This window comes from Monodelphis domestica, chromosome 2, assembly GCF_027887165.1.
Source record: "Monodelphis domestica isolate mMonDom1 chromosome 2, mMonDom1.pri, whole genome shotgun sequence".
In the NCBI taxonomy this organism is placed as follows: Eukaryota; Metazoa; Chordata; class Mammalia; order Didelphimorphia; family Didelphidae; genus Monodelphis; species Monodelphis domestica.
The window spans coordinates 166,225,531-166,297,619 of record NC_077228.1 but is presented as its reverse complement, the minus strand read 5'-3'; the positions used below and the strand labels follow the sequence as shown (position 1 = coordinate 166,297,619).

At 36.6% G+C, this 72,089-nt stretch overlaps 2 protein-coding genes across 2 annotated transcripts; both read right to left on the bottom strand.

Moving 5' to 3' along the window:
- Positions 1-48: 48 nt before the first annotated feature.
- LOC100616844 (olfactory receptor 6N2) lies at positions 49-1,002 on the bottom strand. The gene has a single exon (XM_016429528.1). The coding sequence runs from the start codon at positions 1,000-1,002 to the stop codon at positions 49-51; it is 954 nt and encodes a 317-aa protein (XP_016285014.1).
- A 50,286-nt stretch (positions 1,003-51,288) lies between these two features.
- On the bottom strand, positions 51,289-52,230 carry LOC100030208 (olfactory receptor 6N1-like). Its single transcript, XM_001379735.2, has one exon. The coding sequence runs from the start codon at positions 52,228-52,230 to the stop codon at positions 51,289-51,291; it is 942 nt and encodes a 313-aa protein (XP_001379772.2).
- Between the last annotated feature and the right edge of the window lie 19,859 nt (positions 52,231-72,089).

Below are 72,089 nucleotides of genomic sequence, written 5' to 3'. Positions count from 1 at the left end.
GAAGGACATGATCTATTTACAAGGACAAACTGAGATCAGTAGTGGGAACTAGGGGTGAGCAGGGTTGACCAGCTCCCCCTGTCGTAGGATGGTCCTCTTAATGGCTTTCATGATCTCTTTGTTGCGTAGGCTATAAATGATAGGATTGAACAATGGTGTGAGCACAGAGTAGACAACAGCCAGGGTCCGGTCAAGGGTCAGTGAGTAACTTTTCTTCAACCGCACATACATAAAGATGATGCTGCCAAAAAAAATCAGAACTACTAAGAGGTGGGAGGCACAGGTAGAGAAAGCCTTCTTCCGCCCTGATGCAGTCTTGATCTTCAGGACAGCCCCGATGATCCGCCCATAGGATGCCATGATGAAAAGAAAGGTGATAATAATGATAAAGGTATTAATGGCAAAGTCCACCAAAACATTGGTGGATGTGTCCTTGCAAGCCAGACTCAACAGGGGTGGAAAGTCACAGAAGATGTGTGGAATCTCATTGTAGCCACAGAATGGGAGCCTAGAGACCAGAATGACTTCAGAGATGGGGCATAGGAAGCCACAAGTCCAACAACTTGCAGCCATCTTGGCGCAGAGTGCTGGGGTCATGATTGCTGGATAATGAAGGGGCCTGCAGATGGCCAGATACCTGTCATAGGCCATGGCTGTGAGGAGGTAGCACTCAGAAGCCCCTAGGGAATGGAAGAAGTAAGTCTGCAAAAGGCACCCTGCAAAGGAAATTGTCTTTCTCTCACTAAGTAAGTTGGCCAGCATCTTTGGGATTGTAGTGGCAGTATACCATAGCTCTAAGAAGGAAAGGACACTGACAAAGTGATACATTGGTGTGTGGAGGGCAGAATCAAGTCGGATGACCAAGAAAATGAGCAAGTTGCCAAAAATAGTGAAGAGGTAAGCCAGCAACAACAATGTAAAGAGCCAAACTTGGATGTCATCCACATTGGGGAAGCCAAGGAGAACAAACTCAGTTACTGTTGAATAGTTGTACTGTTCCATGGAGATAGAGAATCCTGTAATAATAAGAATGAATGAGGAAGATCTTGAGTTGACAGTGTCAAGCTAACTCTCCTTCAGGAAGTCTTCTGTGTTTCTCCTCCTAATTATCAAATTATTCTGTGGTCTTCCCCAGTTATGACCTCATAAGTAGTTTGTCTTAACATGAAATTGCAATTGTTCCCTTGGATTCAAACTCTACTACTGTACTAAAATCTTTCCTCCAAGTTTCACTTTTAATTAATATCTATTGTGATCAATGAACTCTTTCTTTGACATTCTATCAATTTATCACTTTTATTACATGTTTAGCCTAACTTTCCATGTAGTTTGAGTTCTATGAAGGAGAACTTAAAATTAATTCACTTTTACCTATAATGTTCCCATCCTTGCCCAAGAAAACTTGAATTTAAGGAAGTCATTCTTCTGAGGACAAATGGGGAAGGGGAGAAGAAAGATAGGAAAGGGAGAGGTAGATAGGAGTTGAACCAGGAAGCCATCCAAGATAGAAAAGTTAGTCATTATTTTTACTTTTTTCCAGATCATCCCTGCATGGCTCCTTTATTTGAAGGGAAATGCTTGGAATGACAATAATGCCGCTCACACCATATTTATTCAAGTCTATCTTTAGCCTGAAGAATAAAAGAGTTAGAAGAAATATGACCAGTGTCTTAAACTACTTCAAAGTTTATCATGTGACAAAGAATTAGACTTATTCTGTTTGGCCTAGGGCAGAACTAGGACTAATGGAGAGAAATTGCAAAAAGGTAGATTTTGGCTCTGCCTAAGGTAAAAAAAAAAATCTCAGCAATACGATCTGTACAAATTAAATAGGCTACCTTAGAAGGGTAGTGAATTCCCTTTCTGGGGAGCTCTTTAGACAGAAGAAATTTACCATATTTTAGAAAGAGTTCTTGTAGTGTGGAAGTAGATGTTTGACTTACAACTTCCAGATTCCATTAAGAAACACATTATTTGGGGTTGCCAACATTTCTGTTCCCCTATAATTGTACAAACATCCTAATTATACAGATATATACAATTGCCCTTGTCTCTGTCTCTATTTTTCTGTGGCCTATATGTCACAAGGTTGGGGGGGGTGGCGTTACAATACTATCAGGATTTGGAAAGATGTTGATGGGCTGAAGTCAACAAGAGGAAATTAGCAGGTTGGAGCTTGAACCAATGTACAAAAGGCACAATTAGGTAAGTTTCCTTAAATCCTTGAAGGCATCTTTTATCTTTTCCAGGTTATACATAAATTTATGTGTGAAAGTGATTGCAATAGTGTAACAATTCATATTTTCCAAGCAATGAAATCATGAGACAATGAGCTTTCTTTCAAGGAGGTATACATTAAAATCATAGAATCTGAGTTAGGAAGGCTTTCAAAGGTCATTTAGTTCAACTTTTACCTGAACAGAGTTGCCCTGTATGCTTTCTTGGAAAAATGTTCATCAGGCTTCCCCTCAAACACCCTTTCTTGATAATGAAACTACAGCCTCCTAAGATGGTCCATTTCATTTTTTTTGGACAGTTCTAATTTTTAGGAAGATTTGTCTTATATTGAGTGTTAATCTGCATCTCTACTTCAACACTTTACTCCTAGTTCTGATTCCTGGAATAATTCTAGATTCCCTAAAGTAGTTATTAGCTTTCCCCTGATCTGCTTCTAAAGTTTTCTCCAAGACTAGTCCAGGCTAGGATAGTTAGTCTAATTACACCCACTTTTTTTACCCATTCCTACATGAAATGATCTACTGGGCTCTCTCCATTCTTCTTTTCTTCAGGAAATTTTCTGTTTCTCAGTGTCTTTCCCAAAATATAGTGCACAAAAATGAGGCTAAAGGCCAGCTAGATAGCACAATGGATAGAATTGGAGTCAGAAGGAGCTGGGTTCAAGTCTGTCCTCAGACACTTCCTTGCAGGGTGACCCCGGCCCAAATCTCTTACCCATGAGTGGCCCTTGCCACTCTTGTTTTAGAATTGATAAGAAGTTAGAAAGTAAGGGTTTAAAAGTAATTATTAAAATAAAATAAATGCAAATTAGGGGCAGCTATGTGGCTCAGTATATAGAGATGCATGCCTAGGTTCAAATCTGACCTCATACACTTCCTGAACAAGTCACTTAACCCCAACTGCTTATCTCTTCCTACTCTTCTGCCTTAGAACCAATATCTAATATTGATTCTAAGACAGAAGTTAAGGGTGTAAAAGAAAGAAAAAGGGATAGGGGAAGAGTGGCTGATGATTACTTCAAATTACTCTATTCTGTTTCCTCTAAAATTACATCACAATATAAAACCAAAAAGTCCCCATGAGGACAGGAATTAATTAGTGCCTAACTTTGCATTTCCTCCTCCTTTATGTCATAATGTTGGGCACATATTAAGTACTTAATTAATGCTTTTTAATTGTTTAAAAATACCCATTTAATATTTATCAAATGAAAGAATCAATACATAATTTCAAGAGAACCATGCAGGAAATGACATTTTCTCTCATAGTTAGTTGACACCTATTGGGGACAAAAACAAATAGAAATTAAAAACCCACCAATCCCAAATGTTGCTTCACTAAATTCAACTTTTGGAGTTGAGACATTTTTGTTTGTTTATTATTCATTTGAGTTTTTTTCATGTTTTATGTGTATACCAAATTCATTTGAAAGAACATACCCTGTTACTAAGGTCTCCAGTAAAGCCAAATAATTTTACATTTTGAAAAGAATAGGAGCTTATTTTCTGCTACTTTCAGAGGTAACTGGTTCTTGTCAAAAGGAAACAAAGACAAGATTCTGATCCCTTTGGCAGAGCAACTGAATGGTCCAAATCTCACCTTGGTTCCTTTCTCCCTCTCCTAGTCACCATTCCAGAGAAACTCACAATTTGCTTTCTGGTTGATTGTCAAGATGTGGAAAACACGTTTCTATCTTAGGCTATAATCAGCCCCTGCCTCAGCCTTTGACAAGCCTTTCAAAATTAAGTCAACCAAAGTGGGTCAACATTATTGACAAAATCTCAGGGATTTGGAAAGGACCGCAGTGGTCACCTCATCTGCAGTCCCCTAGACATCCTTCTTGTTCTCATCAGCATGTATTTTTGCTTGTCAATGTCTTACCTAAAACATAGAATATAAAAATGATGTTGAGTGGTTATCTGACCAAAATCAAGTTTTGACATGTTATTATCCAACCTCCCCAAGAAGAGCTCTAATGATGATGATCTTTGCATCTCCTAGAATAATAATATTTCTCTGCTTATTAGAATTATTATTATTATTCCTTTTATTGAAGAGAAATCTGCCTTGCTGTAATTTCCACCCACTGGTCATATTTCTGACCCTTGAAGTCTAACGAAACAAATCTAATCTCTTCTTCTCATGGGAATGTTTCTAGTACTTGTGTTCTCTTTTCTAGGACAGCTTAAGTAACTACAAGATTATATATGCCTTATTCCTACAAAAAAAAAAATCTTTGAACGTCATAGTGTTAAATCCATTACCCATCTTGATGATCTCTTCTTCAGGTTGCCATTGTCTCTCAAGCATCTGTGAAATATCCAGAACTAGGACCAGGGATAGGACAAGGGTTCTTAAAGTATAGTCCATGGATCCCAAAGGAGCCTATAGGTTTATTTCAAAGGATCAGTGGACTTGGATAGGGGAAATAAATCTTCATTTTCAACAACCTCTAACTGAAACTTAGTATTTTGTTCACTTATTTAAAAACATTATTCTGAGAAAGGATCTTCACCAGAATGAAAAAGGACTCCCTGGCACAAAAAAGTTAAGAACCTCTGACATGGAGGGAGTATCCCCTATCCTTACTATAGACATTACAATTATATTAAATCAGGTCAAGATCTCATTGGATTTTTTGTTGTTGCCAAATTATACATTGAGTTATATCAAACTTAGAGTCCTTGGAAACTGAAAGACATATCTAGCCTGTGAACCTGTGAAACTTTTTGTATTTAAAGTTTAATTTGAGGCTGCAGTAAATGATTTCTAGATTCCCTTCCAGCTCTAACATCAGATAATTTTTAAATTATGCACCCCTTTGGATCCACACCTCTTTTCTCCTCACTGGTGTGAATAATTTGGAGTTGACAGACTATGGTAGTTATATGAATATGGAGGATGGTAAGCAATATTTATACCCCCTCCCCATGGAACCCAGGAGTAAGAAATTCTATAAAACAGCCCACAACCACTCACAATATCAACTGAACTTTTAGGCAAAAGTTAAAAAGGTTTTGTGTTCTCAAAGATATGATGGCAACAAATTGGATCTGAATGAAAGAAGAAGGCAGAAAATGGGAGTTTAAAAATGGACATGTTGGGGTCCCTGTTTTAAACATACATTTTAGATAGTACCCAAGGTTATGCCCAGAATGAAGATTAAGCTGGCTTCTGGGTTGATTACATATTAATCCTCTTCCTCACTCCTTTTCTAGCCAAACTCTCCTATTTATGGCTCAATATTTCATTTTCCACCTTCATGATTTTGTATAGGCTATCCCCAATGCCTAGATTCTTCTCTCTCTTTACTTCTGCTCTTTCAAAAATAGTTTTCTTCAAGTCTCAGGTCAATTCTCACCTTTTACAAGAGACCTTTTCTTGATTCCTTTAGTTGTTGTGAGTTGATTCCTATGCCCACTCAAACCATTTTATATCTTTTTAAAAATATATAATGCATGTATACACACAAAACACATAAGTATAGTATATGTATGTATTAAATTTTTCCTTAAGTAGGATACAAATTCCCTGAAGCCAAGGTCTATTTCATTTTTGTCACTGAATCCCCAATACTCCACCCAGTGTCTACCATGTAGTCAGTGCTTGCCAAATGTTTCTTGAACAGATGACTGAATGTTTTTCAAGCATTTATTATGTGCCTACTGTTTTAAAACCATACTGGGTATCTCATTTATCAACCCTAGAAGAGGATTGCTATTGATATCCTCATTTTACAGATGAGGAAACTGAACTAGACAGAAGTTAAGTTACTTGCAAAGAATCACGCAGCTATTATCTGAGATAGTGTTTGAATTCAGGTCTTCCTGAATCTAGGCCCATTGATCTAGTCACTGCACCACATGACTGCCCCACTTGAATAAAAATAGTGGTTTTGATGATTTTGTAAAAGTTTCAATGAATTACTATACCTCTCTTGACCAAGATTATTTTACTAAAAAATTAAAAGTATCAACTTTGAGATCTTTACAGTTCAGTCCAACTCCAAGGTTTTGTGAACTTTCTATAGTCTGGGCCCTAGGGTGGGCTCAAGCTCTGATTCTTTGTGATTTTCATCAAGTCATTTGCAATATTACCCAAATGCGAATCATTCACATCTGGCAAGAAAACTTCACAGCATTGTCATGAATATGAGCTAGGGTGATTAATTCTAGGGTGATTGAAAAATGATGTGGAAAGTATAAAGCTCCTACGGGCTTTTCACAGTAGTTTTCACAATCTGAAGCACAAATGAAAATTCCATCCTTGTCTTGTCACCTCTTTAAGGAGGACACATCACAACTACTACTTCTTGCATATACTTTCACAAACATAATTACTCCAATAATTACACATCTGCAAACCTGCCTACTTTTGACTCCAGAGAACAAGATAACCCTCCCAAATTAAACTCATCACTTTTCATCTCATAAGCAAGCTTAATTCCAGCCTTGATTGATACTACTTTCATTAGCCACCTTCTCCCTTTGATTCTCTGATCAGAGAGTGAAGTACCAAACTCCTCCCAAAGCCATCCTTTATAAAAGATAGAAACTGAGCTACCATTCACTCCACTTTGCATCTGCAGTTCTGTCAACTCCATGGAACAAGATTTCCTCCTGGTCTCTCTCCTTACCTTACTCTCATACTCTTTCCAGTTTCCTTTTATGTGTTGTCTTCTCCCATTTGTAAGATGCTCAAGAGCAATAACTGTTTCTCTTTTTCTTATTTATATCCCCAGAGTTTAGCACAGTGCCTGGCACATAGTAATTACTTAATAAATGTTTATTGATTTGAATTGAATCCTTAACCTGGAGTCTACAATTCACAACCAAAGAGACAATAGATGGATTTCAGAGAGAGTCCATAAATTTGTATGGGAAAAAATTACATCTTTATTTTCCTTAACTTCAAACTTCCCAAATATTGAATTTGTATCTCCTTTAATTATTAATATAGACAACATATCACAGTACTATTTGACTTCACTCCTCTGCCAGAGGGGTTCATGACACAGAAAAAGTAGAGAACACCTGCTCCATAGGTTCCTCAAAGCAAAGTTGTAAGACTTACTGGATGGATATGATCCCCATTCAATAGTTCAATCACAAAGTCAATGCTTGAATCAAGCCTGGAGCACAGTGGGTAGATAGTTTGTAAGATCTTAAGATGAAACAGGACTTTATAGAACTTGGAAAAGGACAAAAGAGGTTAAAGAAAGATTGAGATAGATAAGCAGCTGGGTTATGATTCTATAAACACAATAAAAAACCTTGTAAATAAATTAAACCCTCTTTTCCTAGCTTGGCTTCAGTCACAAAAACATCATTAGGTCTAGAGTCTAGAGACATGGTTCCTAGCCTTTTGTCTTCTGCTTATTTGCTGCATAACTTTGGGCAATTTATTTCACCTCTATGATCTTGCATCTCTTTATGTGGAAAATGGAGGTAATAATATTTATACCATCTGATTCACAGGTTTGTTTGGGTTTTTTAACCAAAAGAAATAATATCTGTGCATGCTATTTGTAACCTTAAAGATATATGAATATGAGTCTTTGTTGTAGAGTTAATCAGGAAACATCTAAAGTAGATTATTTTCAATTGGCATGGAAATTTTCTTTGTTTCCTCTAGATTAGTTCTTGGAAAATAGATGTGGTCTGGAATTGAAGCCATACTTAAGTATATAGGTCCTAAGCTGAAATTTTGTTTCATGCAAGGATAAAATGCTAGACCAGGAATTAGGTAGTCCTGAGTTCAAATCTATTCTCAGATACTTACTAGCAATTTGACCCTGGGAAGTCACAATTTTTATCTGCCTCTGTTTATTCAACTGGAAAATGAGGATATTAGTAACACCCACTTTCCAGGGTTGTTTTGAGAATAAAATGAAATGATGTATGTATAGAGCTTTACAAAGTACTATAGAAATGCTAGCTATTAGCTATTACAGGAAAAGTATGGGCTATTCCCTTTGGCTTCATAGCTTCCTCAGAGACCACAGTTGATTAATTATCTCAGTGTACAGAGGGGCTCATATTCCAAACTTATCATTTGTCCAAGAAAGTGCTTTCATAGTTTCCTCATAGATGAATTGTAGGCAAAGTGGTTATTTCTGAAATGTTCATGTTAATGTCTCTAAGTAGATCCCAGCTAACAAGGTTAATCTGCCTCTGACCAGAAACCTAGAAGAAGGACAGGGATGGGCACCCGAAAGACCCTTGGCTATATTGGCCCACTCCTCAGGGATCAATATCACATTAATACAATATCTGCATTAGGAGAGAATGTGGGACTTTTTTGCTGACTTATTTGCCCATATATCTAAGGGAGGAAAGAAGAATATGAAATTGATAGAAGTGTCAAGTTAATTATGAATTATACGTATGGAACAATGGGACACAGAAATTTTCTGTAATCTTGTCTATGTTTTCAATATTGTCACCCTCTTTTCTCTTTATATACCCTTCACCATAGTCAAATTGGTCTACTTACTGCCCTGAACACTCCTTCATATAATCTATACCTTTTTTTTGTGCTAGTAACACTAATAGCTAATGTTTAGTGTTTTCAAGGTTTGCAACACACTATTATCTCATGGAATTCTCTAACTACTCTGTGAGATAGATGCTACTAATATACCATTTAACAACTGAGGATGAGAGAGATTAATTGATCACTCAGGATCATAAAGCTAGCAAGTGTCTGAGGTGGGATTTGAACCACTCTCCTAACTACGAGTCCAATATTCTTTTCCCTATATGAAATGCCCCCCATTCTCTTTATTTTGATAAATTCTACCCATGCCTCAAACCTTACCTCCTCTGAGAAAAATCTTTTTACTATTTTATCCCACCATGAACTCCTTATTCCCTAATTTTTAAAACTTTCATTTGGAAATATTCCTTTTTCTTGTTGGTTAACTCATTTTTCCCATATCTAGGCCTGACTCTCAATCCACTGAGCCACACAGCTAAGGCCAGAATTCAATTGTAATCACCTTTGCACTTCCCCATGGCTCTTAACACAGTCTTGCCTAGGTTAAACATTTAATGACTATACAATGAACAATTAAGGATGGTTAAAGAGTCTGTTTACATATTGTTCCCCTGGGAGAAGAGATAGGAGGGTAAAAGGTGGGAAAGAGAAGTTAATACAGAGAATTACAAAAAATGTCAGTTTTGGAAAGGGCTTTAATAGCTATCCAGTCCAATCCATTGTGAAAAAGAACGCGGTGTAAGTCATACCCAAGTGATTATCCAATTTTTGTATGTAGAATTTTAACTGGACTTTTGAGTATAGAATTCAACATTACAGTATGGGAAAGGAAACATTGTTTCTGCAAAGTAGAAAGAACACTGAAGGAAGAAAAGAAACAATAATTTATATAGGCCTACTATGTGCCAGACACTGTGCTACGTGTGTTTTACCAATATCTAATTTCATCCTCAAACTACCATGGCAGGTAGGTTCTATTATTATCCCTATTTTACAGTTGAGGAAACTGAGGCAAAGAAGTTAAGTGACTTGCCAAGGGACAAGGAGCTACTAAGGATCTGCATCTAACTTTGATCTCAGGACTCCCTAAATTCAGGCCCAGCACTCTATCCACTATACCTCTAGCTGCCCCACTGAAGACCTGGGTTTATGTCCCTGCTCTAATACTTGACCTTAGGCAAGCCACTTAGTTTTTTTAATTCTCACCTGTAAAAGGAGAAGGGTGACAATATTTATACTATTTACCTACTTAACAGTCTTGTCATTATATATTTGTATGTTACATTATAAACTTGTGATTACAATTAGATTAGAGTGAGTATACTTCTCTTGAAAAGAAAAATAGAGGGGCCATTTCGGGTAGGTATAAGAATGTTGGACTTATTATTTAGGAAATTGGATTAAATCCCACCTCAGATACCTGCTAAGCTTTGTGATCCTGGTTAAATAATTTAATCCCTTTATGAATTACATGTAAAATGGTGTATTAGAAGCATCTGTCTCAGAGGTTATTAAGAAAATCACATGAAACCAGAGTGATAATGAGATTTGTTCCTGGTCTTTTAGGATGTAATTCAAACCCAGATCCTATGACCCCAAGTCGAGAACACTTTCTATTATCCCAACCTACCTTTTCTATGTGTTCTGGTCTTATGTGACAGTTGGTTTGGGCTTTATGGAACATGCAAAGGTATAAACATCATGGACACAAAGATTTAATCACTAGTATCCAATGGTACAGAGGGATCAAGTAAAATTAAGACTGAGCATGAGCTATGTAATCATTGATGACATCACCTTATATCTAGCTTTGACCTCTAGCTCTGTCTCTCACCCAATATCACCACTTTCACAGTATATTGCTAAATAACAAATGATTGGTATTGGATGTTTCTGATGCAACAACTCATATTATTTTAAGTTCAACTTTAACTAAATAGAACTTATTGACATTCATTACAAACTAGTTTCCACTCCTCAATTTTCCATGTCTGTCTATGACACCATCATTTCCTCAGTCACAATAATGGTAGCATCTCTTGTTTCTATTGCCCTCTAACATTTTAAAGCAAAATGGGCAATATAAGTATAATTATCTCTTTTTTACAAATGGGCAAACTAAGGTTTAGAGAAGAAAACTGATTTGCATAGGGACAAACAGTTAAGAAATTTGTCTTTTAATACTAAGTTAAATGGGCTTTCCATTCAGTCACATGATTAAAATATCTCATTTTTTTCTTCCTTTTGCTTCATTCACTGTAAGCAAAGAAAAATTAAAACTGAACAAAAGAAAAGCTTGGGTTAACTTCCAGTTTCCAACCTCATCCCTATCATCCACCAAACTCTGATAGCAAATTATCGGTCATGACATACAGTGCTAAAGTTGATCTTATCTACAGGAAGAGTAGGAGATCTCCCTTGGAAAGAACACTGGTCTTTGAGTCAAACCATTTGAATCAAATCCTCATCTCTTCTGCTGAATGGAATGGTGACCTTGATTAAATCATCTAACCTCTCTGAAAATCAGTTTTCTTATCTATTATATGCAAGAGGAAGAGTTACACTATAATGTCTTTAAGATCCCTTCTATATTTAACATGAAATTACTCTGATCCTAAGAAAACCAGTATTATCAATTTAGCCTCCTCATTTTACAGATAAGGGACATAAGACCAAAGGAAAAATAAATTTCCTATTGTTCCAGTGGGAATCAGCAAGATAATGGCAGAGCTTGACTCTCATTCTATAGTTGTTTTCACTATACCATGCTGCTGTCTCATCTTCCTCCATTTCAAAATATTATCTGGTACTGATCCTCCACAGAGACCTCAGTAAGATGTGACTCTCTGTCCTCTATGCAACCCCTTCTATATCCTTATCTATACTATACATCTGCTCTCTGATTCCTGATCTTGGTTCCTGGGCCATCCAGTTTCTTCTCTCTTCTAATTACCTGTTCTCTGCTTTCTGGACATGGGTCTTTACTTTTATCCTCCCAAAACTGCATCTCTACTCTCTAAAGGCTATTCTGACAGCCAGGATCCCCATACGAACCATTGTTCCAGTAGTCAGCTCTGCATTGTTTTGCCTTGACTGTATATTCTGCATCTGCCCTAAAACCAGCAGCTTTTTTTCCCTTCTCCAATTCCTTCTTGGTGAAGGTCCCTTGAGTCTCATTTGACTGAGGCCATATAGGGATTCAGGAACACAAAAGAGGACCCTGGGGTCTGAGCCTAAAATTGGAGTAGGAATGAGATTCTCCAGAGCTTTGTAGGCATCCTCCTCAGCAGGAACTTTTGGAGACATAAGCAAAGGCCACCTTTCCTCAGTTGAGTTTAGTGTATTAGCTATCTCCCCAAACCCACTCTTATTTTTAGCCCCACCTTCATCAAAGCCTCACTAATATCACCTTCTTGATCTCATTTTCCTATTTCTCATATTCTTTCTCATTCTACTTCATCATTCTCTCCATTAACCCTCCCCATAGGGAAACTTATCTAGTTAAGCAAACATGTTTCATGACCCTCTCCTCCTGTGACACCCCATCCACTTTTTTCCATTTACATAGATCCACAACTATACACAGATCCACATGCTACCCTGGATCCCTTCTAAAAGCCATCAAACAACCAACTCTCTTCGCCTCCTCTTTTCATGGAAGGCCTTCCACCTCTCTCCTTCCTTACCCTGCCTGTTCAATGACCCTTTTCCTAAGAAAGGCTTATTGGACTGTCTCAGTAGGAGAAAAATGAGTACCAATGAGGAAAAGGCCTACACCACCCTTTCGCTTCAGGACATAGAGACATTTGTATTCAGAAGGGAAGAAAGGAATAAAGCAGCAAGGGGGAGGAAGGGGAAGGATTCTGAGTTGAGAGAGAAGATAGAGAAAACTTGGGGCCTGTTGGAGTCTCTTCTACCCCTGCCCCTTTATCTGCTACCTCCTCCCCCTATTCCTGTTTTTGAGATACTACCTGTTCTGGTTCGGGCTCAGATGTTCCTGTTCCTACTCCTCCCCCACCAGGGTCAGCTCCTTCCCCACCATTACCAGAACCAGTCCCTCCAGTTGCTCCTCTGATTCCATCAGCTCCTCTACTACCTCAGATCAAGGCAGTAGCCATGGTATCCCCAGATGTGTACAGATCTCTGACCAGAGAGCTTAAGAGATTATTAGAAGATCAGACAAATCTCCCTTTTGAAGGACTGATAAAACTGTATCCACTCAGAGAGGCCCTACTGGGGCAGGGTACAGTGTATATCAGTGTCCCCCTCACTGCCTCTGAAGTGTGGAGCTTTAAAAGGGAAATGAGGAATTTATTAGAAGATCCTATAGGAGTGGCAGAGCAGATTGATCAGTTTTTAGGACCAGATCTCCATTTTTGGCCAGAGTTAATAGCAATCTTATGACAATTATTCATGGAAGAGGAGTGAGGACAGATTAGAAGGGCAGCAATGTGAGCCTGGGATGCTGAACATGAACTTGAAGGGGGGCCAAATGGAGAGCAGAAATATCTCATAAGGGATCCAGGTTGGAATAGTAATGAAACCGCCCACCATATGAATATGAGGGATCTCAGGAAGATGATTAATCAAGGGATAAGAACAGCGATGTCCCAGAGAGAGAATTTAAATAGAATCTTTGAAACTAAACAGAAAAAGGATGAGACCCCCACTGAATTTGTTATTCGGTTTAGGGAAGCATTTAGGAAATATTATGGCATAGATCTAATTAAACCTTTGGGACATGGTCTCTTAAAGACCTATTATATCACTAATCATGACCAGATATCCATAAGACACTCCAGAAGACAGATGAATGGATGATGAAGCCCCTTGATGAATTGTTACAATGGGCTCAGATGATCTACATCAGGAGAGAATATGAGGAAGAAAAGAACAGAGCCAAAGTTCTTGTTCAGGTTATTAAGGAAATATAGGACAGACAGAAAAAGACTTTGCAGTTAAGTTTGAGGCAGATAATGAGAGAGGAAGTAAAGAGGGAAGGACAAGTCAGAAGAGAGATGATGTCTTATAAGGCAGGGGGAAAAAAGGGGGAAGTCCCTAGGGGAAATGAGAGTTCCCCTGACTTGCTACAACTGTGGTAGATTGGGACATGTGAAGAGAGATTGCCCCAAACTAGAGAAAGAGTGTAATATCTACTCACTCTTAGAAATAGAGGCAGAAAAGAGAAAGGGGAAGAAGGATTCAGAATTGGAGGGAGAGGAAGGGAAGACCCAAGACCTGCTTGAGGATCTCCCTTCCCCTTCTTTGATTCCTCTTCCTGTTCCCCAAGTACCACCTCCTTCTTCTCCTATTCAATATCACCATCCCCTCTTATATAGATTCACTTTGTCCTACTTCCTTAACCTCCATCAGCTCCTCCAGTACTTCAGCTAGAAGCATAGCAGAGTAACTTACTCTTTTTTTTAATTTTTTTTTTAATTTTTATTTGGTCATTTCCAAACATTATTCATTGGAAACAAAGATCATTTTCTTTTCTTCCCTCCCCCCTCCCTCCACCTCTCCCACAGCCGATACGCAATTCCACTGGGTATCACATGTGTTCTTGATTCAAACCCATTTCCATGTTGTTGGTATTTGCATTAGAGTGTTCATTTACAGTCTCTCCTCAGTCATATCCCCTCCACCCCTGTAGTCAAACAGTTGCTTTTCGTCGGTGTTTTTACTCCCACAGTTTATCCTCTGCTTGTGGATAGTGTTTTTTAGATCTCTGCAGATTGTTCAGGGACATTGCATTGAGACTAATGGAGAAGTCCATTACCTTCAATTGTACCACAATGTATCAGTCTCTGTGTATAATGTTTTTCTGGTTCTGCTCCTTTCGCTCTGCATCACTTCCTGGAGGTTGTTCCAGTCTCCATGGAATTCCTCCACTTTATTATTCCTTTTAGCACAATAGTATTCCATCACTAACATATAACACAATTTGTTTAGCCATTCTCCAATTGAAGGGCATCCCCTCATTTTCCAATTTTTGGCCACCACAAAGAGCGCAGCTATGAATATTCTTGTACTAGTCTTTTTCCTTATTATGTCTTTGGGGTACAAGCCCAGTAGTGCTATAGCTGGATCAAAGGGCAGACAGTCTTTTATCGCTCTTTGGGCATAGTTCCAAATTGCCCTCCAGAATGGTTGGATTAATTCACAACTCCACCAGCAATGAATTAGTGTCCCTACTTTGCCACATCCCCTCCAGCATTCACTACTTTCCATAGCTGTTATGTTAGCCAATTTGCTAGGTGTGAGGTGATACCTCAGAGTTGTTTTGATTTGCATCTCTCTGATTATAAGAGACGTAGAACACTTTTTCATGTGCTTATTAATAGTTTTGATTTCTTTGGCTGAGAACTGCCTTTTCATGTCTCCATGGAATTCCTCCACTTTATTATTCCTTTTAGCACAATAGTATTCCATCACTAACATATAACACAATTTGTTTAGCCATTCTCCAATTGAAGGGCATCCCCTCATTTTCCAATTTTTGGCCACCACAAAGAGCGCAGCTATGAATATTCTTGTACTAGTCTTTTTCCTTATTATGTCTTTGGGGTACAAGCCCAGTAGTGCTATAGCTGGATCAAAGGGCAGACAGTCTTTTATCGCTCTTTGGGCATAGTTCCAAATTGCCTTGCCCATTTATCAATTGGAGAATGGCTTGGTTTTTTGTACAATTGATTTAGCTCTTTGTAAATTTGAGTAATTAAACCTTTGTCAGAGGTTTTTATGAAGATTGTTTCCCAATTTGTTGCTACCCTTCTGATTTTAGTTACATTGGTTTTGTTTGTACAAAATCTTTTTAATTTGATGTAGTCAAAATTATTTATTTTACATTTTGTGACTCTTTCTAAGTCTTGCTTGGTTTTAAAACCTTTCCCTTCCCAAAGGTCTAACAGGTATACTATTCTGTGTTCACCTAATTTATTTATAGTTTCCTTCTTTATGTTCAAGTCATTCATCCATTCTGAATTTATCTTGGCGTAGGGTGTGAGGTGCTGATCCAAACCTAGTCTCTCAGAGTAACTTACTCTTAGATGGAGTGGTGAAGCAATGCCCACTGAGGGAAACTCCATTAGGACATGATAATGTTTCCCTCGGTGGCTCTTGAGTGAGGAATTTTAAGAGAGAGATAGAAAGTCCTCTAGAAACAGAAGAACAGAGACAGATTAGCCAAGATACTATGAAGGTCTGGGATAATGAGGATCCCATAGCCAAAAGTGGATCCAGAGGTGAATTTCCTCTCCAGGACATCAATGAGTCTTCCCACCATACCAAGCAGCGAAGGGAAGAAAGTCCCACTGAATTTGTTAATAGATTAAAGGAGGCATCTAAATAACAAATCTCAAATGCGTTTGTAAGGAGGGAAGGATGGAACAATCAATTTGAAAGGCCTCCAGAGGCTTGGTCAGCTCAAACCTTTGATCTATGTGCTCTAAATCAGGCCCTGAAAATACTGGGACACCAAGGAGAAAACATATAAAATTACTCAAAATTTGCATGGAGAGTAGTTATGTGTATTTGGAAAAATGTGGAGTAAACTAGAAATGATTTCTAGTAAGGGAAAGGAGCAAGGACATATTGAGCTGCTAGAGAAAGTGCTTGAAAATATGTTAGTCAGAACAATTGGCTGTGATCCACATGAATGGACATCAAAAGTGAAATTCTGTTGAAATCAGGGGAAACAGAATAGTAGATGAAGAAGCTAGGAAAGCTGGAGTTGAGGAAATTTTGCATTTTGCTCTCTACTCTTTCTAGAAGACAGAGACTGGAACATCCTTTTAATGTCTCTGTTATCTGTCTTTTGTAAGTCCATGTTCTGGGACATGTATGCCATATGTTATATGTGCACACTGTGGAGATTTGGGGGGGGACCTCTGATTGATGAGGTACTCTGTCTCTCTCCTCCATTATTCTGGAAAAATAAAGGAGCTGATAGGCCAGAGAATATGTTTAAGGAATTCCAAAAGAACACTCCTGTGAGAAGGAATTTTGCATTTTTCTCTCTGTTCTTTCTAGAAAACAGAGGCTGGAAAAGATTTGTTCAACACTTCCTCCTCCTTCCTCTTATAGCCAGAGAGAGAGAGAGAGAGAGAGAGAGAGAGAGAGAGAGAGAGAGAGAGAGAGAGAGAAGGTAGAAGAGAAGTACCGAAATTATTTTTTCCCATTTGAATTAGTTTATTTAGTCAATTTAGAACATTATTCCTTGGTTACAATAATCACATTATTTCGCTCCCTCCCTTCCCCCCATCCTTCCCACAGCCAACACGCAATTTTATTAGGTATTACTTGTGTCCTTGATCAGAAGGTATTTCCATGTTGTTGTTTGCACTAGGAAGTTCATTTAGAGTCTACATCCTCAACCACATTCCTTCGACCCATGTATTCAAGTAGTTACTTTTCTTTGGTGTTTTTACTCCCACAGTGTTTCCTCTGGATGTAGATAGTGGTTTTTCTCATAGATTCCTCCAGGTTGTTCAGGGTCATTCCATTGCCACTAATGGAGAAGTCCATTATATTTGATTGTACTACCGTTTATCAGTCTCTGTGTAGAATGTTTTCCTGGTTCTGTTCCTCTCACTCTGGATCTATTCCTAGAGGTTGTTCCAGTCACCATGGAATTCCTCCACTTTATTATTCCTTTGAGCGCAATAGTATTCCATCACCAATATATACCATAATTTGTTCAGCCATTCCCCAATTGAAGGGCATCCCCTCATTTTCTAATTTTTTGCCACCACAAAGAGCCCAGCTATAAATATGTTTGTACATGTCTTTTTCCTTATTATGTCTTTGGGGTACAAACCCAGCAGTGCTATGGCTGGATCAAAGGGCAAACAGTTTTTTATTGCCCTTTGGGCATAGTTCCAAATTGCCCTCCAGAATGGTTGGATCAATTCACAACTCCACCAGCAATGAATTAATGTCCCAACTTTGCCACATCCCCTCCAGCATTCATTACTTTCCATTGCTGTCATGTTAGCCAATCTGCTAGGTACAGAAAGGATTTTTTTGATCCCACAATTAGAGGGTGTTAATTTTAAGGTTGATCTATATGGTCTTGAAAAATCACAAATGATTCTGGAATGTACTTGGGGAACTAAGTAAAGTGAATATAAAAGTGATCAGTTAATAAGATTCCAAACAGCTTCTTTCTCTTTTATGTGTGAGAAAGCTATATGTTCCCTTGGAGATTTAAAGTAAATAATGGTTAGAGATTTGAATGCTTGAACATGCCTAAAATGTTTGCATTTGCGTAAACTGAAGTTGGAGTTCAAAATGACATGGGCAGTCAACCTGAGTGGCCTACTATTTGCTGGCTGTTTAATGAAAAATGAGGGTTTAATGTAGTATAATGTGTAATTTAAAGAAGATTCTGTATAATCTATATTGTTGAGTTTACAGATGAAAATGTGGAAATATTATATTATGATTTAATGTAAACGTGTTTAAATGTGAACATGTTTAGATGCAATAGAATGTGATTGTGTTGAATCACAAATGATTTTTGATTTGCACTGCAAATTAAATTAATGTTTGAAGCAAATTAGATAAGATAATATGCAAAAGATTTTATGTATATTGTGCATATGGACAATGCATTGTTGATAAGATTGATAATCTGGGATGATCTTTTGAATTATCAACAGTGGTAACAGGACACTTAGTAGAGTGGATGTGTTAGAGACTAGAAAGTTTAAGCAAGTAAATGTTTCATCTCCTCTCCTACCAGGAAGGAGGGACAAGTTTTATAACCCTGAGTGTTTTCAGAGACGTGGATAAATATAAGATATTTCCAGCTAGATCTATGGTGAAGGCAGGAAAATCTTTTTGAGAATTGAAAAGTTAAAGAGTAGATATTTTATTTGTAAACTTGTAAGACTTTGAGAAACCATTAGAGTAATTAAATGGTGGTGGTGGTAGTCTCTCAGTAACCGAGGATGACGATTGTCTTTGTGCATTTTTGTGCACAAAGACACTTGTGCATGAAGATTTAAGTGGAAAAGTCGATGCACAGAGACAGTCCCACTCTCTCGGCGTTGGAAGCCTGGGTCCAGTGGCATGAAAAGTCGTTACACCTGGAGACTTCCTCAGCTGCATTGGATGACCATGTTGTCTTTTGTGCTCCAACACGCCCTAAGCACTCCACAGTGCCTTGCTGCATCGCCATCTCAGCCGTTGAACCTTCTTGTTGGTTTCTTCCATCTGTTCCGCTGAAACAGTCTTCACATGCTGGGTGAGCAAAGCCCTAGTTCACCAGGGTCGATAACCCGATGGCTACCCTCACAAGGTTTAGCCAGCCTGTCGAAGCCATTGCCCGGGGTGTGGCCGCTGCCGCATGCTAGCAGCTACTGGGAGCCACAAGTGAGAACTGGGTGTCAGGTGAGGGTCAGAGGCTGGAGAGCTGCCCTAGGAGGGGTGTATGGGGTGCTCATGGAGGAGTAATTAAATAGGTAAGACAAAAAGCTTGTTGGGTTATGGAATCTTAAGTAGTAAAATTAGATTACCAAGAAGATGGATTCTCTGAGCTGTAATGAGCAAGATTTGTCATTTAAGGCAAAAGGCTTTTGGAATCTCAAATGAGATTATTGTAAACTTGAAATCCAACTATGGCTATCTGGTGACTGATCTATCAACAAAAAGAGAGGATGGTGATGAGGTACTCAAAGGATAAGTGAAGGCCCTTGGGAGAAGTTGGGAGAGGCAATTTCAGTCTGAAGCTGAGAGAGGACTCTCCTCACTCAAGTAAGTCAAATTGAATTTTGATGATCCCTGAGTGAAAAAAGGTATGACATGAGCCAGTTCTACCTATAGTGAAGTCAGGCAATATGCCATTTTTAAGACATGAGGACAGTTATAACTTTTCCCTGGCCTTTTCCTTTGTGACAAATTCCTGTAATCAGCACAAAAGTAAATTGTGAAATGAAAATTTCCATTTCTCAACACAATTAAATAGGTCAATAGATGATGATTAGGATTTATCAAAGTGCTAGCTTTAGCTAAGTATGGGTTGAAATTTTCCTTGTAAAGATTTCTTTTTAGCAAAGCCATCTCCAAAAATTTAACTTTGAGCAGAAAGAACAAGTTTTTGCAAGCAAGATTTATCTTGGATAAAGACCTCTGAAGATGGGGCTTGTCTAGTTAGCAATGTTATTAGTTGTTGTTATTACATATAGGGGAGAAAGGTGCGAAAAACACAACTTTGAAAATTCAAATTGGAGGGTCTGTGTGAAGTTAGAAATTAGTGTGTACCAAGGACTTTCCAGAGTAGGAAACAAAATATAAAAGATAGGAATGAGCATGGTGATGGACAAGTCCAAAGAAGAGACAGATTTTATTTTTGCTGGACCCAAAAGTTTATACAGGCCTATCTTAATATTTAATGCATTCATGATTTCATGTCTGTGAGTCTGCCCCTTCATAGGTACAGATAATAACCACCCTGCTCTCAATACTGGAGGTAACTAGATGGCATAGTGTATAGGTCACTGGGATAGGTGGAAAAGATGAACTAATATCCTCATGTAGATATTCTTGGGATATTGTTGACTAATACTGAGCTTGCAGTTGACTACCATCCCCAGGTATGTATTGTGGAGATGTTAGTCAAATATAATTTCAGTATTAATCAACAATACAGAGGAAGAGATATCCATTTAATAGCTGGGGAAACAAGTGACTTGACCAAACTAACACAAGTAGGAATTATCTCAGGCAAGACTTAAATGAAGTCCTCCTGACTCTAAAGTACAACACTATCCATTGGGCAGCTATCCATTAGCTTTATAGTGTACATTCTGAGATGGAGTGAAAAGACCCAAGTCCTTGATGGGGTTTGCATTAGGGTCCTATACATAAGCAGAGATAAAAAATTAGGTTATGGACAAGATAGCTATTAAAGAAAAATCACCTTCCTAATTACTGCCCTGACACTATTTGGTCTCAAGAGACATAGGAAGGAAGATAGTCTCCTCAATGTGGTCTGTTCTAGAATCACACACATATCTACAAATGATCCTATAAAAGATGAAATATGTGTATGTATATTTATTCTCTTAATTTATTCTTATTAATATATTTTAATATAATTGTACTTAATATATTTATTATATAATAGTACATATTTGTTATATACTATATCCAAATAGCATATAATCATATTATATATAGAGAAATAATATATAATTATATATTTATTAATATATTTTCTTTTTATTTGTTTTTCCTCCAATAAATATAACAGTTCTGTAAGATGTCTTTATTCTATGGTATGAAGGGGTTTCAGAAACTATCCATTAAACCTTACTTAGCTAATTCCTCACACCTGTATCTCAAATTAAGTTGTGTATCCTTCTGAGAAGCAAATACTTTGAGTCAGTGCTGAATACTGATGTAAAAATGAAGAATATTGGTAGGGAATTTAGGAAGTCTAGGATCTAATAACAGATCCCTCAGTTATGTGGCCTTAAATTGTATTGCTTGACTAAAACCATTTCTTTTTAAGGAGAAATGATCTCCATAAGATTCAGGTGAGTGAATATGTTATTTTTCTAAGTATAGAAAAGTCTCTCATAATTCCCTAAGCTTTCCTCCCACAGTAAAACAAAATAGAAATAAAATATTTTGTAGCTTTATAAAAGTTAAATGGTCTAGTCTTATATGACTTAGTCCTCTCTCCCTTTTTCCAAGCTTTTCAAGTAGAGGAGACATAGCAGTTCAATTCAATTAAAGAAAAATTTATTAAGTGACTACTAAGTCACTGTGCTGTTCCTGGGTTACAAAATGAAACTCTTGCTTCCCTCAAGGAGTTTATATCCCATTGGAGGAGACAACAGTTGTACAAGTAATAAAGCACAAAATAAATACAAAGTATTCAATGGAGAAAGAATCTAAAAATTGAGGGGATCCATTGTTTTTAACCCTTACCTTCCATCTTGGAGTCAATACTGTGTAATGACTCCAAGGAAGAAGAGTGGTAAGGGCTATGCAATGGGGGTCAAGTGACTTGCCCAGGGTCACACAGCTGGGAAGTGTCTGAGGCCAGATTTGAACCCAGGACCTCCCATCTCTAGGCCTGACTCTCAATCTACTGAGCTACTCCGCTGTCCCCGGGATCCATTTTCTTGATCTCGATCCCAAGTAAATATCTCTTGTAGTAAGTGGTACTAACTGGGTATTGACTGGAACTAAAGGCTCCATGGAAGAGATGAGGAGAGAGAATATTCCAGGCCCAGAGACAGCCTGTGCAAAGACATGGGAGTGAGTGATGCCATTTTATATTGGGAACAACAACTAGAATGACTGGACCAAAACATGGAGTATAAGGAGAATAACATGTAATCAGCCTGGATGAATAAGCCTGGACTTTGTAGACTCTGTGTTAGTTTAATTTTAAAGGATGCTAGTCCTTTTGTTAACTTCTAAGATTTCTTTTTTGGTCAGTATGAAGTCCTAGAAGAACTGACCGGCCATAGGTTACATGTCATGCATGCCAAGACATGTCCCAAAACAAATACATTCTAAGTGGATAAATGATCTCAATATTAAAGATGATACTGCTTAAAAATTAGAAGAGCTATGAGATAACCTCTCATAGCTATGGGTAGAAAATGTATTCTTAACCAAAAATGGGGTAGAGTCAAGTATGAAGATAAAATAGATCATTTTGATTGCTTGAAACTGAAGATAAGTAGGAAAATTATTGAATTGTTAAAAAATATTTTTGTATCAAATTTCCCTGACAAGGATTTGGTAGCTCAGATACATAAACAATTATATATAGAGAGGATATATGTGTATATACATATACAATTTGTGCATATGTATGTATAAAACCAATAGTCTTTCCATAGTAGATAAGTGGTCAAAGAATATGAGCAAACAGTTATCAAAAGAAGAACTGCAAAGTATTAACAACCATATAAGAGAATGTTCCAAATTACCAGTAATAAGATAAATGTGAGGTGAAAAAATTCTGAGGTTCCACTGTATACTCTACAAATTGGTAAAGACAACAAAAAAATGTCAAAAATCAATGTTGGAAGAGATATAGGAAGATAGACACACTGGTACATTATTGGTAGAACTGTGAATCAGTACAACTATTTTTGGAAAGCAATTTAGAATTATTATGAAAGCAAAATGACTAAAATGTCCATGTCCTTTAACCCAGAGATTCTGAAACTGGGATAAGGTCTGAGGAAGCCACTGATATAAAGAAAATCTCAATTTATATCAAAATATTTATAGTAGCATTTGTGTTGTCATAGCAAAGAATTGGAAACAAAGTAGATGCCCATCAATTGGGGAATGGCTAAGTAGATTGTGGCACATGAATGTAATGAAATATTACTGGAAGCACAGTAGCTAGCACAGGTAGCACAGTAGATAGAGTGCCACACTTGAAGTGAGGAGGACCTGTGTTCAAATCTGGCCTTTTTCTAGCTGTTGCTCTTCTTTTTTAGAACTGATACTAAGACAGAGGATAAAGGTTTCTAGAATTGGTATTAAGACAGAAGGTAAAGATAGATATAAGATGTAATTATAGATATATAGATATAACTTCTAGAAAAGATAATGAACATGATAAATACAATAGAATTTGGAAAGATCTACATATGCTGATGAAAAATGAAGTAAGCAGATGCAAGAAAACAAAATAGGTAATGACTACAGCAACATAAGAGAAAAGAACAAACACACATTCACACATACATACATTCACATAATCAAATTAAACATGAATGTTGAAAAACTACAAAGAACAAGCAGGAATCAAAAGATGAACTATGAGAAGCCACTCCTAACTTCCCCCTTTGCAGAACTGTATGTATTGCACATTGCAATATGATCAGACTTTTTCAATTTATTAGTCAGTTATACTATTTTTTCCTTTTTTCTATTTTTTGAACTTTAAAAACATTTTTTCATACGGGATGACACTCTAGGAAAAAGAGGGAAGGGATGCAATGGTGATACAAAAAATGAAACACACATATATGTTAATAAAGACAAAAAAGAATCGAGTTGTTTACATCACAGGCTGGTTATGCTCTTTCTTTTGATAGCAATAAATGATAAAGTGGAAGATTTTCTAGTGTAGGTCAAGCTATTTGATGGCATGGATTGTTACACTTCCCTTTGGTGTCCCCAGCATCTAAGATAAAATCTAGAAGATAAAACTCCTGCATATTTGTCTAATTGAATTGAATTCCCTGTCAGCACAAACTGTCTCTCTTCTCAAAATCTAGGTTCAGGTTGCCTTACAAGTTATTTGACTATATAACCAATTCTGAAAAAATCTTATAGACAAAATTCTATTCAACTATAGTTTGGATTGGCTTACTTTTGACATCCCTTCAATCTCCCAAAGTCTACAATTCCAGTATCACTGAGACTTGTTGAAATGGGACTTATGAATTGAATAGGGCTCATGAAAGGAGGTGACATTCAAAGGGAAAATATTAGACAAAGGATAGCATAATAGCATTTTATATCAAGAATGCTTGCATTTAGAGGCACCTAGGTATCGCAATGGATAGAGTGGCAGGCCTAGAGGCAGGAGGACCTGACTCAGATCTGGTCACAAACATTTCCTAGCTCTGTGAGCCTGGTAAAGTCATTTAATCCCAATTGCCAAGCCCTTGCTGCCTCTCTGTCTTAGATTAAATTGACTAAATTAAATTGATGAATTAAATTTTAATTCTTTTTAAAAATCTGTATATTTGAGAAAATTGGAAAGTAAAATGGTTGGAGCCTTTGAGTAATAGTCAGTGAAAAAAAAACAAATGAAACTTAAAATGGTAGCACAGTACAGACCACCTCTCCTTTATAGCAAATTCATCTGTCTATAATTATTCACTGAAAATACAGAAGATTAAAAAAATGAAATTATCTAGTAGGAATTTGGACAATTTTATATCCTCAGAAATATTCAAAGGTAACAGTTAGTATCCTTAGTAGAAAGATGGATAAAGAATAGATTATTGCCATTTTGTAATCACAAAGAGTAAGAATTCAGTGTTTCTGTTCATGAAATGATCAGAGTGAGTATGGGATTTCCCAGTAAGCAGCTAGTTAAACTTCTGATTAAGCATATGTTCATAGCCATAGGACTATGGAGAACTTCAGTCCCTGAGAAGTGAGGACTCACCTTGTGAGCTCATTTTAAAAGAGGAACCTGAAACCACACTTCTAGAGATATACCTAAAATTGGTCTGCTTATTTGAATGGTTCTGGGGGATATTTTTAACTGTAAGAATAGAGATTTGAACCCCGGACTTCAATCCCCAGAAGCCCTTCCTAGTTCCCAGATTGCCCTCTAATCTCCCTGAATCTCACCTGAGTGCGAGATCACAAAGTATTATTTAAACTGACTCTCCAGGTACCCACTTTCTCTCAGCTTCCGCTTCTAGGGAGAGGGTGCTCTCTACCAGGCAAGCAAGATATAGAGTGAGTGGTTGAGAATGGGCTCTTTGGGCCTAGACATGTGCTTTCTTATTTTGTATTTTCTTTATTTCTTAATCTTTAATAAACCTCTAAAAATATAATACTTTTATTACTGGAAACTAATTTTAATCTTAACATAACTACTTATGCTTTAATTAATACATACCACATGGGCACAGGAGATGCTTTAGTGAGACACAAGATGGATAAAACAATTGCATAGCACTAGGAACAATAACTTCTAGTGAGACCAGAGTATGTCTTCCCAAAGTAGAAGATATCAAAGGAATATAGCTCAAGAGAGATATATACAAGATGGTGCCCCATCTGAGCTTCAGGTATCTTACTATGAAAATTGGAGGACTTCATTGTTGGCATCTGGGATATAGTGCCCATTAAATTAAAGCTGGAGAGATCCCAGCTCATTGTTAATACAGGATTTATCAGCTTTATCTCTTTATAGAATTTACAAGAGAATTTTGGAGGAGACATGAAGAATGAGAAATCTGATTAACTTGTTCTCTCACACCTATGCCCATCCTAGGTACCCATAACCCCCAAAACTCAAGCCTAAGGACATTAGTTAAAGAATTCTAATCTCCTATGATTACAAAAGATATGAGAGGATCCCTGAAGATGAAGACAGGATCTAGCTTCTGGTGTACCTCTCCCTGTTAATTGGAGGCTGAGAGGGACTCAATTAATAATGCTCTAATTTCTCTTAACCCTAGTAAACAAAGGGGAACAAGACTCAGGGGAGAATAAAAGTTCCAAGTATGAACTTAGAGGAAAGTGAAACTGGTGCCAACTCTGCACCTTAGCTATGTCTAATCTGAGACTTTTAGATAAAGAAAACAGTAAAGAAAACTGAGTTCCATTCTTATCCTCCCTAGATTTCACACTGAAATGAACCTTGGAGGTAACCTAACATCAATTTCTCATTTTACAAGTGAGATAATGAGACTCTGGATGCCTGTACAAAGACTTCGGATTAATAAATAGGAAGTGAGATTTGAATTCAAGTCCTCTGTCTCTAAACCAAAAGTACTCTTTCCATTACCTCTACCTACTAGTTCTCGGTAGGGATCTCAGGCATATGGTTCAGTTATTCCCCTGGACCTCAAGCAGGCTTCTTCCTTCCTACCATTTTCTTCCCATCTTCTACTCATCCCCACATAGTATCCATTCCTCTATTCAAAGCTAAGCCCCTCATCACCATTGCCCTTTTTGCATATCAACCTCCCCATTTGCCTAAACCATTTTAGGCCCCCTAAATTGATTGACCCCATCTTCCCTTCCCCATACTCCCCAGGAAAAGAAAAAGAATTTCATGCCTATTTTTTCATTCTCCTTTCCTCTTTTTCCCCTTGTTCAGGGCTCTGGTGTTCATCAGGCCCTAGGGTTCTACAGGTTACTGAGAAAGACTGTCTGAAATTTTATGTATTTGTGTTTTTTAATAAATTTGCCTGTTGCCAAGTTTGGGTATTTTTCAGAGTGCATCTAAATATTTATATAAATATGTTGGGGAATTGAACTATTAAAAAGTTAGAAGAAAAGAGAATAATTCATTTATCTCATTGTGGAAAACATACATTTGTAACTATTAATCCAGTGAAAGATATTGTGAGAATATGCTAAATAAATTTGATTACATGAAAATGGGAAAAAAATTGTTCAACTAAAACCAATACATACAAGGGAAAAAAAAGAAAATATATCTGATGAAGAGAAATAGTGACAACAAATATAATATACATAAAAAGTTAACATCTAAAATCTATAAGGAAAAGACAGGTTGTGAAATTTTTACTAAAGAATGTATACATATTATAAGTATCTCTTCCACATTTTAGGTGTTGGGTCACAGTGTCCTTGCAATCTGGAAAATTCATGCAAAAATTTTTAGCCCTCTCTTCATACCAGAGAAGAAGTCAATTGTTTTTCTTTAATAGGATGCTTATACCACCTTATTGTAAAATTTAGGTTAAGTATTTTATGTAGGTCAATGTTTTGTGCTCTTTTCACAAAATTTATCTTTTTACCTATTTTAATTTAAAAAAGAAACTATATTTATGGTATTAAAAGACAAAATATATTGCTATTATACAATACTATATATGCATTGTATACATTTATGAGTTCCTGAACTTTTTCTATATCATCTGCTAGACTTCACCTGTCATCTGAGAATTCTACAAAAGTCCCATTCCCATTTAATTTCTTATGCTGACCCATTATATATCAAAACTGCAGTGGGGAAAGTAGTTATATGGAATGAATAGATACCATATATATCCATTTGTGGCATAGGAGTGGCATTGTATGGCTTGTAAAAGTATAGATGTCTCTAGGTTTTTCTCCCCATCCCCTTCTCCAAGGGAGACTTTAATTCCTGCCAGCAGGGGAAGCAGCAGGTTGGGGCTGGAGGGTGGTGCTCTCCTCAGAGAAAAGTGGGCTTGTTGTTATTCCAGTCCTATCCAACTCTTCATGGTCCCATTTGAGGTTTTCTTGGCAAAGTTACTAGAGTGGTTTGACATTTCCTTCTCCAGCTCATTTTAAAGCTAAAGAAACAGACAAACGGGATTAAGTGACTTCCCCAGGATCCAGAGTTATCAATTATCTGAGGCCAGATTTGAACTTAAGAAGATGAATTTTCTTGATTCCAAGCCTGGCACTCTATCTACTCCACCACCTAGCTGCTCTGTAGAGATCATTCTGTTCTCCCCAGAGAGAGGGGTCCTAGTAGGCTAAAATTATGTCTATCTACTCCCTTAAATATTGTTAGCTTAAGGGATACAATTTTTCAGGTTCATTATAATTTCTAATCACATTTCATTATGAAGAAAGAAGAGTCTCAAAGCTTTATGTCCAAGGCTTGACTCCCTTCCCACCAAATACCAATTCTACAATGAATGCACATTGCAATTTACCAAGAAACCTATTTATTCTGATAGCAAAACAGAAATCAGAGGAAATATACATATAAGAAAATATACCAGGTCATATAAAATGAAGAAACTGTCCCATTAATAGTGAGGTCATTCAGTTCATCCAAGAAAGGAGGCCAAGATCTTACTAAAAGGGAAGTTCCTCAAAGTCTTCCATGTAGCAAACAGGGGGCAGGGACCTTTTGGAGACTATCACCTCTCATGCATTCCCAGACTCTTCTTTCAGCAACCTGAAGTAGGGTTGGCCACATTCATCTTCCCTCTTGAAGCTGGAACCCACAAGCACCTGCAGTAACTTATAGAGAAGAGAAATGTAGCTCTCTTGCTCTGCCACCTGTACCCCACTCCTGACTCAAGTATGGGGCATTGGTTTCTACCAATAAGGATTCTTTTACCAATGGATTCAAGGATTGGTAATACATGTAAAAAAATTTCCTGAAGAAATATCCAATCTCATTAATATTCAAAGAAAAGGCAAAATAACTTTCAGATAGCCTTTCCTTAACAATTTGGATTTTTAAAAAAAGGTTTTAGAGTGACCAAACTCAGTATTTGTAGGTTTGTGAATGGACAGACACTCAGTTTAGTGACTCATTTTTAAGAGTAATGCACTTGTCTTAGAAATAAGTACCTTCTTTGACCTAATAATATTACCATTGTACATATGCATTAAATTGATGTCCTAAGAGAGGGAGAAAGAGCTATATCCACTTAAATGTATATTGCTACGTTATTTTTAATTTCAAATAAATAGACACAACCTAAATGTCCAACAGATGGTAAATACTTGAATAAACCTTGTTTTATGGTTGTAATGGAACACTACAATGACAATTAAAATGCTAAATATAAGAAATAATAAACAACTTTGGAAAGATTTAAATGAAGAAACAGAAAAGTGAAAGAAACAGAACTGAAATAAGAGTAGACACAGTGATTGTGACTATATAATTATTGCTAATATTCAGAGAAGTGTAAGGTTTGTGAAGCCCTTTGTGTATATTATCTCATTTGATCTTCATAATAAATTAATGAGTTCCATGCAGTTATTATCTTTATTTTTACAGATGAGGTAACTGAGGCTTAGAAAGGTTAAAAACACAGTGTCTAGCACATAGTAAACATTTAATAAGTGGTTGTTGAATGACTATCTTGTCTAGGGTTACATAGTTAGCAGGTGTCTGAGAAGAAATTCAAACCCAGATCTTCCTCACTTGGGTCCAGTACACACTCAAATATACCAAACTGCCTCTGATGTGAAATGAAAAACACATGGGTTTCAAGATAAAACAACAAAGAACACAGTGAAAGAGTGATAAGTTTCTATATAAATAGATTTTAAGCTTTCTTCCTCTTAAAGTTATATTTTATTTTCTTAACATTAAATGCAAAATAAAATATTTTCAATTAAATTCAAGTTTATTCAACATTAAGTGCCTATTAGGTGGAACAGCCTGTGCTAGCTGTTGGTGCTACAAAGACAAGGAGAGGGAGCTCTTCCTTAGCTGTCTTGGGGTCTCTTCACGGAAGAAAGATTGAAGTTCACACCTCTGTCCCTCACCTGTCCCAGTCCCATCTCTCTCTCCCTCTCCCTCTTCCCACCTCCCCAGTTTCTGAATTTCATTCTGTCTCCCTAGGTGGACTGACTCACTCAACATAGCAGGGGATTAAGGACTCAAAAGGGAAAAAAAGATAATTTCTGAAACCCATTTATTCTGGAATTCATTCTCTGTAAATATTTGTCTCTGTTAAATATAACCATCCAATAAATATTTATTAAGTATTTAATGTTTTATGCAAAATCTTATCGATATTTTTAAAAATATTATCTACATTCTGCTATGTATCCCTTTCATCTTTCTCCTCTAAGAGACCCATTCCTTATAACAAAGAAAAATAGAGGGTAAAAATAGTTTTTCAAAATGAACCAAAATATCAAGAATTCTTTTACTGTATTCACTGTTTCACACTGATAGTCCTCCATATCTGCAATGAAGTTATTATAAAGATGTCTTCTATTTTTTCTTTAGGACGATACTCATTATTCTTTCTCAGGATTTGGTTTTGATATTTAAATGATGTTTTTCTTCTGATTTAATTGTTATACTCATTATGTACATTGTTTCCTAGTTCTGCTCACTTCACTTTTCATCATTTCAAATAAATCATACCATTCTTCTCTATATTCATCATATTCAGTATTTCAGGATCTGCTCTTTTCAAAACCACTATGCTTATAGATACAAAACAAAATAAAAATGAAAGACTCTTCCCAGAAGGAGTTTGTCCTCTAATAAGGAAGATACAGACAACATCATGCTGGGTGGCTTCTGAGTTTACTCTCTCAACTCATTCTCAGATGATAAGGTAAGGTCACCAGAAGACACATATTGCATCTCCTCTCAGGGTTCTAGAACTAACCTTAAGAGGCTGTCCCTTCTAATAAAATGGCTTCTAATACTATTATTCAAGAGCATCCACAAGGATTCTGGCCAATATAATTGTACAATCTATATTTTCCCAATATCAATTAGTTAATTAATATTAACCAGTTTTATAAAGGGATATATATTGAAAAGATATAGTAGAACCCAAAGTACAATATCCATTTATATCGGAAATTGCACTCTCCTTTCTATGCACATATTCCAATCTTGTGGTTGCTACAAAATATTTCCCTTCCCTCCCATGGTGGGGGGTAGTGGTATTTTCTAGTTCTAGGAGTCCTTTTTTACCTTCACAGAATCCCCACAAAGTGTATTTATGGGTGTGGCTCTCTTGATCCTTGCTGGTAAGAGTCAAGTTCATCATTTTTTTCTACTACACACTACTGTGTAGTCTACTCATCAGGAGTGTCTACTCTTTACAAGTTTCAGAACTCAAGCTGTTCATTAGGTGACTTAGTTGTATTTTTACCTGGGCACTTACCTGGCCACCCTCATCTCAGTACACTCATCCAACTAAGAACAAAAAAGCAGAAATACATCATGAACAGAAGCAATATGTATTCCTGAACATATTATGACCAAGTGAGGAGACAAGGCAGCAATGCTGCTGCCCCAGGAAGAGACTTACAGGAACTCTTCTTCCTTGAAAGCTATCAGTTAACAAAGTGAGAGATTATCTGATCAAAAATTTTGCATACACACTCACTTCTTGCCACAGCATCCAATTAAATTGTTTCTGGACATCATGCTATAAGCCCATAGGAAAGAGGATATCTGAATGTGCTCAGAAGTGAAAGGAGATGCCTTTCCATTATGTATTCTCAGAAATAAACAAAGGCAGCTCAGTGGAGCAATAGATAAAGTTCTGAGCCTGACATAAGACATCTTTCTGAATTCAAATTTGACCACAGATAATTACTAGTTGCTTGACTTTGTTCAGTCACTTAACTCTGTCTTAGTTCTTCATTTGTAAAATAAAAATTAAAAATGCTGGAGAAGTAAATGGTAAACTCTAATATTTTTGTCAGGAAAACCCCAAATGGAGTCACAAAGAGTTGGATACTTTCTCTGACTCTCTCTTCATCTCTCTGCCTCTCTCTGACTTTCTGTCTCTCTGTCTATTTCTCTCTGTCTCTGTCTGTTGCTGTCTCTCTTTGTCTATATTTCTTTGTCTCTCTTTATCTCTGTTTCTGTCAATGTCTCTGTCTCTGTCTCTTTCTGTCTCACTCTATCTCTCTATCTCTGGCTCTTTCTCTCTCTCACCACCTCTACCCCACTGGAAAAAAGAAAAAATAAAACAAATTATTTGTAACAAATAGGCATAGTAAAAAAAAACAACAACAACAATTCCCTCATTGTCTTAAAGGATTTGAAAAGAAATTAAATAGATTTGTTCTCTTTGGATACAGAGGAGAGGACCAGGAGCATCAAGTGGAAGTAGCAAATATACAAATTTGACCTGATGTTTGGAAAACCTTCCTAATAACTGTTGTTATTTAGCAGTAGAAAAGTTCTACCTTGGAAATCAATGGGTTCTTCCTCATTGGAAGTCCATAAACAAAGAGTAGATGCTGAAAATGTCATCAAGGAAATTCTTATTCAGGTATGGATGGGACTAGATGAACCCTGAAGTCTCTTCTGATACTAAGATTCTCATGGTTCCATGAACTATGATTCTACTCATGGAACTTTGTGCCTAGAATCAAAAACAATGCTAAATTTGAAGTGAATTTAGATCTTGTCTAATCCAACTCTTTTTTTAGGTGATAAGAATGAGGTTAAGATTTCTTGGAATAACTTATCAAGTTCATACAATAAGTTAATGACATAACCAGGATTTGAACCAGGGTTCCTGATTCCCAGAGCAGAGCATTTCCTGCTTTTTCAGAGGCCTCCTCTCTAATGGAAGTTCATATTATGCTTTGGATTACAATTACTTGGGTAACCTTAAAAATCTGTCATTTCCCTCATGCATAGAGTTGCACATGATTTTAAGTCCTGGTGAGGAAAGAAGTCATTGTAATGACTCATATTTATATGTGCTTTTAGGGCAAAAATTAAAACACAGTTTGACATAGAATATGAAACCTCTAAGAAGTAAAATAACTTGACTATGAATATAGTTACTATATACTGGAACCAGAACTCACATCTTTTCATTCCAAAACACAAAATTACATCTTTCTACCATACCACATGTGAACTAGATAATTTCTAAGTCTTTTCCAGTGCTAACATTTTATGTAACACTCTATTATAACTCAGAATATCAAAATCACAAAGTCTCAGATTTGGAGTCAACTCAGAGTCCAACTCTCAACTACACAAGAATCTTCTCTACCAGATAAATCCCAACCAGGGGGTGAACCAGCATACCTTCAGAGTCTTGCAGTGATGAGGGAAAATATATTCTCTAGTTAATTGCATATCCATTTGGGATATTAGATTATAATATAATTACCAGTTTGGAGGAGAGACTTCTGGTTCCAGAGCCAAGATGGCAGAGTAGAAGCAGAGAAACTCAACAGCACAATGACAATCCATTCCAATCACTCTTAAAATAATGCCACAAAAAATGCAGGAGTGAAAGAACCAACAAGGAGACAGAAGGAAGCAACTTTCAAGAAGAGAAAAACCTAAAAAGGTAGGCAGAGAACATCTGGGGCACTGGGATGAGAAAGGAGCACAGCCAGCAGGAGGCTACAGCAAAGAGTGAGGTGCAAGACAAGGACAAACCACACACCCCCAACCCCACATCTTCTGTGCCAGTTTCTGAACCTGAGCCCAAGACTACATTCAGACTCTAAGATCTGATCTGGGAAGATAGAGGTACAAGCCAACATACACCCCTTGAGGTTCCAAGCAAATCTTCAGTGGGGTCCAGAATTCCAGCCCAGGGCAGTCTGTGATGAAGCAGCCTAATCTGTGTGGGCCTAAATTGAAGCAAGGAGCCCTAGCCAGGGACTATGCTGAGAACATAGATGCCAGTTTGGGATACTTGGTAGACCCAAAGCTTGGGCCCATAAGCCTCTTGCCAAAGACTCAAGGGCAGGGCAGTCTGCTGTGTGCCTGATTTTATCAAGTCCATAGTGAGACCAAAATCCCATACCTAGGTCTGAGGTGAGAATTTCATCCATCAACAGTCTCAAGGGTTAATTGAATATGGAGTGGGAGGTGATTCTCATAACTCCCAGCCCTAAGGTGATCATACCATTTTAATAGAACTGAAATTGTCAGAAACACAGAAATAAAGAAGCATCAAAGAAGGACTGAATCTTAAAAGGGAACCCTATCCTCCTGGAGAACAGAGCCTAACTATAAAAATATTGGAAAAATCAGCAGACAACAACAAAAAATGTACCTAACTATAGAAAATTTTCATGGAGACAAAGAGCAAGACACAGACACAGAAGGGGACAGTGAAAGCAAAGCAAACACATGCAAAGTTCAAAAGAAAAATATGAATTAGACACATGTTCTGGAAGAACTCTAAGAGGTTTTCAAAAAACAATTAAGAGAGGCAGAGGAAAAATGGAGAAGAGAAATGAAAGCAATGCAAGAATAAAGGGACCAAATGAAAAAGGAGGCTCAAAAGGTGACAGAGGAAAATTATTTCTTAAAAATTAGAACTGAGCAACTAGAGGCTAATGATTTCATGAGACATCAAGAAACAATAAAACAAAATCAAAAGAATGAAAAAAAAACAGAATAAAACATGAAATATCTCATTGGAAAACAAAAACAACTGACATGGAAAATAGATCCAGGAGAGACAATTTAAGAATTATTTGATATTAAATGATTACATTACATGATATTACATTAATTACATGATATTAAAAAAAACCTTTGACATTAATTACATGATATTGAAAAAAACCTTTGACATCATAATAAAAGAAATTATCAAAGAAAACTGTCCAGATATTCTTGAATAAGAAAATAAAATATAAAGTGAAAGAATCCACAGGTCACCTCCAGAAATAAATCCTCATATGATCAGATCCAAGAATATAATAGCTAAATTCAAGAGCACTCAAGTCAAGGAGAAAATATTGCAAGCAGCCAGAAATAAATAATTCAAATATCATGGAGCTACAATCACGATCATATAAGACTTAGCAGCTTCCACATTAAAGAATCAGAAGACATGAAATATGATATTCAGGAATGTGAAAGATCTAGGTTTATAACCTAGAGTCACCTATCCAGCAAAATTGAGTATATTCCTTTCAGGAGAAAACAAAGGTCATTCAATAAAGTAGAAGACTTTCAAGTATTCCTGTAGAAAAAAAAAACAGACCTAAAGAAAAAAATATGAAATCCAAACATGAGATCCAAGAGAAGCCAAAAAAAGTAAGTATGAAAGAGACTATTTAAGGGACTCAATGAGATCAAACTGAGTGTATTCCTAATGGAAAGAGCATATCCATAATTATTGAACATTATTCTTTGTAGGAGAGCAGATAGAAAGATTATATTTAGACAGAGGGTGGGGAAGTAAGCTGATTATGATGATATGATATGCAAAAATATATTAAGGGGTAAAAAATAGGGTTGCAATGAGAGAGAAGAAGGAAGGGAGAAATTATATAATGTAAAGAGGCATGAAAAATTATTCCAGTGGAGAGTAGGATGAGGGTCATGACTAATAATGCTTAAACTTTACTTTCATTGCAACTGGATCAGAGAGGGAATACAACCATACTCATTGGGGTATAGAACTATATTTTACCCTGAAGAGAAGTAGAAGGGGAATAAGACAAGGGAAGGGGTTGATAATTGGAGAGAGTGGGAATTGTAATGATGATAAAAAAGTAAAACACTGATCAGGAGGAATAGAATGAAAGAAAAAAGAACAGGATCAAAAGGGGAAAATAAGATGGAGGGCAATACAAAGTAATCATATTTCTGAATGTGAATGGGAAGAACTCAACCACAGAAAAGAAGTGTATACTGAAGGGATTAAATACCAGAATTGTACTCTATGTTGTTTACAAGAAACAGATTTAAGGCAGGGTGACACAAACAGAGTAAATATAAAAGGCTGGAGCAGAATGCATCATCTAAAGTAAAAAAAAAAAAGCATGAGTAACAATCATGATATCAGACAAAGCTAAAATAAAAATTAATCTTATTAAAAGAGATAAGGAAGTAAATTAAATATTGCTAAAAGGCGCCATAAACAATGAAGTAATATCAATAGTAAACATATATGCACCAAATACCAGTATCCAGATTTTTAAAAGAGAAACTAAAGGAACTTAAGGAGGAAATAGATAGTAAAACTATATTAGTGAGTAGTAGGGGGCCTCAACCTTTCCCTATGAGATCTAGATAAATCAAACAAAAAGATAAATAAGAAAGAATTTAAGGAAGTGAATATAATTTTAGAAAAATTAGAGTTAATAGATATTTGGAGAAAATTGAATAGGGATAAAAAGAAATATACATTTTTTTCAGCAGCATATGGTACATATACAAAGATTGACAATATATCCTAGGGCATAAAAATGTCACATACAAATGCAAAAAAAGCAGAAATTATAAATGCAATCTTTTCAGATAATAATGATAAAAATATAATTAGGAAAGGTTCATGGAAAGGCAAATTAAAAATTAATTATAAACTATCTTATCTAATTCTTCAAAACATGTAGATCAAAGAAGAAATCATAGAAACAATTATAGACTTCATTAAAGAGAATGACAATTACAGCCAAAGTACAGCCAAAGCAGTACCCAGGGGAAAATTTATATCCCAGAGTGCCTATATCAACAAAATAAGGAAAGTGGAGATCAAAAATTTGGGTATGCAACTAAAACAACTAGAAAAAGAACAAATTTTAAAACCCAGGAGAAGACTAAATTAAAAATCCTAAGTCAAAGAAGAAATTAATAAAATTGAAAATAAAAGAACTATTGAACTAATAAATAAGAATAGGAGTTGGTTCTTTGAAAAAATACAAATAAAATAAAGTATTTGTTAATCTAATCAAAAAAGAAAGAATCAAATTATCAGTATCAAAAAGGAAAATGTGGATTATACCTCTAATGAAGAGGAAATTAAGGCAATTATTAGGAGCTATTTTGCCCAACTATATGACAAAAAAATATGACAATCTAGGTGAAATGGATGAACATTTACAAAAATATAAATTGCCTAGATTAAAAGAGGAAATAGAATACTTAAGTAATTCCATCTCAGAAAAAGAAATTGAACAAACTATCAATGAACTCCGCAGGAAAAAATTCCCAGGGCCAGAGAGATTCACAAGTGAATTCTATCAAACATTTAGAGAACAACTAATTCTAATATTGTACAAACTATTGACAACCTAAGAAAAGAAGGAGTCTTACCAAATTATTTTTATGACACAAATATGGCCTAAGCCAGGCAGACCAAAAACAGATAAAGAAAACTACAGATCCATCTCCTTAATGAACATAGATGCAGAATAAAATACTTGAATAAAATACTAGCAAAGAAATTACAGCCAGTTTTCACAAGGGTTATTCACTATGACCAGGTAATATTTATACCAGGAATGTAAGGATGGTTTAATATTGGGAAAACTGTCCACATAATTGATATTATTAATAATCAAACCAACAGAAATCACATGATTATCTCAATAGATTCAGAAAAAGCCTTTGAAAATATATAACTATTCCTATTGAAAACATCAGAATGTATAGGGATAAAAGGGCCTTTCCCTGAAATAATGAGTAGTGTAAAAATGGAAATTTGAACCTCAGACTTCAATCCCCAGAAGTCCTTGGTACTTCCCAGAATTCCCTATAATCTCACCTGAGTGTGAGAACACAATTTTTATTTGAAGGGCTCTCTGCCTCCCAAGAGCCTCTCTTCTTCCTTCCGCTTCTAAGCACACCCATCTCTCTACGTGGCAGGTAAGATGTAAAGTGGCTGTGAATGGGCTATTCAGCCCTAAGCACATGCTTTTCTTATTTTGTATTTTCTTATTTCCTTGATTTCTAATAATCTTAATAAACCTCTAAAAATATACCTTTTATTACAAGAGATTAATTTAACTGTTACAGTAGTATTTATGTAAAACCATCAGCAAGTATCATCTGCAATGGGAATAAGTTAGAAGCCTTCCCAATAACAGCATGAGTGAAGGATGCCCATTATCATCACTATTAATTCATATTATTCTAGAAATGTTATCTGTAGAAATTAGAGAAGAAAGAGAAATTAAAGGGATTAAAGGAGGCAATGAGGAAACTAACTCTTTGCAGATGATATGATGGTACACTTAGAGAATCCTAGAAAATCAACTGAAAAGCTAGGAAAATAATCAATAATTTTAGCAAAATTGCAGGTTACAAAGTAAAACCCATATAAATCATTAGCATTTCTATATATTACCCCCAAAAGAAATCAGCAGCAAGAGTTAGAAAGAGAAACTCCATTTATAAGCACTCTAAACAACATAAAATTTAATTGGGAATCTGTTTGCCAAGACATACACAAGAATTATATGAACATAATTACAAAACACTTTCCACACAAATATAACTAGATTAAACAATTGGAAAACATTAATTGCTCATGGATAGGATGAGCTAATATGGCAAAGATGAAAATCCTACCTAAATTAATTTCCTTATTCACTTATTCATTGATGGGGCCATCCCTATCAAACTATCAATAAATTATTTTATAGAATTAGAAAGAATAATAACAATACTCATCTGGAAGAACAAATCATCAAGAATATCAGGGGGACTAATTTAAAAAAAATGAAGAATGGTGGCCTAGTAGTACCAGATCTTAAACTAATATAAAACAGTGATCATCAAAACAATCTGGTATTAGCTAAGAGATAGAATGGTGGATTAATGGTATAGAAGAGGGATAAATAACCTCATTAATCATGTGTTCTATAAACCCAAAGAATCTAGCTTTTGGGATAAGAACACACTATTTGACAAAAACTGCAAGAAAATTGGAAAACAGTATGGCAAAAATAAGGTTTAGATTAATACCTCACACCCTATACCACGATAAGTTCAAAATGAGTATATGATTTGAACATAAAAAGTGATATTATTAGTAATTTAGGTTAACATGGAATAGTATACCTGTCAGATCTGTGGAGAAGGGAAGAATTTAAGACCTGGCAATAAATAGAAGAAATAGAGAACATTACAAGGTGTAAAATGGATAATTTTGATTATATTAAATTTAAAAGTTTTTGTACAAACAAAACCAATGCAACAAAAATTAAAGGGGAAGTAACAAACTGGGGAAAGAAATGATAATAAAATTCTCTGACTAATTTCTCAAATATACAAAGAATTAAGTCAAATTTATAAGAAATCAAATCATTCCCCAATTGATAAATAGTCAAGAGATACGAATAGGCAGTTTTCATATGAAGAATTCAAAACTCTAAATAATCATATGAAAAATGTTTGAAATCCCTCCTCATTAGAGAAAACCAAATCAAATAGTCAATATTACAGGAAAAGAAAATAATAAATGTTTGAGGGGATGTGGAAAAATTGGGACATTAATGTATTGCTGGTAGAGTTGTGAATTGATCCAACCATTCTGGAAAGCAATTTGGAATTATGCCCAAAGAGATTTAAAAGAAAGACCCAGCAATACCACTGCTAGATATGTATTTGAAAGAGATTTTTTTAATAGGAAAAGTTTTGGTTGTACAAAAATATTTATAGTTGCAGTTTTTTGGTGGCAAAACAGTAGAAAATGAGGGGGTGTCCCTCAATTAGAAAATGGCTGAACAAATTGTGATATATGCTGGAGATTGTGCTATTGGAATGATGAACTGCTTGATTTCTATAAGAACTGGAAAGACCTACATGAACTGATGTGGAGTGAAATAAGCAGAACCAGGAGAACATTATACATGATAACTGAAACACCGTGGGACAATCTAATGTGATTGACTGATCCTAAAAACAATGCAATGATTCAAGACAATTCTGAGGGACTTATGAGAAAGAATGCTATCCACATCTGGGAAAAGGACTGTGGGAGTAGAAATCCAGAAGAAAAGATATAATTTATCACTTGTTTATATCAGTATATGTTTGGGGGGTTTGGTTTTAAAAGATTACTCTATTATAAAAATGAATAATATGGAAATAGGATTTGAGCAATAATATATATGTAACCCAGTGAAATTGTTTGTCTACTCTGGAAGCAAGGAGGGAAGAGGGGAGAGAGACAACAAGAATCATTTAACCATGGAAAAAATAAAAATACATAAATAATAAATAAATAATAAATTGTGTCCCCTAAAAAAAAAATCCAGTTTGGTTGCCTGCATTGACCAGCATCTAGTTTATTGTATTCTTAAAATTTCTCATACTCAATTTCTTCATCTGTAAGATGAAGGTAATAGTAAGGCTTTCTTGCCTATTCTCCCAAGATTATTGTAAAAATTAGATGACATTATGTGCAAATGACTTGAAATCATAAAAAAGCTCTTGAAAATACTACATAAAATACATACATTTTTATTATTATTGGTCAAAGAGAAGATGAGGAAATATTTCTCCTATTTGTTACTGAGATGGAGAATATGGGTAAGAAATCTAAATATTTAAAGAGAATGTTTCAGTGGTTTTTATTTTCCTTTCTATTTCCCTTTGTTGCAAGGGAAGGCTCATTGTGATGGAGGGAAAGGGGTTATCAGAAATAATTTTTAGGAAAAATGAAAGTCATCAATTTGCCTTCAAAACAATAATATTGAAGAGGAGGAGGAGTAATAGGATGGGTAGTGATGAATACATAGAAAGTAAATAATGAGGTAACATTAATAGAACATTTTCTCTTTAATATTCTTGCCATATAGGTAATATAAAATTCAATACTCACCTTTTACAGATAAGAAAACCTTGTTTCAATAAATTATAGTAATGGCACCTACCTCTAATTCTAGATACTAAGGCTTTTATGAAGAACCTACTATGTACCAAGAACTGTGGTGAGTGTTTTAAAGATATTACATCATTTGAGTCCTGTGAGGAGGGATAAACTAGTTTCATATGAGAAACGGAACAAATCAAAACTCCCATGTAGATTAGATCTCTGAGGAGCCCTGAATTTTCAGCTTAGAGGAGATGGAGAAAAGGAAGAGAGGAAGGAAAAGGAAAGAAAAGAAAGGAAGTGAAAGAAGGAAAGAAAAAGAAGGAAGGAAGAAGATAGGAAAAAGAAAGAAAAGGAAGGAAAGAAAAAAGGAAGGAAGGAAGGAAGGAAAAGAAAGAAAGAAAAAGAAAGAAAGAAAGAAAGAAAGAAAGAAAGAAAGAAAGAAAGAAAGAAAGAAAGAAAGAAAGAAAGAAAGAAAGAAAGAAAGAAAGAAAGAAAGAAAGAAAGAAAGAAAGAAAGAAAGAAAGAAAGAAAGAAAGAAAGAAAGAAAGAAAGAAAGAAAGAAAGAAAGAAAGAAAGAAAGAAAGAAAGAAAGAAAGAGAAAGAGAGGGAGGGAGGGAGGGAGGCACGAATTAACGAACGAAGGAAAGGAGGGAGGGAGGGAGGGAGGGAGGAAACAGAAGGGAGAGAAGTAGGAAGGGAGGATGAGAGGGAAAGAGAAGAAGAGAGAGAAGGAAAGGGGAAGAAAGGAAGTTAAGGAAGTTAGGTGGTAAAGTCACAAGACTAGTAAGTAGGAATCTAAACCCAGTTTTCTGCCTCTTCAGTGGGGATTTTTGTTTTCACTTTTTTTTCTCACCACAGCACATTGCCTCACAAAAATTCTCCCAGAGTCAAGACAATAGCTCTCTTTGGCCATTATCATTTAGGTAAACCCCATCAAACTAGCCCTTTTTCATAAAAATTACATGGTTTACAATGAAATTAATGAAGAATTAGGTGGTTTGTAATTTTCCTATAGGGCCCCTACACTAAAAGTCTGTTGGATCCTGACCAATAAAAAAAAAATACAAAGCCAAGAAATGATGTGTGGGCTATAATCCAGTTGTATAGATCAAGCATCCCATTGTGTTTACTGCTTAATCAGCATCTTCGTCTCCTAGCAAGAAAGTTTCCAGAAACTAAATTTGTTAAAGCCATTGTGAATAATGGGATTCGACATTACCATGACAGATGCTTACCCATACTTTTCATTTGTAAAAATGGTCAGAGAGAAGTTGAATTCATCAGAATTATTGAATGTGGAGGAATGAATCTGAAACTAGTAGACCTTGAATAGAAACTCACAGAAGCTGAAGCTGTACTTGGGAGGAAATCCCTTAAGAAAGGTGTGAAAATGTGCTAATATCTTCTATTAGGAATACTTCTATTTATGACAGTGATAGTTCAAGCAATGAACTATTGCTTCTAAATACCAAGCTTTCCTAGAAATATTTAACAAATTACTTTCCACTGTTTATCATTCCCAATCTAGTTTATTATTGTCTTTACAAGTCAATAACCTAAAATGAGGCAAATAGATTTTTTACAGAGATTCATTCTATTACAGAAGAAATGACTATTGCTTTATACCACAACCACCTTTTTTTCTATCCTACCTACTGATGAACTCTACCATGCAGAAACTAATCCTTTTGGAGGGCTTACGCCTTTCAACCATAGAATCTATGACTAATAGTTTCCTAATCAGGTAGTACCTAACAAAATCCCTTCTATCTAGGAGGGTCCAGATATCTTTCACTTTATACCCTCATATTATCTCACCATTTGTGTAAACTTGGCCCCTCTCCTCAGCTTTCTAGTTCTGGAATGATTATTAAATCAATACTGCCTTTGCAACTGCAAAAGATATGTCAGTATACTCCCTTATGACTATATTCACTATCACTATTACTTTCCAAACCAAAACACCTTTCCCTAACCAGTATTCCCCCTTATATATTGCATATATTGTCTCCCTCCATCCTTTAGAATATAAGCTTCATGATGACAGGGATTTTCTCAATGTTTTATATGTATCCTCCCTAGTACATAATAAATGTTTAATGGATTTTTATTCATTCATTCATTTCCAATGGAAATGTTAATTAGTAGTAATTTTTATCAGTTTTCATTTGAGATTGGAATTAAACTTGCAATTTTGAAAACACAATTGTGTAGTAGATTCATAGTCTTGATAAGGGAACCTCCAGAATAATTCCTCAGTCTATACCTTTGTGAAATTGATACTATGACTCAATATCTTTTTTTAAAACCCTTACCTTCCAACTTGGAATCAATATTGTGTATTGGTTCCAAGGCAGAAGAGTGGTAAGGGCTAGGCAATGGGGTTAAATGAGTTGCCCAGGGTCACACAGCTGGGAGGTGTCTGAAGTCAGATTTGAACCTAGGACCTCCCATCTCTAGGCCTGGCTCTCAATCCACTGAGCTACCCAGCTGCCCCCTCAATATCTTTTAAAATCATTCAGCCAAAACATTTTCTTGAGACTCCCACATGTCAGGAATTTGTTGCCTGGAAGTTTTGTGGTTCCAGTTCTGTTTTCAATCCCAAGATTAAATAGGCAAAACCCAGGCACCAGGTGCATATGTAGCAAAGGTGATTGTTTTAATGAGTCTCCCAATCAGAGTGATGAGAGCACAGGATAAGTATGGAACCTTTGTCAAAAGGATAAACCTTCCTTAGAGGTAGAATGAGTCCTAGTCCCATTCTGAGAAATGTGGGCCCAGAATTCTTTGCTTCATGGGCACAAGGTACTTATCTGATCGAACCCTAGTTATTAGTGTTGCTTCTTTATAATTAGTTAACTGAGTACCAAGAGGACAGATTCTTATGAGAAGAGGAATCCTTGTGATATGTAACCTATGAACCAACCCATTTTGGAATGGTCAAATAAAGGAGACCCATTTTATATGCTTTCTCTCACTTGAGCTCCAAGATCATTCTCCTTCCCTACAGTCACCAGGAGGAACAATGATAATTAAACAAGAATACATGGCAGTGGGAGATATGTAGTTGCTATTGGAGGAAAATTCAAGGACATTGTTCCTGGACTAAAAATTCCTATGTAGAAGAAGAGAGAAATGAACTGACTCATGGGTAACCACAACTTAATTCAAACAGAGTACTGGCCAGGGGTCAATTGTTAATTTTTCATCATGAGCATTTATACTTCAGAAATTAACAAAGACTTAAAAATCAAGACTTGGTTTATTGTTTTGCTGATTGTCTTGACTTATGAAGTTGGTGGAGACCATGTTAATAATACAGATTTAATATAAAAGCGTACCTAGCCTACATTTTTCCCTAGAAAGTTGGTTGTTACATATTACCAGCATATCCTTAGTACCAGCTACCTAGAGAGAAATTTCCTTAACACCATATTTATCAAAGGAACATTTATATGGTAACAGTGGGGTGACATGAGCAGCCAGCAAAGCTGAACTTTGCCATCCTTCCATGATATTGCTGGGGTGGTCAGAAGGTATAGATCCAAAATAAATAAAAAATGTGCATCTTTAACCTTCCTAAGAGTCTAGAGAATGGGCTCTCTGAGTATGTTATGTTTCCTGGATCTGTTCATTTGTTCATATACAACTGGGATTTACAATTTATGAATCTTCTGTAGTAGAGGAAAGAAAAAGCTGCTTCATACCTGAAGACCTTATTATGAATTCAGTACCTTTGTGAAAGGAGACTCTGTTGGAATATATAGGAAACTCCTAGACATGAACTATTCTTAGGCTTCTTATTATATATTTCATTAAAGTTTTATTCATGGGCTGGGGGCAAAGCAACAACAACAAAAAAATACTGACAGTTCTGGGGTCAGATTCCTTAGAAACTAACCTCGTCCATGTGAGCCAAGGACCTTATGTAGGATAGGAATGATACTTGATTTCTTTATGTAATCTCAACATTTCCTTTGAGGTGATGATATTTACAATGGGCCAATATGGAGAGGACAGAGAGTTGGAAGCATTGTACTTTGATAAATGGAAAGGAATGAAAGGAATTCCCAAGGGTGAATCCCAGCCTAGTGGGAGTGATCAGTAGAAATGGATGGAAGATTTTCTTTGAGATCCCATAGGGCTTAAGCCATTTAGATTAAAAAAAATATTTTTCTTTTTTTTATGGATTGAAATTTTTTATTTAATTAATTAATTTAGAGTATTTTTCCACTGTTACATGATTCATGTTCTTTCCCTCCCCTCCTTCTCCCCCTGTAGCCAACCCACAATTCCATTGAGTTTTACATGTATCACTGATCAAGACCTATTTCCATATTATTGATAATTGCACTATGGTGATTATTTAAAGTCTACATCCCCAATCATATCCTCATCAACACATGTAATCAAGTAATTCAACAAATATTTTTAAAGTAGATACCATATTAAAGATTCAGTGTTATATGGTGGAGTAGAAAGACAAAGCAGAAAGTCTCTGCTCAAAAAAATGCATTATCCTGAAGAGAACAGGGCATGTATAAATGTAGAGACTGTGTCATTTTTTCCTTGAATAATTGTATAACAAAGTCAAGGATGTAGAACAGAATAAAAGAACTCGAGTAGAGATTGTTTCAACTGGACCTTTTGGTCTTACCCCAATTTTGATTTGCATAGCAAATCTTGTCACCACAGTTTCACATGATGCTTCTATAGTTTTACTTTGAACTAATAGTGGCTCTGGTTGGCTGATGAAAAATACACATCAGTAAACTCTGATGAACTGTGGTTTTGCATGGATGTCAACTCACACCCATAAGATAATCTGTCTTAAACTTGAGGTAACATGGTGGAGGGGGAATATGAGAGAGGTTATACAAAGAGAAGGAAATCCAAGGTAATTTGAGAAAAGAAAGAATATTAACAATTAGAAAAGTCAAGGAAGGCTTCAGAAAGAATGTGAAATCAGAGAGGGGACTTGAAAAAGAAAAATTTAGAGTCAGAAAATTTAAATTTAAAAATTTAAATTTAAAACTCTAAAAATTTAGAGTTGGAGTTAGTGTTTTTTTTAACATTATTTTATTTGGTCATTTCCGAACATAATTCATTGGAAACAAAGATCATTTTCTTTTTCTCTCCCCCACCCCACCTATCCCATAGCCGACGCACGATTCCACTGGGTATCACATGTGTTCTTGATGTGAGAGTTTATAGAAATGCACAAAAGTGAGAGATGCAATATTAAGTTCAAGAAATAATTAGTGTCCTAGACAAATGGTATAACTTACATGGATTTAGATAATATAAAATAAGATTAAAAATTAAAAAATTGGATCTAAATGGTGGAAAGCTTTGAATTCCAGGCTAAAGAACTTTTTTATCCTTCTGTGTAATCACCGAGCCACTTGACCAGACTTATGCCTTAGGAAGATTATTTTAGCAACTATTAGGAGACTGGTTTAGAGGAGAATGACACATAATTAAAATAATCAAATCAGTGTTAGATGAAAACTTAGAGGCCTCATCTCTGTTTGAGCACCCCTAGAGCCAGAATGTGCTATCACATAAGGTTGCACCTTCACAACTCCTACCCCATAACCCCATTGAGAGAATTAATGTCAGTTTGGAGATGGAAGAAGCCATGATAGCCACCATCATCACAACCATCATTACCACTATGATTTTACTAAGCAACTGCACATGTATTTGAATTTGTACTCCTTGAAGTTATAATTATGTAAACTCTGGTAATTTGCTCTAGCCCAATGGAAATATGGAGTCAGATTTAGAATAATACGACCACTTTAGGGAATACATTATTCATACTAATTAGGACCTGGTTATTCAGTCCAGTCCCTTCCCAGAGAAAGTCAAAAGACTCAATCTGAAACATGTAAACTCACCCGGACCTTCCACAGAAAGGAAATAGTACTGTAAAAAATACTCAAAACTTAATCAAGTATTTGTATAATAAAAACACAGGAGGTGGGCTCATCAAAGAGAAGGATAGCTGAGATAATAATGGTCTTAGCTAGTTCCATTCCTCTGATCAAAACAGATTTGACTTGCTCAGGTTTTTGCTCCAGAAGGCAAAATTAATGTAAATGGGTAGAATTTGTGGAGAGGCAAAAGGAAAGCTTTCTACCATTTATCCACACCTTGCCTCTTAAAAAATGTTAAAATACCTTGGGAAATAATGGGATCTTTAAGGAAAAGTTGGATGACCACTCCTTACTCACATTATAGAAGAGTGGCTTTCCAAACTATTTGACTTCAGGAACCTTTTCCGTACTTAAAAATTATTGAGGACCATAAAGAGCTTCTGTTTGTGTAAATTATATTTATTTATATTTAATGTGTTAAAAATTAAACCATCAACCATCTTAGTAATATTATGAAAATAGATTGAGCTCATGGATCCCCTGAAAAGGGTCTGAGGGATGCGCATGTATTTCTGGACGCTACTTTTGATTTTGTAGAGTGATGTGTTCAGGTATAAGTTGGACCAGATGGCCTGAAAGGTATCTTTTGCCTCTGAGATTCTGTCATTTTATATGCAAGATATTGATTTGAGAATACAAATTGACTCAAGTCAGAACCAATCAGTGTGGAAGTTTCACTATCACACCAATTTCACACAGATCTTTAAATGACATTTCATACCCTCAGCACATAATAAGTCTTTAAATAAAGGTTATTTACACTCAGAGCTTTCATTCTACTAGTGGGGAGTGAGGGAAAGGCATAATGTAAATAGATAAATGCAGAGTATCCCAAAAGTCTTAGTGCAACTTTAAGCTTTATTAATACTTTAGGGGCGCACTGTACAATACAAGTTAGGGAGTAATCAGGCCAGAGCAATAATCTCAATGTAGTGCTCAAATAAAATAAAAGTAAGAGACAGCAAGATAAGTTTGAGAGAAACTTTGCTGCAAATTTTATTTGAATTGAATTGCATTGAACTGAATTGAGTTGAAAAGACCCAGAGACTATGGGAGGGGAAGGGGGAGCGAAGGGAGCAATAGAAAATGATTTTTGTAACCAAGGAATAATGTTTGAAATTGACCAGATTAAAAAAAAGAAATTTAAAAAAAAGAAAAGACCCAGAGGAAGGTGTCCAGTACATTGGACATTTTTGTCTGTGGAAGGAAGAATCTGGGCCAAAATACATAGGATGTTATTATGGTTGCTCAGTCATTTTTAGTCATGTATGATTCTTCATAATCTCATTTTGGGTTTCTTGGCAAAGATAACTGAGTGATTTGCCATTTCCTACTCCAGCTCATTTTTACAGATGAAGAACTGAGGCAAAGTTAAGTGACTTTTCCAGGATCACACAACTTATGTCTGAGGTCAGATTTAAACTGGGGAAGAAGAATCTCCTTGACTTCAAGCCTGACATACTATCTACTGTACAACTCATTGTCCTGATGAGGAATCATCAATGAACTATGAGTTGCACTGTTTGGAGAGAGAGAACCCACATTGATAAGACCATGGATCAACTCATGTATTAGGAGATTAATATTAGATATAAGCCTATATCACAGCTAGGGGTAAAGCTGTCAAATACTGTGACTAGAGCTCTAGGTGTTACTTTATATATACTCTAGTACCATTATTTGAGGGCAAATCCAGACTCGGAAAAATAGCTGAACAAAGAGAAGAGGTGTATGTAATCTATAAGGATAGAGGCATTTAGGAGAGATGAATGGTACCTGTGCTAGACTAGCCACCTATATATTGTCTATGACTTTTTTTTAAGGATTACATGACACAGTTTTTAAATGTACTTGTGAATTTGCATGTTGTCTATAACATTCACAGACCTATTGTAAGCAAAACACCATAAAACGTGGCCCTAAATCAACTGTTAAAGAACAATTCATTTGGGAGTGAGGAAAGAACTCAGTGTACTATAACACCAATTCAAAGGAGAGGAAAAGAAGCCTAGCACAGGCTGCTTGGGAGGTTACCTCTCTTAACTATTCATTCTTATTTTAGAGTTGCTAAATTCAGTTGTTTCTGACCCCTAAACTTTAGTGCAGAAAGACCTGAGTCCAAATCCAGTCTCAGACACCCTAGGCAAGTCACTTAGCTCCATTTGCCTCAGTTTCCTCATCTGTAAAATGATCTGGAGAAAGAAATGGCAAACCATTCCAGTATCTTTGCCAATAAAACCCTAAATGGAGTCACAAAGAGTTGGACAAGCCTCAAAAAATGACTGAGCAATAACAAGAAAACTTTAGAGCCCTTGACAAAAGCCCTGATTGCCTCACCCTATTTGTAGTTTTGTTTATGATTCAAATATGACCCTGACTCACTAAAAAGAATACTTCAGACACAGGAAGAGAAATTACTAGTCTCTTCTCTTTTCTCAAATTATGATGAATTATTTGTAGCTGTAGGGGTTGCATATGCCCTCCAAGTAGAATAGAAGATCGTTGAACATAGAGGCTGATTGTATTGCTCTATATCACCAATACATTGATACCTCTGACTGTGCTTTTGTTGAACTGAATGAATTGAATAAAACTAAGGTGAATTGATCTTATGTAAGCCAGTCTGAGACTTGCCTTTCTGGGCTATGAAATGGAACTACCTAGAAATGGAGGAGGAGGAGGATATTAATAATAATAATAATAATTAATAATAATAATAACAATAGCTAGCATTTATATAGAAGCTAGATGCCTCAGATATAGTGTTGGATCTGAGTCAAGAAGACCTGAGTCCAAGTCTAGCTCCAGATACTTAGTAGTTATAAGACCCTGAGTAAGCCACTTAACTTCTGTTTACCTTAATCCACTAGATAAGGAATTGGCAAACCAATCCAATATCTTTGCCAAAACAACCTCATGGACAGAAGGGTCCACAGTGTCAAGAAGACTCAGACACAACTGAACAACAACATTTATATAGTACTTACTATGTCCCAGAGACAGTACTAAGTGAATTATAATTATCTCATTTGATGATTCTTACCATTGCCCTAGGAAATAGATGTTATTATCATCCTCATATTATAGATGAGAAAACTGAGGCAAACAGGGACTAAGTGACTTGTCCAGGGTCGTGCATAGCTAGTAAACGTTTAGGGCCAAATTTGAACTCAGATCTTCCTGATTCCAGGTCTGGCACTCTAGCATCCAAGTAATGCCTTTTATAGTTGTAAGTCTCAAGTTTACATGTTACATATAAGATCTCTCAATGGGGGATGGGGGAAGGCAAGAAAGAGAAAATAATTTTTGTTCATTAAAAAAAAACAATTAAATTTAAATTAAGCTAATTCATGCAAGTTATCATTGTTTGTCTGTGGATATGCTCTTTTAGGATCAGATTGTACCATGACTCCTCAAAGCCTCTAAAAATTCAGTCTACTCTTTTAAAGCAATCTCCTCGGAGTATATCCTAACACAGGAAACCAATAGTATAAAATAAAATAATTAAAGCAGATAATGAGATAATACTTTTGAAGTGCTTAGCCTAGTGCCTGACACACAGTATGTGTGGCATATGTATTATTAATATTCCCAATCTGTGTGATCTTGTATAAGTCACTTCTGGGCCTCAGTTTCTTTATAAAATAAGGGGGTTGGGCATAATCATCTCTTAGGTCCCTTCCAACTGTAAAATATTAGGATCTTCTTTCCAGCATGATCTCTCCCAATCCATCCAGGGCTGCCTTCTAGAGCTAACTCAGGCAATATAAGATTGAAGTAATTTCTCCATATGGTTTTTGAAGGAGAAAGAGAATGGAACAAAAAGTTAGATACCACTAATTCTGATCTTTTAGGCAAGTAACTTTTGGTCTCTGAGTGCCAGTTTCCTCTCCTGTAAAATAGACATATAATGCCTGCACTTTATTAATTTCCATTATTGCATCGGGCTAATAGATGATACACATGAGAGCACTTTGCAAACCATAAAGTGATCTACAGATGAAGCATATTGTCACGGTTGTGGTTGTGCTTGTTATTTCAGAAGTATGTATCTTGGAATATTCTTAGCTGCGCTCTTTGTGGTAGCAAAAATTGGAAAATGAGGGGATGCCCTTCAATTGGGGAATGGTTGAACAAATTGTGGTATATGTTGGTGATGGAATACTATTGTGCTAAAAGGAATAATAAAGTGGAGGAATTCCATGGGAACTGGAACAACCTTCAGGAAGTGATGCAGAGCGAGAGGAGCAGAACCAGAATATTATACAGAGAGACGGATACACTGTGGCACAATCGAATGTAATGGACTTCTCTGCTAGCAGCAATGCAATCATCTAAGACAATTCGGAGGGACTTATGAGGAAGAACACTATTCACATTCAGAAGAAAAACTGTGGGAGTAGAAACACCAAAGAAAAACAACTATTTTATCACATGTGTCAATGGAGATATGATTGGGGGTTATAAACTCTAAATGATCACCCTAGTGCAAATATCAATAATATGGAAATAGGTCTTGACCAAAGACACATGTAAAACCCAGTGGCATTATGCGTGGGATATGGGAAGGGGATAAGAAAAGGGGAAGGAAAGAACATAATTTTTTTAATCCTGGAAAAATGCTCTAAATTAATCAATTAAATAAAACTTTAAAAAGAAATTTTAAAAAGAAAAAAAAAGTATGTTATCTTGGGCACTTCCCAAGGTTAGGGTCCATGATCCCTCCTTTCCATCTCCAAACAAGGGTGTATAAAACTAGTCCTGGGTAATAGATTAACTTCTTGACTAACTCTTGCTCTAGCTATACAGCTCATCCTATGGCAGCCCAATTGAATAAATATTCCCAATGATTCCCCTAAGGCTAGGTTAGACCTGAAGAATATTCATCAGCCCTTCAGCACTGCCCCAAACCTATGGGCAACCCTCTTCACAGCCTCCTTCACTTCCTTGTTGCGTAGAGTGTAGATGATAGGGTTGAGAAAAGGAGTAAGCAGGGCATATATCAAGGCAATGAGTTTGTCTGAGCCCTCTTCCCGTCCACCTGGGGACCCTACATAAACAGCAAAGGCTGAGCCATAGAACAAGGTCACCACCATCATATGGGAAGAACAGGTAGAGAAAGCTTTAGCCCTACTGGTGGCTGTTGGCAACTTCAGCACAGCCCTAAGGATGCCCCCATACAACAGCAAGATCAAGATAAAATTGCAACCAGTAGCCACACCAATCACAGCTCCATGGACCCGGGCATGCCAAGCAGTGTCCACACATGCCAGATGCATAAGTGGTGCAAGGTCACAGAAGTAATGAGCAATCTCCACTTGGCAGAAGGACAATGAGGCAGTGAGGCAGGTGGGCACGAGTGCCGCAGAGAAGCCAGCCACCCAAGAGGCAGTTGCTAGCCATACCCGCACCTGGCCACCCATAAGACTATGGTAATGGAGAGGGCGGCAAATAGCAAAGTAGCGATCAAGGGCCATGACACCCAAAAGGTAGCATTCAGTCATACCCAGTGAGTGGAAGACATATAACTGAGTGAAGCAGACTGTAGGAGAGACAGGTGAGGGCCCATGAAGCACTGTGCATAGGAGGGTGGGCACTGTGGTGCTGATGTACCAGAGTTCCAGGAAGGACAGAATGCTGATAAAGAAATACATGGGTGTAGCCAGCCCAGAGTCAGCCTGGACTAGGACGATGATGAACATGTTACCAGCCAAGGTGAGGAGATAGATGAACAGCACACCCAGGAAGGCGAATGGTTGCAGGAACGGGGTAGGAGTGAAGCCAACCAGGACAAAGTTCTGGATCCAGGTTTGATTAGCACAATCCATGGCTCCCAGGACTGGAATTAAGTGGTGGTGATAGGGAGGAGGTCAAAAAGTTAGGTGGTTTAATGGAAAGGACACTGGATTTGAGGTGAAGGACTCCTACTCCTAGATCTGCCATTTCCAAGCTAGGAGACCATAGACAAATCATTTCATTTCTTTGAGACTCATTTTCCCCTTCTCTGTTTCAATACTTCTAATCAAAAGATCAATTATTTCATCAGTTTTTTCTCCTCCACAGATGTAGATTTTGACCCTTCTGTGTCTTAAGAAATGGTATGATGAATTTCTATTGCAAAAATAAACAAAGAAATAGAAGACTAGATAAAAGGATAAATAGATTTCTTTTTCCTTTCCTCTGGTGATGAAGCTACAAACTTAGAAAGACTGTTTTTTAGATAAGATGATACCATCTGTCTACTCTTGAAACTTTGAAAACGTGTTAAAACTTGCTGGGTGTCGGGGTCTATCGGCATAGACTTCAGGAACCCAGAGTCACCTCCACACCCTGATAAGTAAGACTTTTTTACAGTCATTAATGAAAGTCCTCATCTTAAGTATGCAGAGTGTTCTTTAGATAGCTTGGAAATAACAAGAAGTTTCATTTATGCAGCTCTTAACCAAAATAATTTCTGGGCAACATCCCTGCAGACTATGGGCAAAAGTATTCCTATCTCCATGTGATGAAGAAGAAAATTAAAATAAATGGATTCTGAGAAGTGATTTATCCAAAGTCACATAGCTAGTTAAGTGCTGAGTCAGTACCATGCTTCCTGGTTCTAAGTCCAACAGGCTTTCTATTCCATGACATTTGCCTCACAAGTTTAGCCAGGCAGGATTCCAGGACCATGGGCCAAAGTCCCTGACTAATCCATTCCTTACCATGAAAAGGTATCCAACAGTCATAAACTTTTACTCTCTCTCTCTCTCTCTCTCTCTCTCTCTCTCTCTCTCTCTCTCTCTCTCTCTCTCTATCTATCTATCTATCTCCTGGTTCTTGATCCAACATAAACTGTTCTCACAAATATACAATATGCGAGTTCTCACCAAACATATTCAGTTGCTTTCTGAGAAAGTACTTTCCTCATTGCCAGGAGCCCCTAATCCATCAGGTGTGAAGGGAAGTATTGCCCCATCCCTTTCAGAGACAAGAAAGATCAATCATGAAGCTGCCCTTTGGGGCATGATGATTTAACTGGAAGATTCCCCAGGAAAAAAAACAGATATGAAAGGAGAAGGAAACAAGGACCCTAAGAATCATACCCCCCAGATCAGGAAACCATAATAGGGTACTAAAAGGGAAGTGACAAATGAAAATTCACCAATTAAGGAATTATAAAAAGAGACAGCTATGGAAAGGAAATTTCTGAGGACTTGCTAGATGACAGCAGGGTATAGTAAAATATGCACTGTACTGGATTCTAGACTTGCTTCTGTTATTAATTAGCTATATAATCTTGGGCGAATCATTTCTTCTTGGTGAAGCGTATTTTCTTTGCTAGGAAAATGAGATTTGATTAAGATTCTCTTTAAGAATATCGAGAATAAATTGATGAGGCACAAGATTCTCTTCCACTTCTGACATTCTACAGTTTTATGAGGGGAGTGTTACCAATGGAGAGGATCATGGAAGAGGAAATATTTTGGAGAGAGGACAGAACTAGCACCCCTATACTTCTAGCTTCCTCTTCTTAGATTTGGAATCTGTAAAAACAATGATAGTTGGCATTTTTATCACAATTTGTGAAACACTTTATCTTACATAATTCTTTAACAACAACCCCATCAGTTATTCAGGATAGGTATTATTAATTATAGAGGTGAGGGACCTGAAGCTTGAGCAGTTTAAATTATTTGTCCAGGGTAACACGAACTAGTGGGATTTTATCCAACATTCATTCCCCTATAATATTGCTATCTGATTGAACAAGAAATCACACCCCACACTGCTGCTGGTCCTCACGATAACCATTATCCTTCTCATATGTCTTCCCACCTCTCCCATACCTGAAGACATCATGCAAGAGATCTTCTGCTTCTTGGACATTCTACCCTTATCTGTAGACTCTCAGTAGCTCCATCTCCCACACTCCTTAGGCACTTGAATCACTATGCTCCTTCCTCTTGACACTATCCCCATAGAAGTCACTATGTATATTGTTTCTCAAGGGTAGGTATCTCTTCCCTTGGGGGAATGTAAGAACTTGAGGTTGATCTCACTCTTCAGTTGATTCATGAGCTTTGGGACCTTTGATCTAAACCCTTAGGTACCAATTCTAGACATGTTCCTGTCTTCTATATTCTGAGGGAATAGAAACCATTGAATGACTTAATTTGGACTTTAGTGATCCCATGTTCTGAGTGGCAAACTTTATTTCAGAGAAGAGAGAATTCAAATGTTTATATCTACACCTACATCACAAATAGGTGAACTTTATCTCAACTTCTATCCTATTACAAGGATAGTTTTATATTCTCCTTTTGTTGTGTAAAAGCTCTTTTTTTTAAATCTAATATAAATCTCAAAGCATTATTTTTCTTGTGTTGTCTTCCAATGAACACTTCCCCCACCCCTTATTAATAAAGATAATGGAGGCTTATAGTTAGGCATCACTGTAGTTTTAAAGTACCTCATATTCATTATCTACTCAGTACAGTTCACTGAAGCTCTACTCTTTGACTCAATGCTTTGCCCTAAACTGCTTCAGACAGATGCATCTAATACTTCTTATCAAATCAAGTTGACAAAACTTTAAGTGTCTACTGCAGGGCACCTGTGTAGCTCAGGAATAAGAGTGATAGGCCTGGAAATAGGTATTGGGTTCAGATCTGATTTCAGACACTTCCTAACCTAGCCTGGGCAAGTCACTAAACATTCAGTTGCCTAGCTCTTCTGTCTCAGAACTGATTCTTAGATAGACCTAAGACAGAATGTAAGGGCTAAAAAAATTAAAATTGAAAAAAAAAAGCATCTACTGTGTGTTGGACACTGTGCTCAATTCTGGGAATACAAATAGAGGCAAAAAAAAATATTCCCTATGAATGCAGATTGCATTACCATATTTTTCACTTCATTTACTCCATGAATTTTTCTCAAGTATAAATGATATGAGTCTCCTTTTACAATGTAACAAACTTGGAAAGATGTATTGGATAATAACACATGTATGACCAGTATCGTATTACCTCTGTTTTGGAGAGGAAGAATAGGGAAGAGGGAGGGAAAGAACATGGACTGCAAAATGTCAGAAAATGATTACTAAATATTCTATGAAAGCTAAATCTTGAATTTTTTTTAAATACAGTCCCTTTTCTGTAGGGAAGCTACAGGAGTGTCAAGAAGATCTGAATCCAAATCCAGTCTGAAATTTTACTAGTTATATAACCCTGAGTCAATCACTTAGCCTCATTTACCACAATTTCCTCATCTGTAAAATGAGATAGAGAAGGAAATGGCAAACTACTCTAGGATCTTTATCACACAAAAAGCCCAAATAGGGTCACAGAATCAGATACGATTGAAAACAATTAAACAACTCTCAAGATACTCACAATCTGAGGGCAGTGACAATACACAAACAACAATGCAAAAACAAGATATAGGCAATATAAACCAGAAATATTAAAATGAAGAAAGTCTAAAAAAGCCTTCTTTGCATGCCCACTTGTATTTCTTGTTTCTCTTAGATCTCTCTACTCCCTTTCTAGACATTCCAAACTAGCCAACCAACCATTTACTTGGGGCATTTGAGGAGTCCTGCCCCTCCCTTTCCCACCCTAAATATACATACATACATATATATATATATACATATATATATATAAATAATACTGAATCTATACTATTTACCTATTGATCATGATTAATTCTCCCAGAAATAGTTCAAAGAGATCCATTATTATTATTATTTCAGTTTAACCCTACAAACATGGCTTGAAGCACTGTGTTCAAAGTTGAAACTCCTATTATATTTTCTAACACTGACACTTTACACTTCATGTATATTTCATTCTCATCATGATTAACTACTGTAAAAAATGGGTGTGAAGAATATGATTTCCTTTCTTTCAATATTTTGTTTCTTTGAAATAAACACTTAATTTAGTTTTCATTATGACATTAGCATCTTTCTTTGAAGCATACAAAAAGAAATTAAATTCAAGTCATCAAAGATTTTTGAATATATTATATGCATGTAGCAAGAATTAGATAATTATATTATTTTATTTCAATGTAATTTGCTCCCTTGGTAATCTTATGTGCATTATTTTGTGCATTTTTGTTAGTCAGTCAAAAAGCATTTATTAAGTGCATTCGGTGTGTCTGGTATCATGCTACATGCTAGAGAGAGACACAAAAACAGGTGAAAGACAATCTATACTCTCAAGGAAACCACAATGTAATAGGCAAGATGCCATGCAAACAACCATTAACAAACAAGATATATACAAAATAAATGTTAATAAATAAGAGAAGAAAGTAAGGGAGTTATATGAGTTAAGGGAGTTGAGAAAATGCTTCCTGTAGAAGGTAGGATTTTAGTGGGTACTTGAAGGAAGTCAGGGAAACCAGGAGGTAGAAAGGAGAAGAGAGTGAGCATCTTACATATGGCAGATAGCCAAGGAAATGCCCAGAATCTGGAGATAAGTATGTTTTGTTCAAAAAACAAGAGGAGGTCAATGTCACTGGATCACAGAATGAATGCATGTGAAGGAGGGAGGTAGAATGAAGGTGTAAGAAGACTAGAAAAGGTGAGGAGAGGATGTTGAAGAGCTCTGAATTCCATATATTTCAATCCAGAGGTGCCAAGGAGCCAGTGGAGTTTATTAAGGAAGGGGGGAACATGGTTAGACCTTCACTTCATGAACATCAATTTGGCAGCTAAGGAGAGGATGGCTTGGAGTGGGGAAAGACTTATGGCAGGGAGTCCAATTAGGAAGCTATCACAATAGTTTAGGCATGAGTTGATAGGGTCTTGCCCCAGGATCATAGAAAGGAAAGATGTTACAAAGGTCAAAAGGATAGTACTTGATTGGGTATGATGAGAGATAATGAGGAGTAGAGAGGATGATACCTAGTTAGGGAACCAGGGTGACTTGGTAGTATGTACCCTCATCAATAAAAAGAAATTAGGCATGCCCAAAGGGCACTAAAAGACTGTCTGCCCTTTTATCCAGCCATAGCACTGCTGGGTTTATACCCCAAAGAGATAATAAGGAAAAAGACTTAAACAAGAATATTCACAGCTGCACTCTTTATGGTGGAAAAATCGGAAAATGAGGGGATGCCTTTCAATTGGGGAATGGCTGAACAAATTGTGGTATCTGTTGGTGATGGGATACTATTGTGCCCAAAGGAATAATGAACTGGAGGAATTCCATGTGAACTGGAAAGACCTCCAGGAATTGATGCAGAGTGAAAGGTGTAGAACCAGGAGAACCTTATACACAGAGACTGATACACTGTGGTACAATCAAATGTGATGGACTTCTCTAGTAGTAGCAATGCAATGATCCAGAACAATTCAGAGGGATTTATGAGAAAGAACGCTATCTACATGCAAAGGGAGAACTGTGAGAGCAGAAACACAAAAGAAAAACAACTGCTTGATCACATGGGTTGATGGGCATATGACTGGGGATGTTGACTGTAAATGATCACCCTAATGCAAACATCAACAATATGGAAATAGGTTTTGATCAAAGACACATGTAAAACCCAGTGGGAATGCGGGTTGGCTACAGGAGGGGATGGCAGAAGGGGAGGGAAAGAACATGACTTTTAACCAAGGAATAATATTCTAAATTGACTAATTAAATAAAATTTTCAAAAAAGTTGGGAAGAAGAGAGAATTTGGGTGAAAAGATAACTAGATAAAAGATAAAAAAGTTCTATTTTCTACATGTTTCTTTCTACAGAACATTGTTTGAGATATCGAATAGGCAATTGGAGATATGAGTTTCAACAGAGAAGTTGGGGCAATTTAAGATTGATCAGAATAGAGATGATAGCTGAATTCAAGGGAATTGATGAGGTCACCAAATAGAAGAGTATATAGAGAGAAGAAGACCAATTCAGATTCCTGTGAGGCACTCTCAGTTGTTGACTATGATCTAGTGAACATGGAACAGAATTTCACAGGGTTTTTTTATGCCCATGAAAGAAGTATTTTTGTATTGAAATTCTATGAGAAAGAGGACCGTAAGGGTTCATAATAATCATCTCCTCCCTCTTTAAGCATTCATAAAAATGCATTTGAGCTGGAATTTGAAAGGCAAAGTGAGTTTTCAAAAAACATAAATGGAAAAAATAACATTCTATTTGTTGGGGGTATAGGGAGAAGCTAAACTGTTTGATTGGAGCATAGAAGACATGAAGAGGATGTGAGAAAGGAGGTGAGGACTACATTTTGGAGGAATTTGAAGCACTGGTTAGAAATTCTAGAATCACAGAAGGAATTTAGACTATTCAACAGCCAATATGTTTAAGTAAGAAAGGGTGGTGAGTTATGGAGATTACTCTGGCAATAGTGTAAAAGAGGAAATTAATGGACTAAAAACTAAAAGTAGACAACACAAAACATTATAGCCTAAGTAAGAGGTAATAACAGGCCTCAAGAATTCTGATTAAAGGATCAGGGTAAATTTGGAAAGAGGTCTCTAGTGTTGCATCCCAGTGTTTGGGACTTCATCTGATGTATTTAACATTTTTATTAGTCACTTAGATAGCAAATGTGCAGATGATACAAAACAGTGAGAAAACTTAAAAATTGTATGATACTGGCATATTTCAGAAAGACCTTCACAATCTTGAATAAAATTTGTCAGTGACATAAAACTGGAAGAATTCTCCAACAAAGAAGGAATAGATGAAAGAAGAATATCAAAACCAAGCAAGAAGTGGATATAATGAATAATAATGACTCAAAGACAAAAGTTGAAACACATAGGGAGTAACGTGAACTCCGAGGAAATAAGAGGAATAGAGAATAGGTGGGGAGTATCAACTCCTTGATACTCCTAGACAAGAGAGTCTGCTTTGGGGGCAACAGTGTCACTAGAAAAGTGAGGAGTCTTAACTCCTTGGTGTCCCTATAGCAATAGGGGGCACCAGGGTGACAGCAAAGCTAGAAAAGGTGGGGAGTCTCAACTCCCTGGTGCATCCTATAGCAACAGGAAGCACTGGGGTGACCGCATCACTATGAAAGAGATATAGTGAAGCAAGAGGGAAAGAGGAGAGGAGGGGAAGAGAAAAAGAGTGAAAATAAGAGAGCTAGTAGGAGTGAGCTAGTAAAAGGCTAGAAAGAGAGAGTTTCATGCTAGTTCCCCCAGTATTTATTGAAGGTTTTTAGGAATGTGGATTAACGAATAGGTAACATGACATAGGTTTTAACATTGGTTGAATTGACAATGACGAGATCAAAGAGATGGGGATTAATCCAACCCTCGCTTTGCAAATGAGTGTAGTCCAATTGGAGGCATCGTGGCCCTGAGGCAGACTGGCCCTGTCAAGGCCCAGCCCACAAATTTGCCCATCCTTTGCTAGTGCCTCGCCTATCCCTTTCCATATAATGACCATCAAGAGGTCTGACCAAGTGTCTGGTAATACAATATCAATACATCAATCATACTTCCCAGATGCCAACATGCCTAGTATGCTACAAATATGGATTAGCATAAAGTTTTATACTTGGGTTTAAAATTTTTTTTCTTCACATGTACAACATTAGAGGCAGATTTACACAATCAGTTTGTCAAAAACAATATCTGGGTGTTTTGATGAACCATAAATTCAATATGAGCTTCCATTGGATTTGGAACTCCTGAAGAGAAGAGACTGTCTTTTGACTTTCTTTGTATCCTCTGAGCTCAGTTTGATACCTGGAACATGGTAGATGCTTAATAAATAACTTATTGATTGATATGACAACTAAACAGATCTTGAACTGCACTGAAGACAAGAGGCACAGCTTCTGGACATAAGGAGGTGATAGATCCTTATCTATACACTACCTTGCAGTATTGTGTTTCATTCTAAACACCACAGTATTAAAAGAATATTGCAAACCATAGAGTCCAGAGGAATAAATTAATGAAAAGTATCATGCTAGATATATATCAACTCTTATTCAAATGATCTCTAATTAACTGAATATAGTCACTCCATCACCAAGTGGCATGACCAATGAAGATTAGGATTAGGAAAAGTGAAATGAATCTATGGGACTGAAGGGCATATTCTAGGTATGAATGGATGAATGCTAGTCCATTCAATTGTGTGATAATAGTTTGAGTTCCTTCCAAAAGAATCAGGCTTACTAATAAGACCCATTATGTTGTACTCCATTTCCAGGAACCATTTCCTGAGGATATGAAGGGAAAAAGTAAGTTCAGCCAGTACAATAAGTTGTATAAATATAGTTTGAATTTGAAATACAGTTTTATCATGTCTTAGTTTCTCCTGTTTCCATGCATATTGAATTTAGATTTTGGAGCAGCATAAACCTCAATCTTAAACCTATATAGACAGTTAGGAACACTCTATACTCACCACAAGGAAGACATAATGGAAGAAAATCTAAAAGTAACAATGCTGCACACATTATTTCTCAGCTGTCATGAGTTAAAATATTAGCTCTTTGTGAATTATCCCCAAATCCGTATATCCAGCCCTAATCTTGCACATAAATTCTATTTTTCGTACTGCCTGCTAGACATCTCAAAATCAATTTGGTCAAAACAGATCTTATTATATTTGCCTTCAAACTTATCCCTTCTTTGAACTTCCCCTTCTCTATTGATATAAATACCATTCATCCTGGAGTTTTCTCTCCCTCAACCTCATAAGCAATCAAGAGTCAGACACTACTGAAAATAACTGAACAACAACTACTCCTTATAGATTCACAGTTGGAAACAGCTCTCCAAGTCCAGCTCCCTTCTTTTACAAATGAGGAAACTCAAACAAATTAAATTACTTGTCCAATGGCACATAATAAGTCCCAGAGCTAGTATTCTAACTCAGATTCTGACTTCAAATGCCCTACCATTTCCATTGCCTCTTTCACACCCTTTCCATTCTAGACAAACTGGCTTGCTACAACTTCCCTGTAAACAGTATTCTATATCCCCCACTCTGGGCCTTTACTTAAAAGATATCTCCTGTCTATAAGAAATTTCCTTCTCACCACTATCTTTTAAAACCTTTAAAAATTCCTTCAAAACTCAGCTCAGATACTAATTCCTATAGAAATCCTTTCTTAATTCCCTCAATTTTTGTACTCTCTTTCCCCTAGAAATAATTTTGTATTACATTTTCTTATAAATGCATTGAATAGAAATAAGGGAAGTCTCCCACCACCCATTGGCTTAACTCCTTGATTATTTGTATCATATAAATGTAACCAGCAATTCTCAGAAGGACTTTCCTCCTCCCCTCTGGAAAATAGGGAGATTGATTCCTCCCAGATCATGTTTATCTCCTCCAATGTGGCTCACCTTTGAATATTGCCTTCCCTCAGATCACACTCCTCTTCTCTACATGCCCCTCTGTAGAGATTCTTTCTGTAAGCATTAATGTTCTATTTAGCCATACCAGATTGCTAGGAAGAGCTCATTTAGCCAGGAAAGGTAGCCCTTTACAAAGTTCATATGATTATACAACTATGGCTTTTAAGCCCCCAACCTAAGATGAAACTTCGGCTATATGGATAGAGATGCAATTCTTGACTTCCAAATATAAAGCTGTATATTTTTAGTTAATCACTGACTTCCAACTATTTCTCCCTTGGACACAACCAATATACAGAATATACAATATACAACATTCATGACAGATCATAGGCTTTATGTAAAGAAAAAGAAAAGAAAGATAGTTTAGAAGAGAACAAGAATATGCTATAATTCACACATATACATGAGACATGTTACAATACTCAGCAAAAAGAAAAGGGGAAAGTGTAAGAAATTAAAAAAAAAACTTTTCAACGAAATGGTCATCTGATAGACTCAGTCTGAATTCTTCATTTCATGGCTTTATCTCAGATACAAGACTTCCCATGTTCATTCTGAAGTCTTAAGACACCCACTATCCATTTCTGCAAGGATTCAATGACCATCCTTGCCCCTTCTATCTGCCTCTTCCTTTATCTCTGTGTTTGTCTTTCTCCCATTCAATTTGTCCAGATAGGGTTGTATATTCCTTTATTATATCCTTTTGTGTGTATCATTAATGGTTTGTATTTGTATGTGATTAAAAAACTCTATAGAATTGATTAAGGAGTGTGATTGTGTATGTCTCTTACTTGAGATCTAGGCCTAGACTAATTGATTTGGTTAACAAATTGATGATTTCAAAGAAGAGTTTCATCTGCCACACTACTTAGGAGTTCACCATAGGGTAAGAAATGCATTGATGAGTCATATGTATTTTAGATTGGAGCAATTCTTGTTCTAAGTTCTCCATAGCCAAGCAACTCTTAAAGTAGAAGTACTATAATACTATAGGAGGTGAGCTGGTAGATGTTACATTTAAAGGAGGAAAAACATAGGGATCAGGAAAAGAAATTTTTATTTTAAATAGTAGCCAAAGAGTTTCTAGCACAGTTCAGTTTGTCTTCTGGGATGCAAAGGGAATTTGGGGAAATTAACAGCAGTCTCCTGTAAGAGGCAATACAATTTAGAGTTGATAAGGCTTAGATAAAAGTCCAAATTATAGTACTTCAGATTGTTGACCCAAATAAGACAATCAAATATGCAAGCAGACAGCTGGTGGGAAAAATTAATTATTCCCATCCCCTCATCTCACCCCTGCAACCTTCTGGTGCTTTGGGGAAAACACCAGGGCCAAGAAAATTGAACCCAGGCAAAGTTAGCTGAATTATTCCTTGGCTCATAAAATTTCTGAGCAATCTCCCCTGAAGCAAAGAATGCTTTAATTTTTTTCTGGTGCAAATTTTAATCTATATGTATATTTGTGGAACTATCTGTATATGATTTTTATTCTATTTGAATGGATGTCTTTCAATTAAATATTCTGAGGAAGGTATTTTGTCTTTCTAGTTGAAAAATAGCACATACATGTTAATCATTCCTAAATGTGTGTATGCATTTATATATGTATATATATATGTACATAGATATACATATTGTTGTTGTTTGTCCTCCATTTTCAAAGAGGACCATTGCCATTATGGGTTGATGTCTTGACATGTATGAATTGGATTTAAGTGAGGCAGAGTTGCATAAATTCATTAATATTACTTTCTTTTCCAGAGTCATCTAAGTGCAGTGGCAAAAGAAAATCAGGATGACTGGTGAAGATATGGCATGACCATGGCATCTTCAGTGTCTGATCAAGCACTAAGCCCTTCCCAAAGTCTGTTTCATGTGGCTTCATGACCATTGAAACAAATTGTTCTCATCCACCCACCAAGAGATGTCTTCACATCCCTGGTACCCCTTAACCCACTAATATGTTTGTGGCCCATTGGTTACCTTCAACCTGGATTAGCCTAGCTTCTGAGATGGTTTACTGGGGTGTGGCCACTGTTCATGCTACTATTTCTTGGAGCCAAAGGTGAGAGTTGAGCTCCAGGTGAACACAGAAGGTGGATGAGCAGTCCTGGAAAGGTCTTGGTGAGCCCTCACACCAGAGGTGCTAGTCCTCCTTGAACACTCATACAATCTATATGTGTGTGTGTATAATTTGTATATGTATGTTTCTACGTATGTATATATAAAACAAAAAGATATTTTCAATAAAAAATATACTTTGTTGTTATTCTTTCTTCTAGACAAGTATTTCCTTTTGAGCAACCTGACTATATCAGACTGTACCATGATGTTTCCTCCTGTAGCTCCTGCAAAGTTAGACCTAACCTTTTGCTAACAACCTGAACCTTCTTGGAGTTCCACCCAACTATAACAGGTGTTATTCAATTATAACAAAAACAAGGGGAATTCTCTGTCCCCTATGAGTTGCTCTCTTTTGGGCAATTGTTAGTTTTAGGATTTAAGACCAAAAACTCAGTTCAATTTTCACATCAAGTTCAGGAACTAAGGAGGGACTCATTTTATGTAAGGATAAGGATAAAGATAAGGATAAGGATAAGGAGGGAGCTTGATATCACAAATGACCAATATGAGAATTCTAAGTAGAAATGTGGCTTTCTATTTCCTCTTGTGGAATTTCCCAATATTATGTCAACATTTATGTAACTACAGCTAAGGCAGTCATAAAGGAAAATGTATATTTCTAAACACTCATACTAACAAAATAATAATAGCATATTAATGAAATGAACATGTAGTTGAAAATGCTAGAAAATATACAATTGTAATGATAACTGCTGCAGTGATTGAAGTATTGTATCCTCTCCTTCTTCAATAAAGAGCCCATGTGTCCTGGACCTAAACATGTAGTTCTGAGATGAGACTGACCACCATAAAGATGGGATAAACTCCTTTTCTCACATTCTTTGATTTTTATAACCATCAACTCAGTGTTCCAGAGAAAAAAGGAAAAGCTTAGTTTGGGGATCATGTCAAGTGTCTTCACAAAAGGAAAGTGGGGAGAGGAGGAAAGGGAAAATAAAAAGATGCTTAAAGTACAATGAAATTTAGTTATGGGACAATTACATATTTCCTACACTTACAAGAAATACCAAACATAAAAGGTTCTCACTTGCTTACACTGATAAGAAGACGTAAAACTGAATCCATTAAACTACAATTGTGTTTATACTCCATGTACATTAATAGACACTTAGACAAGCTATAATAATTATACAAGAGAATTGAGACAAACAGAACATGAAGTTTGTAGGACTGCTGAATAGTAGTAGTAGTCTCTCTTTAACCGAGGATGACGATTGTCTTTGTGCTTTTTCATCTATGGTGTATAGATGAGTGTGCACAAAGACATTTGTGCATAAAGGAGATTGAAGTGGAAAAGTCGTTGCACAGAGGCAGTCCTACTCTCTCAGCGTTGGAAGCCTGGGTCCAATGGCATGAAAAATTGTTACACCTGGAGACTTCTTCAGTTGCATTGGATGGCCGTGATGTCCTTTGTGCTCCAACATGCCCTAAGCACTCCACAGTGCTTTGCTGCGTCGCCCTCTCAGCCGTTGAACCTTTTTATTGGTTTCTTCTGTCTGTTCAGCCGAAGCAGTCTTCACATGCTGGGTGAGCAAAGCCCTGGTTCACCAGGGGTCGACGACCCGATGGCTACTCTCACAAGGTTTAGCCGGCCTATCGAAGCCATTGCCCGGGGTGTGGCCGCTGCCGCATACTAGCAGCTACTAGGAGCCACAAGTGAGAGTTGGGTGTCAGGTGAGGGTCAGAGGCTGGAAAGCTGCCCTAAGAGGGCACGACAAGCCCTCCATACCAGAGATACTACCCCTCCCTGAGCACTCCAAACACCCCACTGAATAGTATGGAAGAGAGAAATTACAAGGCATGCAAAAGGACAGAAGCAGTGGCTGAGTGGTGACCAGACTGTCAATCAAATGAAGATTCTGATTTGGAATGTTACCGGGAAAGGCAGTTTGGAGCCAAACCAAAGGAGATGAATTCTGGACTTGGCTGATGGTGGTAGCCTTTGAATTACCAAAGGAAAAAGCTGGGTTTATCTCTGGGACTTGGGATAATCAAGCTGGAGGTGGCCTGGTGACTCTGAAGGCAGAAGAAGAAGGACAATAGTCCGTATATTTCTCTGACTTGCTCTGTTGGTGATAGTGACTGAAACACTAGACCTATCAACCATTTCTTTCAATATCCTCCAATCTAAGGCTAATTACAGAATTAGGGAAGCCCCCAACCCTCTTACCTCCATCTTCCATCTTTTCCTATCTTCCCCAAATAAATCCTTACTTAAAATAAAAGAAGATAGAGAGTATTTTCATTTGAAACATAATTAACTCTCCCTGTCTGATTTAGAAACCAGAAGAACAGGGGAAGGGGAAGGGGAAGGAGAAGGGAAGAAGAGGGGAGGAAGGGAGGCTGGAAGAGGGAGGAAGGGAGGAAGGGAGGGTAAGCAAAACAAGAGAGCTGCCTGATCCATTAGCTATCAAGTATCAAATATACCCCCTCCAATATTATCTATTACAGTAGGTACTGTTATACTTCACTTCAGCTCTGAACTGTCCAAAAATTTTTCTCAGGGTACATACCTTCAAAAATTAAGGCAAAGGCTTATCCATTTTTTGGTGATCATGTTCTGTGATGCAGAAACTTCCCCTCCCACTACAAGATTAGGGATCTCCTGGCCCCTTGAATTTTCAAAGTTGCCTGCTAAGTTGAAAACATGTACTTTGGGGCCATTGTTTAGTTCTCTGGCTTCTTCAGCTAAAAATATCATCTTCTTTGAGAAGTCTTTCCTACTAAACCTTGGAAAAGTCTGATTTGGGGCTAATAAGGATGGATTATAAACTAAAAGAAGAATAAGAACTGGGTTTGGGTAGGTATTAAGATCATGGAAGTGGGTGGATTTTCCCTTATCATTTTAATACTTAGGCAATAACACTTTGTCTTATGATGCTATTATTTTATTCTTGGATGATATAAATTTGTTTTAATGAATATTAATGTAGAGAAATAAATAGTTAATGATATGAAAGAAAGTAAAATAGTATAATCTGAATGCATTTATAATATTTATGCAGATAGTATGCTTACAATAATTATAAATAGCAGAAACTTTATTGTTGAGGAGAACCTAATGGGACTTACTAGAAATTTAAATGTATTTGTAATGAGCAATGTAAATATTGCTTTCAATCCACCTATGATTTCTTATCTTAATGTGAGTGATATCCATGTCTAACATAGACCCCCACCCAACATATGGTACCTTTGTCAAGATTTCTTGATATTGTTTGGATCTCTCAGTCAGTTCATAAGTTATCTCTTGATCTTGCTTTATTATAAACCAATTTTATCTTCTATCATACATTTTTATGTTTCTTTGTAATGCATATTGCTTAAGAGACAAAATTGTTCCTAAAAATTATTGATACAGTGGTCACTTGATTAATAGCAGTCTCACAACACCACACTGTCAACAAGCTGCTCCTTGATTGCACATATATGATATACCAGAGTCTGAACAATGGCACTGAGTAATGTATATGACTTTTGCACTTATTCCAGGTATGTGTGTGAGTACATGTATGCAATTGAAGAATTGAACTAATAGCTTCACAAAGATAATAATGATTGGGCTTTGGGGAAGAATTGCCTCATTGTGCTTCATGAAAAAATGAATCCTCAGTTGAGTAACCACAAACTTGTCTCCTATATAGCATGGATAGGATGAAGATCTAGTCCATGTACTAACCATTCTGGACCCAAACTTTCTTTAACAATAATAATTAAATCAGAATCAAAGAAAATTAGAATCAGCAGTGAAGGAAAGTAGGGCAACTGAAACTTTGGTATGTTAATCTCTAAATCCCAGACTTAAACCTAGAATAATAATATAGTTAACATATTTATGGTGTTTACATGCTAGACACTATGCTAAGTGCTTTAAGATGATCTCATTTGATTCTTCCAACAACTCTGGGAGATAAGTACTACAATATCCCGGTTTTATAATTGATGAAACTGAAGAAAAGAGAGGTTAAGTAACTTATCCAAGATTATATGGCTAATAAGTGTCTGGAACCAGATTTGAATTCAAGACTTTCTCTTGAATTCCTCAAGTTGAATTCCTCCTTCCTCCATGAACTTCCTCAAGACCACACTCTACCCACTGTACCACATAGATGCCCCTAAAGAATACAATCAATATAACCATGACCTCTCTGTTTAACAACTGACCTCTTTATGATTTTGGTCCATTAGTCTGCTCTAGGGTTATAGACAATAGATGCAAAACATGTCAAGGAAAGAATTGAGGAAACCTAAATTTCCTCAAAGCAAATGAAGAAGCACCTCCTTTTGAAATTTTTCCTATCCTGGAGTCATGGAACAACAGGAAAATATCTCTTGGCTAAGAAAAACATGACCCTAAGATTAAAAAGATGCTCTTGACCAAGCACAGATAGTCACCATCATTTATAGGCTGTTGCCTACAAAATATTAATAATTCAGACCTAGAAATCCAGCAAATCATTTGCACCAGAGAGGGTTATTTTCCCCAACTATGAGGGGGAAATTAATGTTATCCTTTAAGTTATGAGATATCTCCATCTGAGTGTTAGGATATCCCATGAAAGGCTAGCATGTATCTATATGGGGGTATGGAGGAGAAAGTAAAGGAAAATGAAGCAAGGTCCCACTAAGCTGTGCTGAGTATGTAGAAGGGCATTTCTCACAAGAAGACTAGACCCCAGGTATTGGGGTCTGTCTTCAGGAATTTACCAATATATAGTCAAAAGACCTAATTTAACCTAGAATCCACATTTCCTTACTCTAGGATCTAGATATATTTTGTTACTGGACACAATTTGATAGAAGCATATAATGTAAAAACAAATACCTAGCCCTCCTCCAGATGTCTCACAGATAGCAAAAAAAAGGCCCCTATGATCTCTATATAGGAGTGTAGGAATGAGACCAGAAAGCATGGTTCTGAATTATCTTATATGTACCTGACTATTCACATTGTCTTCCCCACAAATGTAACCTTTTGAGGCCAGGGGTTATTAATGCCTTTCTTTGCATCCCCAGCTAAACTTATCACAGTTCCAGGCACATAGTAATGGATTAATAAATACTTGTTGATAGATAGATTTACTGACTCAGATGGAACCTGGGTGTAGAAACATGAGGAGTTGTGTCCTGATATATATGATACCCTCCCTGAGAGTATATGGGGTGGGTATGTTCCAACAAGTGACCTTCATTAGATTGGCAGGAAATTAAAGAGAGATTTAGCACCTCTTTAATAGCAGTCTGTTGATGTTTCCTGACTCAAGAGACAGCCATCCAATTTATCTCTGGTATTCTATATCTTTGGAGTGTTCTCTCCATTCCACCTCCGCAACCCATTGAAAGACTCTCATTTGAATTCACAACTCAAATTGTGAAAATGACTGCATGTCAGGGAATCATTTGGTCCTTCTATGTATCTTATTGCATGTATCTTTATCCCAGGATTACTTTACCATCTGCCAAAGAACAAGTGAAACAGGTCTCCGTCCAATAGCATAAATGGAGGATCTTAACCAAAGAAACTGGACTGTGATAATTAAATATTTACTATTAAACATATCTCTAAATTTTTGATCCTATTGGAAATCCTTCCTGGTATATACTCAAATCAGTGATTTTACTCATGCTCCAGGTACATTTTTCTATGTCATTGTTTTTTTATATTATTAGGTATTCCTATGTTAATATGATTTTATTATTGTTTGTGGCAGGGTGCTGCTCTTGTTTGAACTAATGCATCATATCTGAAAGGAAGATCATCAGTAAAGAAGTGACAATGCATTCTAGATGGACTGTGTCCCATCTCCTGTGGAAAGAGAGGTGGACTGGTAGAAGAATCAGCTAGAATACTGATAGATTCATGAGTACACTCACCCCTCCCTACCACCAACTTTATATCTCCAACTCAAAAGGAATTCTACCAACAGCACTGTAGATGGAGGAGGGGTCCTGGGACCTTCTTTCTTCCTTTCCCTTGAACCAGAGAGTTCCAGAATTCAGGCTTTTTTTCTCTTGTACCTTAAGTAACTTTTAAGTTGAATCCAGCAGGAGAGCTAATAAGTATAATATGCATTATTTTTCATTAAAATACTTTTCTATTATATTTTATTCCTTACACCTAAATAGCCTCCATGCATATTGATGCCTGAGTCTGAGACGCAATCTCCATTGAGTCACAGAACAAAGTAATATTAGAGATGGACAATACTTCAGAGATCATGTAGTTCAATCTTCAATCAGCCAACAATTTATTCTAAAAATAGTTAACATGTAGATTCACTGTGTGCTAAACACTGCAATTATTATTTCATTTGATCCCCATAATAACCACAGGAACTTGGTACTATTATAATCCCTGTTTTACAGATAAGGAAATTGAGGTAGAAGATAAGTGATTTGCCCATTGTCGCAAACTGGACTGGAATTCAGGACTTCCTTACTCCAGTCCCACCATTCTATCCCCTGTGTTACCCAATTAGCCCATTGCTTTAAGCTTATAACTTACTAAGAGAATTAAATCAAACACAAATAACTATAATACAAAGAAGCAGATATGTGGATATATCTATCTATATGTGCCTGTTACAAAGAAAAAATGATTCAAAGTGTGTTCAAATGAATGAGGGAATTTCCATCTCAAATCAAAGGAAAGCTTCATGGAGGAAATTATATAATGTCATTTGAGCAGAACCTTAAAGGTAAAGATGAGTAGGCAGAGGGACTTCTAGACATAGGTAACTTTTGACATCCTCTTCTGGTTCTGATCATTATTTACTACAGGTAAATACAGGTAAATACAGGTACTCCATGCCTCTAAGCCCACTTCCTCTGTATTTATATTTTCAAAATTCCTTCTCTTAATTTAAGGTTCTGCTCAGAGGTGATCTTCTCTATAAAGCCTTCCCTAATTCTTCCAGTTGAAAGCAAGCTTTCAGACTTGACATAGTTCTGTGTCCAAATCTTTCCTTTGACAATATAATAGTCTATCTCTATCAAGTTATTTGTAAAATGCCATGCCCCTATTAAGCTTCTCTGAAGTAACTGTTATTTTTCATCTTTGTAGTGTCAGCACAGGGCAACTAGGTAGCACCATGGGCATAAAATACTAGGCTTAGAGTCAGGAAGACATCTTCCTCAGTTCAAATCTGGCCTCAGACTTATTAGCTGTGTGTCACTGAGCAAATCACTTGACCCTGTTTGCCTCAGTTTCCTCATCAGTAAAGTGAGCTGGTTGGAAAGACTTCCACGAACTTATGAAAAAGAGTGCTGTCCACATCTAAAGAATGAACTGTGGGAACAGAAATGCAGAAGAAAAACATAGGATTGATCACATGCTTTGATGGGGATATGATTGGGGTTTTGAAGTTAAAAGATCACTCTACTGCAAATATGAATAACATACAAATAGGTCTTGAACAATGATACTTGTATAAACCAGTGAAACTTCTGGTCAACTCCAGGAGCAGGGGAGAGAAGAAGAGTGGGAAAAAATCATGAATCATGAAAGCATGGAGAAATATTATAAATAAAATAAAGTGAGATGGAGAAAGAAATGATAAACCACTCCAGTGCCTTAAGAAAACCTCTAATGGGGTCAGAAAGGATCAGACATAACTGAACAACAACAAAAATCTCAAGACCCAACACAGTATTTTATGTGTAGTTAATTAAAGTTTACTGAATCGAATAAGATTAAAATGAGCAAAAGTGGGAAGTCTCAGATTTCTAAGGAATAGTGAAACAGACTATTACTATATGTGGAAGACTAGTGTGAAACAACAAGCCTGGAAAGGTGGTCAGGCACTAAATTGTGAAGGGTCTTAAATATCAGGCTAAGGACTTTGGAATTTATTTCATAGGCAATAGAGTCATCACTGAAGATTTTTGAGTAGAGCAAAGATCAAGACAGATTGGAATGGGCAAAGACTAGAGTAAGGAAGAACTGTTCAGAAGTGATTGCAATCATCTCTATGAGAGGTAATAAGGGTCTGAACTACAGTGGGAATGATCCTCAATTTTCAAGGAGGGACTGGACACCCATGTGTCAGGGGGGTTGGGACTGGACGCCCATGTGTCAGAGGGGTCATAGTGAGGATTACTGCTCAGGGATGGGTTGGACTAAATGGCCTCTGAGATCAGCCTCAAGCTATGATTCTAGTATTTGAGGACCTAAGGGATGCTGAGCCTCAGGCCAGTCAATCCTGCAG

Excerpts from the sequence above, each read along its gene's own strand:
- LOC100616844 (XM_016429528.1), bottom strand. The coding sequence starts at position 1,002 with ATGGAACAGTACAACTATTCAACAGTAACTGAGTTTGTTCTCCTTGGC.
- LOC100030208 (XM_001379735.2), bottom strand. The coding sequence starts at position 52,230 with ATGGATTGTGCTAATCAAACCTGGATCCAGAACTTTGTCCTGGTTGGC.